The sequence below is a fragment of the Hipposideros armiger genome, unplaced genomic scaffold, assembly GCF_001890085.2.
Source record: "Hipposideros armiger isolate ML-2016 unplaced genomic scaffold, ASM189008v1 scaffold_634, whole genome shotgun sequence".
In the NCBI taxonomy this organism is placed as follows: domain Eukaryota; kingdom Metazoa; phylum Chordata; class Mammalia; order Chiroptera; family Hipposideridae; genus Hipposideros; species Hipposideros armiger.
Window position 1 is genome coordinate 410358 of NW_017731984.1, and position 72089 is coordinate 482446.

Genomic DNA, 72089 nt, shown 5'->3' on the forward strand with positions numbered 1-72089 from the left:
AAGGAAGTAATCAAGGTGTCCACAAATAGGTTGGGTTAATATGGTAGTCTATACATTACAATATTATGCAACTTCTAAAAAATGACAGATCTTTTTGAACTAATAGGCAGTGACATCCAGTTGGTTTTAGGGCCTAAGGATGACTCATAACCAACAGAAAGTAAGAAGCTGAGGGCTTCTAAGTAAATTAGTTCTTCCAACAACTGGAATGAATTTGGAAGTAGATTCTTCTGCAGTCAAGCCTGCAGATGAGAATGTTGCCTGGACAATGCCTTGATTGCAGCCTTGTGAAAACCTGAGTAGAGGAGCCAGCTAAGTGGTGATAGTTCTGATCTCCTGAAATTATGAAATAATAATGTGACTTGTTTAAACCAATAAATTTGAGGTCATTTATTTCACAGCAATATAAAACCAATTCAGTGACATAAGATGGTAAGTTAAGTAAGCAAAGTAAGTTAAGGTGAATGAATGAATGAATGAATGAATGAATGAATAAGGGAGAGGAGACAGCTCTTCCTTGTAGTGGAATTCTAGAAAAATAGATGTAGAAGAAATGATGAAAATAGAAAATAACAGGCAAATACCACAGTAATAATTATTTCAGACAAAATTCATAAATGGATGCTAAAATTAGTGGGTAAAATATGATGTGAAACAGGATATTTACATAGTCTCAAAGACTCGCCACAAGACACCTATTAACCAATAAGGAAAAAAAATTGTAACTTCAGAGATCACCACCTTAGCCAAGTGATCAAAGTTTACACCAACAATAATGGCATGTGGATATCATGTACACTGTGGTATGTTACACTGAGGAGGGAAAACCATTTGTTCAGTTATAATATTGACAAAAATGAATAGCTGTAATGTAATAACAAGAAAACTTTAGTCAAGTTGAAAAACAGTCTACAAAATAACTTTAAAATTTTTAAGGCGGTTAAGAGACTGAAGGAAATTAAGGAGATCTCACAAAAAATGCAATGCGCTATTCTAGATTGGATCAGAGAATTAGCAAAGTTTGAATAAGGTCTGTGATTAATAACATTGTATCAATAGTGTATAATTTCCTAGTATTGGTAATGGTACTGTAACTACTTCACACATTAACAGTATCAGATGAAAGAAAGATAATGGGAATTCTTTAGAATGTTTTTGCATCTTCTGTAAATGTAAATTTGTTTGAAAATGAAAAGTAAAAAGAAAAGATAGACTACGTCATGATCTTACTAATATCAAGAAACTAGAATTAGTAGAAACACAAAGAGGGATTTAAAACAGGAATGACTCATATATTCATAGAAAAATAAAGAAAATCATAAGCATAAAAGAAGAGCATGTTGATATGAAACAAAATAAGAAAATATTTATTCCCTTATAAATTAAAATATGGTTGTTATATATTTTAAAGCCATCATATTTAATAAACAGACAGTTGAAGAGAAAGTTTTAGAGCTGAAAGTGTTCAGTATTGAAGAGTCCCACTGATTCCTGAACCAAATGAATGAAAATTATTTAATGCCAGGAAAAGGATGATGATGTTTTAGAATTCCAATGGTAAAAAAAAAATCTAAAATTTCTACTACAGAAAAAATTGCACTTCATAAAGAAATGAAGTCACATTGGCATTAGAATTCTTAGCAGCAATATTTTTAAGAACTAGAAAGAATTCTAGAAGATATTGGAGGAAACAAAGTTCTAGAGTAAAAATTTTTAGTAAATTCTAAAGAAAAATCATTTTAGACCTAGCATTTTATGCAATTAAGTTAACTTTCAAATTAGAGATCAAAGTAAAGATGTTTTTTGGACACTTAAATGCTATTTTTACATATAGAAAACTTCTTTGTCATGGTTATTTAAAAAAAAACTACTGGCAAAATGTTAAAAAGTGTTCAGAAATAAAACTATTTGGGACACAAAATCAATAGTGAGAAAAAATCAACAGCATTGATTTTAGTTGGCTACATAATTTTTGACAAAGTGTCTAGAAAGAAAATGTAATTATTTCATCATGAAATAGTGGGACAAACACAAAGCAAAATTACAATGTTAGAAATAAGTTAAAATGCATCATTAATCATAATAAGATCTAAAGAAACAGATTTATTGGAACACAGAAGATTTATAAAAGCAATGATTAATATCCTTTGAGCATAAGAAAATATATTAATTTCTTGACGAGTAATGTGCAGAAAGAGGGAAATTAAAATATGGCAAAGCTTTATGTTTGTTTTCTGTGTGGGCAGATGACATAGATCCTGACCGCTTCTGTATATTCAGAAAGTATAAACACAAATTCATATATCCTAGAATTAAAGTGAATGTTACCAGAATACTAAAAATGGTTATGTGATTCTGAAATAATATTGTAAATATTTATTTTTTCCATATATATAATTTTTGTGCATGTTCGTGTGTATGTGTAAAAAGTAATCTAGAGAAAAATTTTACAATGAAAAGCTGATTGACCCCCCCCAAAAGCAGGGTACTATTATAATGCCTAATATTCATTCAAGGCAGCAAGCTATCATGATTTCCAGGAACTCAAACTAGCTCAGAGCTATAAGAATCTTCACTTTTGTCCAGACTTGGAACCTTCTTCCAAGCATCAATGTCTCAGGCAGAATATGTAAGACATGATGAATGCATGAACTATTTGACTTACTGACTTTTTGACTTATTTACATTTGCATTGACTAATCCTGTTACAGGAGATTGAACAATTCTGTACAATCTAATAGTTTCTTGAAAGTGCATTCTCTCTTTTTTTTTTTTTCTTTAAGATTTTTTTTTTAATTGGGGAATTGGGGGGATGGGAACAGTGCTGGGGAATTGGGGAAAGGGGAACAGACAAGTTGCTGTCGTTTTTTGTTCTTCAATCTAGTTGTGGAGGATGTTGCTTCACTGGCCCAAGTTGGCACCATCATTGCGCTCTTCTCTGGCGAGGCAGATCAGTCGCCGGCTTCTGGACGGCCGCTCACTGCGGCTGCTGGCCGCTCACGCTGGCTGCTGGCCGCTCACGCTGGCTGCTGGCTACACACGGTAGCCCATGGCAACCCACTGCCACAGGGGCTGCAGCCTACACCGTCACCGGTGACTCAGGCAGCCCAGCTCCAGGTTGAGCTGTTGTTCAGCATCTTAGCTGTGGAGGGCAGTGTCACTGGCCCTCATATGTGGGATCCGAACCGGGGCCCTCTGGCATCCCAAGCGAGTTTATAACCATCGCGCCACTCGGCCGGCCCATTCTCTTTTATTTATACACTCAAGACCACAATTATATGATCTCACTTGTGGTTTTTGTTAGTTTGCATATTTTGTATTTTACCCTAGAATATTTTTGAAATAGTCAAGACCTTACATAAAAGTTTCAATTCCAGTACAAAGAAATCTTTTTTCTGAACTACTTGAGCATGTGTTAATGACCTAATGTCCCATCATCTCCACATTATTGAGTATTTGTCACAAACAAGAACATCCTCCCACATAACCAAAACAATCCATTGATATGGAGAAATTAACATCAATACATATGTACCATCTAATCCTCATACCCCACTCAAGATTCCCTAATTGTCTAATTCATTTCTAGCAACAATTACTTTGTATTCAAAATAACCCATTTATTTAGTTGCTATGTGTCTTTAGTTCTCTTTAGTGTGAAACAATTCCCTGCTTCAAGTTTCCAGACCTTACCACTTTTGGAGATTATAAGCCAATTTTTCAGAATGTCCCTCAATTTTAGTTTCTAATTATGTGTTGTCTTATTACGAGACTCAGTTTATACATCTTTGTCAGAAATTCCACATGTGTGGTGTGGTGTTCTCATTATATTTTATCAGATAACAGAAGATTTAAATTTTTTCCATTACTGATGGTTTCTTTTTGGGTCAATTGGTGTCTAACAGAATTCTTCACTGTAAAAGTTATGTTTTTCTACTTTGTAATTAATAGTGCTATTATGGGGAGGTACTTTATGATAATATTCTGTTCTTCATCAGATGTTTAATGTATTTATTTATTTACTTATATATGTATGAATTCATGGATTTCTTTTATTCAGTAGGTTATAATCCATTACTATTATGATTTTAATATACATATTGCTTATGATTTGTCCAGTGATTACTTAAGCTGGCTTCTATGTTCTTTTGGAATGTCATAATTACCCATAGTACATTCTCACTTTCTGACGTGAAAGGTATTCTAAGCATACTGAAAGCTTTGCTTTCCCTGCCTTGTAATCAGACATTTCTCAAAGCTCTGGTTCCTTTTAAGGATAAATGGTATTTAGAAGCCAAGATATGGGTGTATGTGTGCTCACTGCCATTGTGGTGTCACTGATTTCAGGCCTCCATAGAGACATTTCATCTATATTTATTTCTCTAGACACATTGAAAACCATGAATTAAAATTGATAACTTCAATTCCAATCTGATTTCAACCTTACAATATAGTTTCAGTTTTTTTAAAATTTCTAAATGTCATTTTCTGTATTTGTAATTTGCTTTTCTGACAGTTGAAAAGTGAAGCCATTATCTTTATAACATATTTGTTAAATTCTCTAATATGTAACTATTCTCATATTCTTTTGTGGTCTCTGATTTTTCCCTCCTGGGCCACTCCCCAGCATGGACAGTCTCCTCACTGTTTATGCTCTGACACCCCATACCAGGCCAGCCCTTCATGTGAGCACACACCTTATTTCTTTGGGCTTTGACACATTGCTCCAGCTGCTACCATGTGCAGAAGCACTCCTTACCCTGGTCACTCTGATATCCCATCCTAGGCTGCCTGCTAAGGTCATACGTCTTACTTGGATCAAGCTCTGACGTCCTGCCCTGGGACATTGTAATCACCCAATCTCAACTATAGACACCTACCTTGATCTCTCCTACCTAATGGATTTAAGACTGAATTGTTGAGGAGGTAAAACCTGAAGAACTCTTATTTGATTATTTTAATTGAAAATTTTATTGAGAAAATTGTAGATTCACATGTATATATAAGAACACTACCCATAAATCCCAGTGTATCTTTTACCCAGTTATCCCAATGGCCACATTTTTAAAAAGTTTAGTGCAACATCACAAACAGCATACTGACATTGATATAATTAACCAATCTTATTCTGTTTTCTAGTTTTATATTATTTATTGTGTGTGTATGTCTATAAGTATATTTAGCTCTACACAATTTTATCACCTGTATAGGTTTATTCACCACCAGTCAAGATGCCATACAATTCCATCACCCCAAGGACCCCTGGTGTTACCCGTTTATAAGTCCCTCCAACTTTCTCTTGCCCCCTTTCTACTTAATTCCCAACTCAGAGCAACCACTATTTTTTTCTTCATTTCTAAAATTTTGTCACTTCAAATATGACTTAGTCTGATAACTGAGAGGGAAATGAGTTACTGCTGCACAAGGAGAATGGAAACTATATATCTGAAATAGAGAGAGTTCTCTGGTAAACCTCTTAGCATTTTCATGTTCAATAGAAAAAATTAATTAAAAGATATAGCACTTGTCAAAATCATAACTGTTGAGGATTCAGAACCTTTAGGAAATAAAACATTTGAATTCCTGAACATAAAAAGAACCTCCTGAGGGCAGAGGAAATGTCCACTTGTGTTAGAAGATGAAAGTTGTAAACATCAACTATGGCCTCAAGTTGATTCTAGTTTCCAGGTTTGTTTGTTTTCTTTTGTTTTGTTTTGTTTTCATAATTTCAGAACCAGCTTCATCATAACCCATTAGAAATATCAACACAAATACCAGTGCTCCCCTCCTTATAGGTCCTTCACTCAGTGAGTTGCCCTCCACAGCCTGAGACCCAGTCAGACAGTCTACCCTCGTTAGACATCTGTGTTTGAGTTCTGTAGGGACTCACCATGATCTCCTGAGGCACCTGTGTCACCTCAGCCACATCTCCGCTCAGACACAGAGGTCCCATCTTTTGGAGAGTCTCCTCCAAATGTCTAGGTTTTAATAACCCTAACCTTTTCCCAGCTCTAAGCATGTGAGCAACTTTCTGCAGTTCTACCTCTCTGTTACTTTAGAATTTTTATGAATTTGATGTTTTTTTCTTTAAAATCCTTCATACAAATATAAATAATACCTTATACTAAATGCTAAGTTAATATACTCATAAGTGGTTTGACTTCTATTTCCCTGCCTAAACTCTGACTGATACATGAAGCAAATATTCTGTAACTGCTTCTTCCTTGCCTTGCTGGCCATAGACATTTTAGCAATGAATTTAAAATATTTCTAACATGAATGCCTATAACATCAAATATTCTCCCTGTTCACATGGCTTCTTACAAAATGCAATTTGGACTTACATAAACCTATGTTCACCTCATAACAGATTACAACTATATTTTTTATATCAATACATAAAATTTCCTTGTTCTTTTTATTAAGTACCATTAAACTCATTTAACCTTCAAATATTCCACATAACTGTTTTAGACTAAATACCAACTCTATTGAAGCATTCAATCTATTTAAATATTGAAGTAAATTTAAATAGCTGTGAGTATCTTGGTGACTAGAAAGGACACCTGTGCTATATGCATCATAACAATATAAGACTCTTAAATATAATGCCATTCAAAATGGAGTTGTGAGACGGAAATGATAACCGATGATTCTAGCACCATTGTGACAATTGTGTCCTCCATCTTATTTGAAATATTACATATATATATATATATATATATATATATATATATATATATATACTGAAAACTTACTTGCATTACTATTTGATTCTCTTAACAAGAATTCTTCTTATCTATTTATAGTATAGATAATTTACTTATTTATATATTTTTAAATTCCATGTTTCAAAGTAACTGTATAATGCATCAAATAGAGTTTGAGGAGTTTTGCAGTGATACAGGGACAAAGATTTAAGTTCAGAAACGTAAAGATGAAGGGCCCCGGGGACCATATCAATTGGGAAACCTCAGGTCCACAGCCCAGAACAAAAGCAAACAGGTAACGAAGCCTAGACAAACTTTCCTGAAAACTAGCCTTATAGCAGCTTACTCTCTGATGAGATTAAAATGATTAACCTCTACCCTATCTGCCTATCAAAGGAGAGACAAACTCTCTGAGATCTATGAAAAATACAAAGTAAATCTTACTTATCATTGATGGACCATTTCTCAATTCCGAATGAATAGAGGAGACAGAATCATGAAAACCAGGAAAATCTAACTGAGTCCTCCAAACTTATAAGAATTCCTTTTTAAAACGGAGAGCAACGCGAATGGGGGGCAGTGTGTGTAGTGGAGGATGGCAGGAAGAGGTAAGATACTGCTTTAAATTAAGCTATCATCCAGAACAGCACAGATTCACTTCAGATGGTCTCAAATCTCTGCTACTAGCTGGTTCTGTGAGTGCGTCCACATTTTACCTCTCTCCTCTTCAATTTTTCTACCTGTCCCACTTTTTTGCAAGACTGTTGTGATAACTATGATTATGGCTGTAAACTTTCCTTTGCAACCATAAATTTATCTAATTAGATTATCTGTGATTATCTGAGAAATAAAATCGCCTGAGAAAATTCTATAGGGGAACACAGCTTGAAGGCAAAACTTGTCAGTTTGTTCAGTAGCAAATATAGAATGTTATATTAAGGTCTTGGACTTGGTTATTGATTCAGTATGCTTTTAGTCATATTACTAATATACATGCAAATCTTAATTAGTGATTTACCCCCACATTTTAACATAATTATATTGGACAATGAGGCAGGGTGGTATGTATGTGTTAGTATGTATTATTATATTTTTTGTCTGTAGTATATTTTTGTCTGTGATATAGAAATGGTCGCATAAGACTTTGCCTCATCTTCCATAACAGAAATCAATAGATATAATCTAAAATTACAATCAGTAAACATAAAAATTGTTTTTTAGGAATATGGTAATAAACACAGAACAATTAAAGGGCTTCAAATTTTACCTCTAACTGGAACTCACAGGTGATGGGATATAAAGTAGTGGACTAATTTTCAGTGTTATAAATATGCAGTAATATTTGCCTATTGTATTATACATATGCTATATTTACTTAAAAAATCACTAAGTATAACAGTAAAAGTTGAATAAACTTTTCCATGCAAATGTTACTTCCTACTTTATACACTTACTTATATACCACTAGCCACTTATGTCTTCACACTTTAACTTCAAAAAGCACCTCCTGTGCTGATCTCTCCACTCCACGATGATGTGTCTGTCCTGCGTTTGTGTGTCACATACTTCCCTCTCTAATACATCAATTACATTATCCTACTTAAAAAATAATAAAGCTTCTCGCATACTTGCCTCCATAATTTAATCACAAATTCTTTGTTAGTATGAACCAGTTAAGAAATGCTCTCTCTCTTTTGTGAAAGAATTGCAAAGATTTTTTTCTTACTGAATATTTCATTTAAATTATTTACTAAATTATATACTCAGTATTAATATCATTAATTTTATTTTTATGGTGTCAAAGTTAAATTCAAACTGGATATTTAGATCAGGGCTAGAGGCATCATTTTAAATTTTAGATAGTTTTAATTTTTAGATAGAGATAAACTGCCTGCCTATCATATTATGACCATTCAAACTCATCTCTGCATCTGATTATATCTACATCATAGGTCTTATGTAAGTGTAATTACAATACAAAGGATCAGGGACATTTCCATGACATGGGGATATAAATACACTCATTTGATTATTTCCACATGGTTCTGAAGATTTTAATATTTTCAGATTATATAAAAAGCAGCAAGTTATATTGAAGAGGAGGTAAACTCAGCAGTGAATCATTGCATAGTAGAATGGATATTAATGCTAGTCTATACACTCACAAATTTGATTTTAAAATTTATTTTATAGTGTAATTTAGTGAGATGAGTGATGAAGTGGATATTCATTTTAGGTCTTCTTCCTACAAGTCATAGACAACTCATTTAACCTAACTATGCCTTGATTTTTCTCATCTATCATAGGGATATGACACTAGATGATTTCCATTTTATTACTTATTTCTAATACTAATAGATACTAATGGCTCTAAATATGTTCTCCAGTTAACATTTGTGATAAAATGTCATTAGCTATGCAATTAAGATGTCGAAGTCTGTTTAAAGATATATATTTTGAAAAAGACCACCCAGGTTTTTACTTCTATTACAAACTTAGTCTCATTATTAATGAATTAATAATGAATTAGTTAATTCATTATTAATTTAATGTCTATACAGTTAAGAAGACACATCAGTTGAGCAGAAACTAATGAGAAATTCACAGTGAGCTAGTTAAATATTAGTAACCCATTCACATGTTGGCCATAAAATGATTCTGTTGACTTCCAGTTTTATTATGAGTCTGCAGGTTGGTTTTTCACTATATTTTTTCCTTTATGCTGGGCTCATCATAAAACATGATGGAATATTTCGGAGTGAGAAGATTTACAAATATGTAACATATCCAGGTTGCTTTATGAAAGGCAGTTACTTTGTATATAAGCCACATTTGATCAGAGGTAATGTACGAGTATATCAATTTTTTTGCATAAGTTACTGATAATTTAGACTTTATTATTACATCCACTTCGCTAGGTTGCAATAATTTTTAAAAGCCACATATATTTAAAAGAGGACTTTATGTAGGTTATTAATTGAGTTCCTACTATGTGCAAGGGCACTTGTGCATTTAGAGCTTATAAGAAACAATGTCATTCTTCAAATTCTCCAGGTCATGATAGGGTTCAAGATTAAAAAAAAAAACACGACACTTTTATTTAGGAGTAAACATATCAATTTTGATCACAGTGAAACATTTTTGTAGGAGGTCATTCAAGAGGATGTGACTGTTGGTTGACCCACAAGCTGGACCTGGGCAATCAGAGGCATCTCACCCTTCCCCTGTCCTTGGAATATATATTCTGCCCACCATTCCCACAGTGGGAGCTGTTTTCAAGGATGTAGCCTGGAGAGAGTAATGTGTGTTGAGACTATCTGGACAGTATACGTGACTGAATTCCATTAAGGCCTCTACATAAACTTTTAAGATTCTGGCTGGCAAGTGCAGAGATCTACTCATCTTGCAGTTATCCCAGACAAGCCTCATAAGTAAGTTTCTCTGCTTATTAAACCTACCATCTATCAAGGTGTAGGAGTCTGGCTCTACAAATATAACCCGGGGACCAGTTTCACATTTCACCTGGAGAAGCTTGTGAGGTTGCAAACCAATAAACATGTTTTATGTAATGGGTTTTCTCTTACTTGTTTGCCTGTTATAAAGTTCTTCTCTCTCTCTTTCTCCGAGTGTGTGTGTGTGTGTGTGTGTGTGTGTGTGTGTGTGTGTGTGTGTAGTACCTATAACACCCTATAGATACATATAGATAGATGATAGATGGATAGACAGATAGATAGATAGATAAATAGATATTGCATATAATATATAACATTTCAGTTATATATTATATAACTGAAACATATAATATTTCAGTGGCAATAATGTTAAAAAAGTTATGCCCAAATAATTTTTATTCATCATAATATCAAAGTGAAGAGGAAAAGCTAGATTTCAGATGTCATTTGCTTATAATATCCAATTATTGTATAAATTCATTTTAGAACATTAGTAGAGAAATAGTAAGTGTCATGTTTCCTGTCTTTACTTACTTTATTCAAGTACACATGATTTTAGTCAATATGGAAGAATTTTTTCCACAACTTCACTTTTGTCCTTATCCTTGCCTTAAGAGTGGAGTCAGCTTAAAGATGAGCTGAATCACCTAATACTAGTTAGACATTAAGACCAAAACAGTCTAGTTTTCACTGTCTTGTAAAAGAAATTCAGTTGAACTGATTTAAGCTAAGTTGTATTTCAATGCTCTTAAGCAGCCTCTTACTGTTGCTGCTGATTTGCTCTAATTTGCCATTGGTCCTTCTGCAAGTGAGTGTTTATGTTCTTCTCTATAGTTAAATGCCTGCAATTCAGAGGTGTTACTTGTATTATAATGCAAAGATGATGAAGAATGCACTGCCAGCCATAGATCAAAGTGGTTAATTGCAAACCAACATCAGTATTTTGCCCCTGTTTGTCAGGAGAGGAAAACAGGTGGCCTGTGGTTCTCTGCCAGAACTTTGCTATATAAATAATCATAACTCTTTGAAAAAAATACCTGTATGTAAGCCATTTCAAGATAATTTTAGTGTTTATACATGACTCTTCCGGAGGAACCTTGAAATAGCTTGCATTTGCCAGCTGATGTTTAAGCCTTTCTCATGTCAGTTTGATTTGATTATTTAAAATACTTTTAGAATCCATTTAGCCAGAACGGTACTGATAACTGAAAAAAAATGGGAATCAGAAAACGTGGATTTTAATAATGGTCACTGCATTGCATCTAACCAAATACTGTAAATACTGTGAATATTTGCAAACCACTGTCACTAGATATTTTGTCACTTTCAAATATATTTTATTTTCTCTTTTTTTCCCCACTCTTCATTTTTTCTTTTCCTTTCCTTCCATAGAAGTTACTAGATTTTCTTCTCCCGAAGGATTGCGATTGAGCAAAAACTATCCATCATTTTGGTAGAATGGAAAGTGGGGTCTACAAGAGTTCCTCATGCTCCTAGCTAGTCTGCTACTCAACCTCTCCCAACAGACCCTTTCTTCTCACTTCCAACTGCCTAAGTGTCCAGGACCAAGAAGAGGCTACAATAGAGCCGAACATCCATCCACCTCTCTCTAAGAAGCTCTCAGGAAAAATCTCACTATGTGTCACATCTCTGAAGCCATCAGACTCTGTGAGGAGGGAAGCCTCCCAGCTAAACCTTCATCACTGGAAATTTGGGGTTCATGTGGCTCTAACATGACTCACCTTTGTCCACTCTCAAGTGCTTGCTGGAAATGGGTCTGTTTTCCACCAAATTTCCACTGTGTCCCCAAACTGTTCTCTGAACATGCCTTTACTTTTTTATTCTCTCAGAAACCTGCATGCTCCCTGAAGATACCATTTTTCTTGCAATCCTCTTACTATGTGGCTGTTTTCTTTCCATGTCTTATTTCATACCTGGTTACTCACCAGCCACAACTACCTCTTGTCATTTTTTTGGTTATTCTAACATCACACATACAATTCAGCCACTCCCTGACATCTCTGTCTTAGACCTTCATACTTACAATGCCCTAGTCCTATACTCCAGCTTTAGCCATGGTTTTGAACCCTAGAACTTGCCATTATCAATTAATATAGACCTCCAGTTTAAAACATGTCAGTTTCCTACCACATTCTCTTCTTTTTACTCACTCTTCAGGGCCAATAACGCCTCCATCCACAGGACTTCCATTGACCCTACCAGGGTTTTACTATCTAATACCCTCCTAACATAGTTTAAGTAGATAATCCACTATTACAATCACTTTATTGTTTTCAGCCTTAATTCTTTTCTAGTCCCTTATCCCTATTTATTTTCTGGCAAAGATCAATCCTAGTTAAATCCATTTTTGCCTCTCCATTCCCAAATATAGCTAGAGAAAATCACAGAAAGTAGATAAACAATATTACCTAAAAATCTGAGACCTCAAACTGTAAATGAACCTATAGAGTCAGGTTCAACTTTCAAACAGTAGTAACTGTCTGTAGGATAAGAAATTGGAGCTGGAGATGGTAACAGCATGCAGATTTAAATCAGATAATTCTACAAAATTGCACTAAAAGGTAACAACTGAGGAAATCTTGAAGTAGATATGAGAGTGACTCATAAAAACACCTTGGAGGAAAGTAAAGAACAAGGGAAGAGTCTGTGCAAGGTCAGTGGAGGTTCCACAAAAGAAAGGAAGCTGGAGTTCAGTGAGTGAGAGGATAAATGATCATAAATGAGAGGAGAAATAATCTGCAATTGTGTAATCCAGAGCTAGACCCTGAAAAGACATGGAAGTAATTATAAGAGTTGGATTTAATCCAAGTGAGAAGATAAAGTATTGTGGAGTTTAAGAAAGAAAATTGATGATCTGAATCACATTTTACAGTGATCCCTCTGGCTGCTGTGTTGGATAAGACTGCAGTAAACAAGGGAAGAAGTAGGGTGACCCATTCTGAGATTATTGTAATGCTCCAACAGAGATTCTGATGACTTAGACTAGGGTGTAGGTATGGGCCAATACCTCCACCTCAGTGAATAGAATGCCATGTTGACTTGCCAATCCAACAATTTGCTCAAACAATTACCCTTCTTTTGCTTTTTTCAAGGTTATTCTCATCAGCATAGAGACAAGCTGTAATATTCCCTCCTCAATGAAATAATTTTAAAATTAAAAATAAAATAAAATACTCCCCACTAGAGGCTGTTTCTATTTCCCAACCCTTCTTTATATAAAAATTCCCAAAGGACTATCTATACTACCTCTACTTTCTTCTCCTGGCTCTTGCACCCAAATATATGTGACTTTTATTCATATCTTTCCACAGAAACTACGTTCATAGTCACCAACTTTGACATTTTCTTTTAAATTTTCATCAAAATGTTATGTATATAATATAATATCTTTAATATTATATTTTCTTTTTAATAACTTTTATCTTTCAGTTATAGCTGACATTAAATATTATTTTATATTAACTTTAGGTCTACAGCATGTGGTTAGACATTTATATAATTTAAGAAGTGATCTCACTACCTAGTCTAGTATCCACCTGGCACTATACAGTTATTACCATATCAATGACTATATTCCCTGTGCTTTACTTTATATTACATGACTGTTTTGTAACTACCAATTTGTACTTCTTAATTCCTTTCCCTTTTTCATCCACCCCTCCAACCTCCATCTCAGTTGGCAATCGTCAAAATGATCTCTATATCCATGAGTTTGTTTCTGTTTCATTTGTTTATTTTGTTCTTTAGATTCCACATATAAGTAAAATCATATGGTATTTGTCTCTCTCTGTCTGACTTTCTCCACTCAACACAATACTGTCTAAGTCCATTCATGTTGTTGCAGATGGCAAGATTTTATTGTTTTTTTTTTGTCCATTGTATGTGTGTGTGTGTGTGTGTGTGTGTGTGTGTGTGTGTGTGTGTGTGTGTATCTTCTTTATGCATTCATCCATTGATGGACACCCAGGTTGCTTCCATATCTTGACTATTGTAAATAATTTTCAGTGAACAAATGGATGGACATGACCCTTCAAAGTAGCATTTTGGGTTTCTTCAGATAATTACCCAGAAGTGGGGTTACTGTATCCTCCTTTGTCTCTTATTATAATCTTTGTTTTAAAGTCTATTTTTGTCTGGTATAAGTATGGCTACTCCAGCTTTTTTGTTTTGTTTTGTTTCTATTTCCATGAAATATCTTTTTCCATCCCTTTACTTTCAGTCTGTGTGTGTCTTTCAATGTGAAGTGAGTCTCTTGTAGGCAGCATAGTTAAGGGTCTTGTAATTTTATCCATTGATCCACCCTGTCTTTTGAGTGGAGCAATTTGATCCTTTTATATTTAAAGTAATTGTTGATAGATGTATAGTTATTGCCATTTTATTATTTATATTTTTTATCTTTCTTTTTCTTCTTCCTCTTCTTCTTCTTCTTCTTCTTCTTCTTCTTCTCCTTCTCCTTCTCCTTCTCCTTCTCCTTCTCCTTCTCCTTCTCCTTCTCCTTCTCCTTCTCCTTCTCCTTCTCCTTCTCCTTCTTCTTCTTCTNCCTTCTCCTTCTCCTTCTCCTTCTCCTTCTCCTTCTCCTTCTCCTTCTCCTTCTCCTTCTCCTTCTCCTTCTCCTTCTCCTTCTTCTTCTTCTTCTTCTTCTTCTTCTTCTTCTTCTTCTTCTTCTTCTTCTTCTTCTTCTTCTTCGAAGTCCCTTTAATATTTTTTGTAATACTGGTTTGGTGTTTATGAACTCCTTTAGCTTTTTCTTGCCTGGAAAGCTGTTTATCTGTCTTTTATGCTAAATTGACTCTCATCTCTCTATTTTCCATTTCCTAAAATTTTGTTGTTCTTGTTTCCTGTCATTATTTTGTCCTTGGAATTTTATTTCATTTCTGATGTCTTTATTCCCATTAAGGAAGAGTTTCTGAAAAATAATACGACAGCCTCTCTACTCTGTTTACGCCCAACCTGCACTGTTTTCCAGGAGCATTTTTAACATTATGCTCCTAGAGCACAACTTCCCAGCCAATTTCCTCTTATCACATTGGCCATTCGGTTTCCCTTGTTAAATTGTCCACTCCTTATGTTTCCTTTTCTCTCTAAACTCTTCTATAGTGACCGCATCCTGTCCTGTGAATTTAAATACCAGTTACACGACAATTATTATGCAATTGACATCTCAAGTCATGACCTGACCCCAGAGCCTCAGGCTCATGTATTCCAAATCTTTATGTGGATTTTTCAAAGGCTCCTCAATCATTATATATCCATGGCTGACCTTTTGTTTATTTCTTCACCCTAAACTGATCCTCTCAAATTGGCAAATTATCCATCCAGTTGTTCAGGACATCTCTCTGACTCATTCTCTGAGGTACCTCACATCCAAACCATAGCAAAGCCTACTTGATCTAGCTTTAAGGTATGTGTCAATAATACATGACTAACTTGAACACTTCCACTGCCACAATGGCTTCCCCATGAACTGTCAGTGGTCCTTGTCTGGGTCACTGTAACAGTGCTTTGACAGGTCTCGCTGCTCCATCATTACTCAGCTATAGTCTGTTCTCTACAAGGATGACAGGTTGATCTTTTATACCTAAGTTACATCCTGTCATTCCCTTTCTCAAATTTCTCCAACATTTTCCCACTGCATTTTGACAAAATTCAACTCTTACCATAAACTAAAATAATTTGTCATTCTTCAAATATACCAAGGTGTTTCCCACCTAAGGACCTTCGCATTTGCTAGAGTACATCCCCTCATATAGTTTCATATTTCAGTCACTCATATTTTTCAGGCCACTATTCAATTGTGGCCTCTTTAGAGAAGTCTTCCCTGGTCAAAGTTGCTAAAATAGCAGCCCTCAACTCTCTCTGTCTCATTTTATACACTGTATTTCTTTAGAGCACTTATCACTGCTTGATATGATATCATATATCTTGTTTATGTGTTATTGCCTGTCTCCCGCACTACAACATAACGTGTTTGAGGTCAGAGGTGTTACCTTGTCTATGCTAATATACTGAGTGCTGGAGCTGTGCCTGGTACATTGTAGAAATTCAATAAATATTTACTTTATAAATGAATATTGAATGACCAGAGTGCCAGGCACTGTTCCAAGTGGTGGACCAAAATCACTGAACAAAACAAATGAGGTCTCTTCTCTCAGTGGTCAGTCATTCTCAAAAACACATACCATATTTATGAATTTACTTTTTATGTGAGTCTAACTCTTTGGCTTGAAAATTATGCCCTTGAGATCATCTTGCTAACCTGCACCTAAACTAGTACCTGGAATATAAAATCTTATTAAAACATTTGGAGTTATCCTATATATTTCAATTAGCTTACATATATTTATAACAGAATATCTAACTTATTATAAACTTTATAATTGTATTTTTAAATTCTCAGTAAGCAACTACTGTCCCATAAGTCAGGCTTAGGAATTAAGTGGCAAATGGTTAATATCCCCATTTACAAGTAGGAAACCACAAAAGAGTGTTGAAGTAACTTTCCCAAGGTTATCCAATGAATCATTGCCAGAGCTGGAATTAAACCCCATAACTCATTCTTGTTTAGGAAGCGCTTTTATTCCTGGTTCTAAGATACACTGGGAGAACACTGTGTATCACCATCATTTTTCACTGGAGAGTTTAAAATAGACAAAGCCTAAATCAACTTCATAATAGAGGTCTTCATTTCATTTTAAAGTTTCAGTGAAATATGATTAAGAATCATTAAATGTTATAGATTGTTTTAAGCTGAGATTGGCTTATGATCATTATTCTAGTGAGTGCTTAAATAAATATTTAAGAAATAAACATATTGGAAAAAATGTTGCTAGTGGTCAAAGTTCATTGCACCACTATGGAAGATATTTTTATCTGTTGTGAAAATATTTTAAAAAGTCAACATCTGGGTAATGATATTACTTTGCATTGACCATGGCTTATACAGAGAGCAATAATAATAATTCATTTACACAAAGTCAGAACACACCTCTCTTAACAATCTATAATTAGGTTTCACTCTTAAAGTTGAGGGAGATTTGATGGGAAACAATAAACATAATTAGTATCATAATGATAATTAATATAAATATCACCTAAGTTGAATTTTGGTTAACTGAAATCAGTTAATACTACTTTACTATGAAAAACTTCTTATTTTTAAGCAATTTACATAGTTCTTTTTTCTACTATATTGTAACAATTACTCATATGCCTTATAAATTATAAAATCAACCTTTTAGATGGCTGCATGATTCTTCTTTTTTCCTTTCCACTAAATGAATTTTTAACAACTTAAATCTTAAAACTCTTAGGTTTCCATTTTATTTCTAATGAATCTAAACCCTTTTCATGACCTATGTGATTTGGCGCTTGTAATTCACCCCAATTCTATCTTGCACATTTTATATGTTGTTCACTGTGGTCCAGATTTTCTAGACATTGTTATGAGTACCAAAACCTCAAGCCTTAAGACAATTGCATTAGTTAGTTATTCTCTGTCTGGAATGATTTTCCTTCTCTTTGCATTGCTTTCTTCTGATGATTCGTGTCTTGTCAAAGACAACATCTCAAAAGCATTCTATTTGCCACTTTCTATCTTATTGCCCAATTTTAGTTATAGGCAGGCCTTATGATAGTCTCATTTTTATTTTCATACATATCTTTTCTCAACACCTTCACCAGCTTTCATTAAAACATAAATTCTATGAAGACAGAGCCTTGAAGTTTCTGCTGATTACTGAGAGCTTAGAAAAATGGTAGACTATACTAAGTGCTCATTATATATTTCATTTGGATGCATGAAAACAGATTGAGGTAAGAAAGTGGATACCAGGTTGACTTTCTCTCTGTATTATTATATGAATGCAAATCCAGACCTTAATATTAAACTAATTATTTTACTCTAATTTTAGAAAAGACTTGTTTACATAAACCACCCTAACTAGAGAGCTTTATAATTTCATAATTCAGTATGCACAACAAGGCACTGTGCAACCAATGACAGAATTTAATATTAGTACCTAAGTCCTCTTCTAATTTCATTTAAATTATAGCAAGCTAGTATGCTTATATGTAAATGCAGGCTTTTCCTAGTATCAGCATAGGTGTTTGTTATCTTTGATTTATTTTTATGGTAATGGAAGTTAGGATTAAGAGAAAATTAGAATATTTACTTATCTTCATCTTTCTTGAAAGCCTAACTATCCTTCAGAAAGCATTGTTCCAGAATTCAATGTAATGTACATGACAGGATGTCCTATGATGCTTCGAGCTTATGCAGGCCAGGCTCCTTTCTCTAATATACAACATCTTTAATTCCTTTCCAATTCTGCTCCTCCTAATATAAAGAACTCTTTCATAATAAAGAGTGAGAACCATGACTAAAAGAGGCAGAAATTATACATTTGCATTTAAGCATTACAGTTTTTTGCAAAAGAAATTTTAAAACATTTCTAAATTCGTCCAATAAGGTAAATCTTTCTCTGAAAATCTAGGATTTATTTATTTAAAAAAATGCTTAAGATTTTAAAAATCCTACATGCTATTTAAGGGAAATAATGTCATTAATCAATTTTACCCAAGTCCTAAAATAGACTGTATAAATTGTATCTTCCAAGTTCAAAAGAAACATCTCCAGAGGCCCTCAGAAAATTTTTTTAAAAATCAAGAGATTTTTCATTATGTGATTTAATAGGAAGTTTAATGCATCAAATATTGGGTTTTTGGAAAAGTCAGAATGTATTTTTTTCTATGTTTTTCGTTGCAAAAATGTGTCATGACTTTTCCAACAACCCAGTATATCCTTGAATTGGTATTCATAGAAGCAAGGCAAATGAGCTCCCTTCTAGGGCAATTGTTTACATTTTGTCCATTCTTATGTCTGGCTCATGATACAGTGGTGGTGCTGTCAAAGTTGTTCCTGGACCAGCATTCCAGTATCAGCTTCCCAGGGCCCACTCCAGACTCAATGAATTAGATATTCTGGATGTAGGCCATAGCAATTCAAATATTAACAAGCCCTTTGATGAGGAGATCCTGAAGCACACCACAGATTGATAACCACAGTCACACATAGACCAACTCAGGACAATTTGTCCAGTGGTTTTCTAGACCTATCAAATGCTGACCTATTCTAATTTGGGAAGTTTGTGATAATTGTTCATACTAGATTGTACTCATTAAAAAGTGATTGCACATCTTCCCTCCAATTTGTCTTTGATGAAACATTTTTTCATGACTTTAATTTAATTGGGTTTTATATTCTAAGTTACCTCTTATTTCCCTGTGCTATAAACTTTTTTCCTACACATTCTAAGTTTTCTTATGTTTGCAACCACACAAAATCCAAATACACTCAGTGGGTAGGTATTGTGGACCCTAGAAACATTAACAATATCTATTTTTTTCATCTTACCTCCTATAGCTTCAAAATTTTAAATGTTGGATGCCAGTTAAAATTATACTAGTTTAAATTTACACGTACAAATGCCACCACCACAACTCAAGGTAATGTATAATAAAGTACACCAGATTCCACATACCATAACTCATTGCTATCTCGATTTTTTTTTGACTTGAAGAACTAAATTGTGGGTTCCTATTCTTATCACTTCAAAAGTGGATTAAAAAACAAACAGACATGGAATCACAAGTGTAATTGTGAAGGTTCTGATGTAAATGAGCTCTATAATAGTGTCTCCACTTTGTGTACTTAAATCCTATTTATTTTAATGTGGCTGGCTTCAAAAAAGTCAGGCCATATTTTATAGCTGATACTGTGAAGAGACATACATGCACACACATGCATGCATACACATACACACATGCACACACACACACATACACACATGCACACACACACACAAACACACACACACACATTCAAAGAATTATTGTGTTTGCAATATATAAAGGACCAAAATGGGACCCTATTAGTTTATTTGTAAGTCAAATTTAATAAAAATTCTGTTGTAAGCAGGAGGTTTTATTTAAAATATTAATGATTTCACCAAACAAAACTGTCATATAGACTATGAGAAAGATGAACCTACATTTTAAAATAAGACATAACATTGTTTACAGATGATATCAGAAAAATGAAAAGATGTAAAAAATGACCATTGTCTTTGTTAGTGACCACAATGAGTGAAACTCCAAATGTGTCATAGAAGGATTAGGATGCATTGCATGTGTGTAGGTGGAAAAGGTTGGGGAACTTTCTTCTGAGCCTTCCATCTTGAAAGATACCATGCCTACTTGCTCATCTTCTTCCTAATCTCTGTTACAAACTCTTTTGCTTCCTTATTTTGTTGGATGACTGCATGGCCGCTGTACATTACTGTATTTTTATACAAAAATAAAACCCCTCCCATCCTACTCTTTAATTTAAGTTCAGCTCAGTTAGTAGTACCTCTCACTACAATCGGGCAAGATGGCACATTATAAACAAACTTATTAATTACTCATGCTCACATTTCACATTTAAGTTATCAAGTCTTGTTAAATGTTTCTTCAAAATAATCATCAAATGCACTGCCTCTTCTCTGCTTTCATTGGCATTTTTTTTTTTTTAGTTGAAACTCTACAACAGTGAATGCTTGTTATCATCCATGCTAGTAGACTCTTCAAAGTTAGCTAGGCTCATGGCCTTCAGAAGAAAATCTTCTAACTAAAAATCTATATAACTAAATCCTTTGTAGCTACTGGCAGCTATGTGATGAACTTCTGGCTCCTGGGAAAGACAATATAGGAAAGAATCTTTAAGGAGGTAGTGCTATTTTCTTTGTTTTTCTTCTACTTGATGGTTTAAATATGGCATAATAGTAATAGCTACAGCTGACCTCATGGCATGAGTGACCTTGGGCTTGGCAGTTGGGTAAGGTAGAACAATAAAAGGGACAAAGCCTGTGGCTCTGACAATATGAAGAGCCATTGTGACCCTCTACTTACAACCTCAGGACCTGTTGAACATGAGAGAAAAATATTTGTCTATCTGTATTAATACAGTTATTTTGTACATTTTTGTCATTGGAGCCACACTTAATTCTAAAAAAATATACCCTCAACTTTTGCTTGAAAAATTGCAATATTTTCTTACCTGATTTGATAGTACTCCACTCTAAAACAGGCTTCAGGTAACTGCCAACTGCAACTTCTAAAACACAAAACCAATCATGATTATTTATCTGGTTATTCCTGTCAATTGCCCATAACGTGAAGTTAAAAGTATATAGTCTAGCAAAAGGGGAATTAATAATCATGCCTATACCTTCTTTATTGATTCAATTCTTGCCACTCTTGCTCTCTCTCTGTATTTTCAGAATTTATTGCATAGATTTTTATTGAGCACCAACTAAAAGGTCCGCCATTTCAAGTACCTCATATCCCTTCCCAGGTCCATGAATCAGAACTTGCTGCTTCCTCTGCTTGAAAGCACTTCCTTTTCTGTTCAACAGGGGCTTCCATTTTACCTTATATGTGAAGTCATTCCTAACTCTTCTCTTAATCCATCATCTCTTCTTTCTATTTTACAGTGTGCATATTTTAATTGGTGATTTTCATGCCATATCGCTTTCTTTTACATGTTGGATTTACCATTAGACTATAAGTCTCTTTGTAGCAGAAATATTATAACTACCTCCAAATTCTTACTATCTGGCCAGTGCCAGAAGCTTAGTAATATTCAAAAATATTTATGAAAAGAATATTAATAAAGTAATTTATACCTAAATAAACATCTTGTATCATCATGCCCACCATTTTGTTTACTAGTAAACAAAAGTTTCAGAAAAGTTAAAAATATCAAAATCATGTGTCTTTATTATCAACACCATTAAAATTAAGTTTGGTGGTGTTTGGCTCACAGACTAGTGATGATTTTATATTAATAAAATTTTGTGTTATTTTTATTTTTATACCTGCATTATTTCAGTAATTAGTCTTATTTTTCTTTTCATTTTGCCCACCATATCTGTTCAACAATTGTTAAAATAATACTTATTTTTTCAGTCTCTTAATGATTTGACTGGCCTTCTAAAAATTAGAACACTGTTAGAAGACAAAGTCTAATAGAGGATAATGGGTAAAATTAACTATGCACAATCCTCATAAACCTTGTACCTGAAAAGAAAAGATAAACTGAAACAACCTGAATTTTCTTATGTATAAAATCTACAATATCTCATTATATTTCTTCCATAATAATTGAAACCCATTACTAACTGAGGTGTTAACTACCAGGCACAGTTGAAAGTCATATCTGATAGATTTCATTGATATTGGAAATGTTCATTTAGAGAAAAGGAAAGTGGAGTTTTTCGTATGTATGGTGTTTTTTTTAATGTTATCCTTGTAAAAATATTCAGCCATTGGCTTCTGTAAGATGGCATAGAACCACAAAGTTGTCGTCTTCATTGTAGAACAGTAAATATCAATCAATTTTTTTTGGATGACATGTATAGAAAGCAGGCCAGAAAACGTTAATGATCCTCAACTCTGTCCTAAGAATTATGAGAAAGATTTTACTGGAACTGTAATTTCTAAATTCCCCTAAACTAATTACATTGTTCTCCCCCAAGCACCTTCCTTATGTTTTGGCTGAGTTGAACATATTCCAGAAATAAGAGGGAGAAAAAGGAAGGAATTGAGCAATTGTCTTTAGGCAGTTCTGGATTGAAGAAAGATACTTATCATTTTTTTGGGGGGAAGGGACTTTCATGGAAGACAGAGGGGTAACATATTTATTTAATCTTGTTTTACAGATGAACCTTGAACTGTATGTCGAAGTTATTCAAACTTTACCAATACTTCTTTACTATCTCCACTGTACAAGTGAGAAAACTGTGAGATAAAGAGGTTATACATCAATAAAAATAATAATAACAACAACAATAATAACAACAACAACCAGTTCTTGGGAATTTACTGCACCAAGCAATCAACTAAGCTGTTTACTAGTATGATCTCACCTTCTCTTCACAGAAGCCATACAAAATAGATTTTACTATCACTGTTTAACAGACAATATAGAGATTAAACAATCTGCAAACTTTCACATGGACATTAAATGAAGGAACCAAAATTAAGGCCGATGTCTTTTCTTATAATGACAAAATTATAGCACAACTCTCCTTAGGGAAGAAAAAAAAACAAAAGCCTCCTTGTGGATTGTAGAGCCCTGTCAAACAAAGACTTGCAGGGGTATACCTGTCTATATCATGATGGTAAAACAGCTGAGCATGGCTCCCAGTTTGAGAAAATTGGCAAAAAGTGCAAATATTTCTATGCACTCGACAGAGGTTCTCAAGGTTTGGGTCCCTGACAAGAGAAACTTATTACAAATTCAAATGTCAGATCTCACCCCAGATGCACTGAATCAGAAAGACTGGGGTATCTTCCCCTAGTCTGTGCTCTGACAAGTACATGAAGTTAATGTTGGCTAACCCATGGGAAGCACACTGCCCTCTGACCCTTGTCACACACTATGCAAAGCCACTCAACCCAGGCCTTAAAACCCTGTAATACCCGTCCCTGATTTCCTCATCTGGGACTCTATGATTCTGTGAGTTGGCTTTTGCCCTTCCTGCAGTGAGTCTAATAATCTTAGTTTTGCCCTCAGAGGTGTTTTTTTGATACCCTCAGGGAAATCAAAAGTCAGTTGGATTGACAGATGAAACCAATCTGTGGCAAGCTCATAGGGATGAGGTCAGGGGTTAAATATCTCATCTCAATATTTTTCTTCTCTAACCCTCTTATCTATTGCCAGTGCCTCCCACTGGCCAATTCAGTCAGAAGATAAAGGGCGAGGAAAATGTAAATTTTCCACAAAAGTCAGTTACCCAGCCCCATAATGAGGTAGATATTGGTAGAAAATGAATATAGAGTAAAAAAAACTAAAGAAATCCAGCAATATTCCTTAATTTCCCCCTCAATATCCAATAACTTCTTTTGTTCAGAATAAAAACTTGCATCATCCAATTAGGGAACACATAAGGACCAATTAGTTGCTACTTATAAATGAGGCAATAGCCATTTTGTCATACTGCTACTTGGAACCTACAGTATTACAGTCACTTCTAATAGTCTTCGTATAAGATACTTGGGATAAAATGAGGCAAATAGAAATGCCACAGCACAGCTTCTGTTGTTTTCACTTTGGGAGCTACTCATGAGGGCTAGGCTGATCATTGTAGCTTCCTTTTTCAAAGGGATCCCACAATCCCCTTACTTTTTCCAGCATTCTGGCTGAATGGTATTTTTAACCAAAATTTTGTATCTGCAAGATGTGAGTATTTTCTGGATCTGTACTTATTATATTGTGGAAGTTTACTAGTGATCAAGATTATTGGGCAAGAGAATATTAGAGGTGTGCAGTAAATCCCCTGGGCTCCATGCTGAATTGTATTTGTAGCCATTGATTTCCTTGGGAAATTAGGACTAATCACCCTGCCCCCTGGAGTGATCTCCCTTTCATGCTTGTTGAATGAACAACACAAAGAACCCAAATGCCCAAGAAGCATTTTCAGCTCCAATTATAACCATAACTCTGTTTCCTAGTCAAAGCATTCTTCTCCTGGGCAGTTGAGGACTCCAAATCTATTGATTCCTGAGGTTGGTTGTACAAGAATTAAAAACTATTTCAATGGGTATTTAGTGTAATAATCACCTCCATTTGGTTAGTGAACCTCTTAATCCTGTCTATAAGGGAACAGACTCCAAATATTGGATGTTGATTAAGGTATATAATTCATTTGTCTGGAAAATGTTCCAACATTATAGGCTTTTATCTCCCAATTAGAGCTATAGCAGAGATGTACGAATCCAGCTGCTTCTTTATCATTTTGTGCATGGTAACACTAGTGAATTCCATGTGTGTGAGCCCATCCTTGCATTGTCACAGAGGCAATGCTGTGTAGATTACCTGGCCACAAATAAGGTGTTCTGGAAATCCATGATGGGGCACTGGCAGAAGCACTTCCGTCAGGGCAGGCGTATTCAGACCTGGAATTTATCTGTCTTGTGAGGTAACATCAATACAATACTCATGATAAAAAGGGCTTAATATCATCAGCCTACCAGCTGATTTCCCCAGGAAATGTTCTCGTTTGGGAGCTGGTGAGAGGATACTCAGTGTTGGCCTCTGTTTTCATAGGCTGGGCTGTAAGTGGGTTTCATAATCAAATCAGATAATGAGGGTAATATCTTCCCCTGGGGACAAAGATTGGGCAAGTTTGCTACAAATTCCCTCAAAAGATTAGGAATTCTCTGAGTTCATTGTACTGAAGCTGTGACATAGGCCCATGATGTGTGATATCCATCTGTGTCTGGTTCTGCATCACGCCAATGAGCATTGGGGTGTGTCAAGGGGAACCAATGCAAACATGACATTCATGCTATGCGTTGTGACGTGAGTAACAAACTGTTGAGTTCCATTGGAGTTTATTGTCTCCTGATTGGTCAGACCTGTGGATGTATGGCAAACCAAACTTGCAACTCCAGGAGTTGCATCTGCTTTCGGTCTGTTGATCAATTGGCCTTTTCCACCTGATTATTGACTATCTGACCCACAGGGATGCCTTTTGGCGGGATTTTATAAAATGTAATATTTTCATGCTGCCTGTGCTGCTTGTTCCCTTTAAGTTGAAGATAACTAAGGGGCATGTTGCAATAGAATCTTTTCCTGATGAGAAAACAGATTGATGAGAGTAACAAAGTCTCAAAGTGGAAGAGGTCAACGGTTGTGCTTAACCACAAGAAATATAAAATTGCAATTATCCCAACAAGCCACAGAGTAAGAGTGGCAATAAGTCTTTTGATCATAGATATTTTTGTTGCTTATGATTGTGTTAAATTTTGCTAAGCTTTATAAATTTGGCTAAGATTAATATTTTTTTCTCCAAGTTTTATAATATGCTAAAATTTAAGGGAGCACTTAACAAGTGCAGGGTTTGTGACTGAGAGTAAGTGCCTCCTTAAATTTTGTAGCCTAGGTTCCTGACTTACATCACTCAAATTCTAACCTTTACTCTATTTACAATGAAGGCTCAGCTTCATCCGTCAAGTCAAACATTCCGTCTCATATTTCAGAGTTTCTTTCTTTCCCCCACATTTTTCTTGCCTTCTAAGAAGAATCTTGGCAAATTTAAGCACTTAATACTGAAACTCTACAAACTTCATGATCAAGTTCAGGGCTGATGGATATATTTTCTAATGATTGCAGGAAATAAATAACTCCTTCAAAACTTCCAAAAATCAGTTTTCACTTTGATTCTAGGTGTAACAGTCACAGCCATCTACTTCTATAGAATTGCACATTTTTATAGAAAGACTATAGTTATTACTGTGCCTAAGTGCCACAGTTTCTTGATCGCCCAAAGACTTCCACATCATACTGTATTTACTTTCTCCTAAGCAAATATTATAATTTGTGTAATCATGATGCCACCACATGGCAAAAGTTACTACTGTGCCATCCCATAATCTCCTGGTCCTGTATTCGTTTCTTAAGGCTGTTGTAAAAATGTACCACAAACTGGGTAGCTTAAAACAGCAGAAATTTATTCTTGCACAGTTCTGGAGGCTATCAATCTGGAATCAAGATGTCAGCAGGGCCATGCTCCCTCTGAGATCCTAGGTAAGATCCTTCCTTGCCTTTTCCAGCTTCTGCTAATTGCTATTAATCTTTGGGTTTTTTGGCTTGGAGCTGCATCACTCCAGCCTCTGCTTGTCATTTCACATCATTTCCCTGTGTGTCTTTTTAGATGGCACATTCCTCTTTTTATAAGGACACAAGTCATATTAGTTTAAGAACCACTCTAATGACTTGATTACATCTGCAAAAACCTTATTTCCTAATAAGGTCACATTCACAGATACCAGGAATTAGGATTTCAACATATCTTTTTGGGTATACAATTTAATAAATAACACCTTCCAACAAAGAGGTTAACTGTGTATTCTTCAAATATGTGAGCAACTTGGTAGGACAAAAAAGAAATTCTTACACTCTATAATTGGTATAAAGGGGCTATTTACAAAGGTGTGACAGCATTATGGCAACCAAAACTACATCTAGCAACAGCTTGAGTTTGTTACCACCTCCAGAACTATGGGCAAGAGCAGGGTGCAGTAAAAAAACCCAGAAAGAGGGGCCATATAGACGTGGCACTCTGACAGTAGCTTTTTGACATGGAGAGTCAGCCAGCCCTGGTCGTCCATCTCCTCAGAGTAGCAGATGGGGAATGAATACCTGGTGCATTTATCTCCTCATCTCCTGTCATGGCCTCCTTTGGGTCAAAGCCAACTATCAGATACCCAGGACATGGCACATAAAGAAAAAGGATGGGGCCGGCCGAGCGGCTCAGCTGGTTAAGAGCTCATTCAAGAGTTTGAGCTCTGAGCAACAGCGGTTCGAGTCCTGGCCCGAGCTGAGCAGCCACTGAGCTGCCAACAGATGGCAGGATGGCTCAGCTAAAAAAAAAAAAAGGATGTAAGGTGAATTTTGAGGGACAGAGGGAAAATAACCAGCACAGCTCACAGTTCATATGATCACAGTTCACAAAATAAAGAAAATAAAAATAAGTTATAATTTTAAAATTAAAAAAATTAATTAAAATCTAATTATTGCCTCATAGATTGAAGAGCATCATAAATTTATAATACAAATTTTTAGAAACATTTTTGGAAAAGAGAGTGATTGGTAAGTCTGTCCAACATTTAAAGGCTAATCCATTTGATTTTGTTTGTGGGAATTTTTTTCTACCTAGCTATTGGACATAGTATAAATTTTATATAAGGATATTTATGGAAGCATTGCTTATAATAGAAAAAGCCTGACCACTACTTATATATTTATAAAAACAGTTTAGATGAAAATTTACATGTCAATTTAATAGAACAATTAATTCACAAAAATAATAAACTAATACATTTCATTTATATGATAATGTATATGCATTGACCTTCTCTCTAAACTGAAATAGTAATAATTCAACAACAATAAGAAAGAATGGGAAATAGGAGGAATAGAGGACCAAATGTTTAATTTCTTTTGTTCATGGATACAATTTATCTATAAATAATTTACTGAATGTTCCAAGCATTTTGACTGATGCATAAATCCAAATTATTATATACCTATTTTATAGTTTGGTATAGCCCATATTTTAGATCAATAATTTAGTCCATTGTCTTTCTTTTTTGCTTGCTTGTTTGTTTTGATTTTATCTATTCCTTTGCCTGTGAAAACATGTATTGCATATATTTTCTTTCCATCTGTTGGGTTGTTGGAAAAGTCATGACATATTTTGTCTATATTTTTCAAAGGTCGTTTATTTATATAAAAAACAAAGATCAATCAATGATATACTGCCTGTTTTGTTCGATAACTTTTTGCCATCTTTCAGGGAGTTTCATAATCCCTTGGTCATAGAAGGACCTGTCTTTATTTGTGAAAAAATGAACAAGGTGCTGATTTTCAGCCTCATCTGAAGTGAACCTGATACCACGCAAGGAGTTTTGAAGAAAGCTAAACAAGTGGAAGTCTGACGATGCAAGGTCAAGCGAATATGGTGGGTGTGGTAATGCATCCCATCCAAGCTCCAATAATTTTTTTTTTTAAGATTTTATTAGGGAATTGGGGTAGGGGAACAACACTGGGGAATCAGGGGAAGGGGAACAGAGAAGTTGCTGTTGTTTTTGTTCTTTAGTCTAGTTGTGGAGGACGTTGCTTTACTGGCCCAAGTTGGCACCATCATTGGGCTCTTCCCAGGCGAGGCAGATCAGTCGCCGGCCTATGGACAGCCGCTCACTGCGGCTGCTGGCTGCTCACACTGGCTGTTGGCTACACACAGTAGCCCATGGCAACCCACTGCAGCAGGGGACTGCAGCCTACGCAGTCGCCGGCGACCCATGGCAGCCCAGCCCCAAGTTGAGCTGCTGTTCACCATCTTCAAGCTCCAATAATTTTTGACGGGTGATCAAACTTGTGTGTGGTCTTGCGTTGTCACAATGGAGCACAACTCCTTTACAATTAACAAGCTCTGGGCCTTTCTGGATGATGGATTTGTTCAAACTGCCCAACTGCCAACAGTACACATTCGAATTGATTGTTTGGTTCTTTGGCAGGAGCTCAAAAAACATGACCCTTTAAAATCCCACCACACTGAAAGCATAACCTTCCTCTGATGAATGTCTGCTTTCAATGTCGTTTCATCGAAACGAATCATCACGTCAGGACCAAGACTGTTTGCATACCACCTAATTGTAAACAATCCACTTCTCATCACCAGTTATCAGTCGCTTCAAAAAAGGATAATTTTCCTCATGATTAATGAGCATATTGCAGATGTTTATACACGCCATCAAATGAACTTCTTTGAGTTCATGTGGAACCCAAATATTGAGCTTGCTTACGTATCCCAGCTTCTTCAGGTGGTCGTGAACACTTGAATGATGGATGTTCAATGTTTCTGCAATCTCTCGTGTCGTGTTACGTGGGTTTCACTTGATCAATGCCTTTATTTTGTTGTCATCAATCTCTGTGGGCCTCCGTGACCAAGGAGCATCGTTGAGATCAAAATCACCAGCATGGAATTTTGTGAACCATTATTGGCACTGACGTTCTTGTAAAACATTGTCACTGTAAACTTTATGCAACTTTTCACAAGCTCGACACGCGTTCTTCACTTTATGGAAGTAAACCAGTAAAATATGGCAAAAATGCAGTTTGGTCTTCCATCTTCAACTTGTAAAATCTCCAAAACTCAACCAAATCGCTCAATCTTTTTTTTTTTTTAGAATAAAGCTAGAACTGTCAGCTGTCAAATGACATAGCAATAACATAGATGCAAATGACTAGTACTTCCAAAAATGAACTATTTGTTCATTTGTTGCAAACATGCATCATGACTTTTCTGACAACCCAATACATTTTGCCTGTTTATTTTCCTTTTATTTTGTTATTTTTAGTTATAGTTGACATTCAATATTATTTTATATTAGTTTCAGGTGTACAGCATAGTGGTTAGATGTTTATATAATTTATGAAGCGATCCCCTTGATAAGTCTAGTACCCACCTGGCACTATACATAGTTATACAGTATTATTGACTGTATTCCACATACTGTATTTCACATTCCTGTGACTATTTTGTAGCTACCAATTTGTACTTCTTAATACTTGCACCTTTTTCACCCAGCTCCCCAAATCCCTCTCATCTGATAACCATCATTTTGTTCTCTGTATCTATAAGTCTGTTTTTGTTTTAGTTGTTGTTGTTGTTGTTGTTGATTTTGTTCTTTAGAGTCCACATATAAGTATTTGTGGTATTTGTCTTTCTCTGTCTGACTTATTTCACTTAGTATATCCTCTAGGTCTGTCCATGTTGTCACAAATGGTGAGATTTCATTTTTTAAGGCTGAGTAATATTCCATTGTATACATGTACCAATTCTTTTTATCCAATTGTCTGTTGATGGACACTTTGGCTGCTTCTATACCTTGGCTATTGTAAATAGTGCTGCAGTGAACATAGGAGTGCATATATATTTTTGAATTAGTGCTTTGGATTGCTTCAGATAAATATCCAGAAGTAGAATTTCTGAGTCATAAGTTAGCTCTATATTTAATTTTTTGAGGAACCTCCAAACTGTTTTCCATAGTGGCTGCACCAATTTGCAATCCCACCAACAGTGCATGAGGGCTCCCTTTTCTCTACGCCCTTACCAATACTTGTTTTTTGATTTATTGATGATAGTAATTCTAACACATGTGAGCTGATATCTCATTGTGATTTTAAATTTTATTTTTCTGGTAATTAGGGATGTTGACCACCTTTTCGTATATCTATGGCCATGTGTATGTCCTCTTTGGAGAAGCATCTATTCCCATTTTTTAATTGGACTTGTTTTTTTTTTATGTGTGTGATGAGTTGTATGAGTTCTTTATAAATTTTGGATATTAATCCCTTGTCAGAAGTATCATTAGTGAATATCATCTCTCATTCAGTAGGCTGTCTTTTCATTTTGTTGGTATTTCCTTTGCTGTGCAAAAACTTTTTAGTTTGATTTAGTCCCATTTGTTTATTTTTCTTTTTGTCTCCTTTACCTGAGGAGATGGATCAGACAAAAATATTACTAAAAACAATGTCAGAAAGTTTACAGCCTATGTTTTCTTCTAGGAGTTTTATGGTTTTCGATCTTACATTCAAGCTTTTAATCCATTTTGAGTTTATTCTTATATATGGTGTAAGAAAGTGGTCCATATTTCATTTTTTTACATGTATCAGTCTAGTTTTCCCAACACCAATTATTGAATAAACCATCTTTACCTTATTATATAGTCTTGCCCTCTTTGTCCTAGATTAATTGACCATATAGGTGTGGGTTTATTTCTGGGCTCTCTATTCTGTTCCATTGATCTATGTGTCTGTTTTTATGCTAATGCTCTGCTGTTTTGGTTACTATGGCCTTATATTATAACTTGATGTCAGGTATCAGGTTATCTCCATTTTGTTTCTCAAGATTGTCATGGCTATTTGGGTGTTTTTTTTTTGTGGTTCCCCTGTCTCAAGATTTCTGTGGCTATTTGGGGCCTTTTATGGTTCCATATAAATTTTAGGATTATTTGTTCTAGTTCTGTGAAAAATGCCTTTAGTATTTTGATAGGCATTGCATTGAATCTATAGATTGCTTTGGATAGTATGGACATTTTAACTATGCTATTGTAATTCTTTTTATGCATGAGCATAGTATACATTTCCATTTATTTGGCTCTTCTTCAGTTTTTTCCTTCATTGTCTTATAATTTCCTGAGTATCAGTCTCTTATCTCCTTGGTTAAGTTTATTCCTAGATATTTTATTTTTTTGATGCAATTGTAAATAGGATTGTATCTTAATTTATGTTTCTGATAATTCATTATTGGTGTATAAAAATGCAACTGATATCTGAATATTAATTTTGAATACTGCTAATTTACTGAAATCACTTATCAGTTCTAATAATTTTTGATGGAATCTTTTGGGTTCTCTATATACAATATCATGTCATCTGCAAATAATGACAGTTTACTTTTTTTTTTCCAATGGATGCATTTTGTTTCTTTTTCTTCCCTGATTGCTGTGGCTAGGACTTCGAGTACTATGTTAAATAAAAGTGTTAAAAGTGGACATCCTTGTCTTGTTCCTGATATGAAGGTAAACGCTTTTAGCTTTTCCCCATTAAATATGATGCTAGGTGTAGTTTTGTCACAAATGGCCTTTATTATTTTGAGGTATGTTCCCTCTTTGCTGAGAGTTTTAATCATAAATGGATGCTGGATTTTGTGAAATGCTTTTCCTGCATCGATTAATATGATTATGTGATTTTTATCTTTCATTTTTTTAAGTGGTGTATCATGTTAATTGATTTCTCGATATTGAACCAAACTTTCATCTCAAGAATAAATCCCACTTGATCATGGTGTATGATCTTTTTAATGTATTGCTGAATTTGGTTTGCTAATATTTTGTTGACAATTTTTACATCTATGTTTATCAGGGATATCAGGCTATAATTTTCTTTTTTTGTAATGTCTTTGGTTTTGGAATCAGGGTAATGGTGGTCTCATAAAATAAGCTTGGGAGACTTCCTTTCACTTGAATTTTAGGAATAGTTTGAAAAGAATAGGTATTCATTCTTCTTTAAATGTTTGGTAAAATTCACCTGTGAAACCGTGTGGTCCATTCTATTTGTTGGGAGTTTTTTGATTACTGATTCAATTTCATTAGCAGTAATTGGTGGGATTAGATTTTCTGTTTCAGCTTGATTCAGTCTTGGATGATTGTATGTTTCTAGGAATTTATCCATCTCTTCCAGATTGTTGGTATATAATTGCTTGTAATATTATCTTATAATTTTTTGTATTTCTGTGGTGTCCATTGTCACTTCTCCTCTTTAATTTCTGATTTTATTTATTTGGGTCCTCTTTCTTTTTTTCCTGATTAGTCTGGTTAAAGATTTATCAATTTTGTTTATCTTTTCAAAGAACCATCTCTTGGTTTCATTGATCTTTTTTTAGATTATTTTATATATTTTGCTCTGGTCTTTATTTTTGCCTTCCTTCTACTCATGTTGGGCTTTGTTTACTGTTCTTTTTCCAGTTCCTTTAGGTGTAAGGTTAGATTGTTTATTTGAGATTTATCTTGCTCCTTGAAGTAGGCCTGTGTTGCTATGAATTTCCCTCTTAGGGCTGCTTTTGCTGTGTCCCATAAATTTGGGTTCATTGTGTTTTCATTTTCAGTTGTTTCAAGATATCTTTTGATTTCTTCCTTGATCTCATTGTTAATTCATCCGTTGTTTAGTGGCATGTTATTTAGCTCCCATGTGTTTGTGTCTTTTTCAGGTTTTGTTTTTTTATTTTCATAGTTGATTTCTAATATTATACCACTGTGGTCAGAAAATATGCTTGATACGATTTCAATCTTCTTAAATTTATTGAGACTTGTTTTGTGGTCTATATTGCAAAATGTTATTGTCTAGTTATGTTCATGTGCACTTGAAATGAATGTCTATTCTGTTGCTTCGGGGCTCAGTGCTCTAACAATACTAATTAATTCTATCTGGTCTATTGTGTCATTTAAGGCTGCATATACTTGTTTTGTTTATTTTCTGTCGGGTAGATTAGTCCACTGTTGTCAGTGTAGTGCTAACTTCCTCTACTATGACTGTACTACTGTCAGTCTCTCCTTTTATGTTGGTCAATATTTGCTTTATATATTTATTTGCTTTTATTTTGGGTGCATAAATGTTTACAAGGGTTATATCTTCCATTGAATTGACCTCCTTATCATTAAGTAATGTCTTTCTTTGTCTCTTATTATAGTCTTTGTTTTAATGTCTATTTTATCTAAGTATTGTTACCCCAGCATTTTTTTCCTTTCAATTTGCTTGAGTTGGGCAGCTTAGATTCCATGGTGGGGTGAGCAGTGTTCACGAGGTTAATGCTGATTCAGTTATGGTGTCACTGCTGAGCCTGGGGCCAATCCAGAGAACACAGAGGCCAGCCACCATTCACCTGAGTACCACATAAACCTGAGAGTTATCTAAGAAAGGCTACAGCACAGGTTTGAGTTGGTAACTCACCACCAAAAATGCCTCCAGCTGTGCACAAGACATGGCCCATTGTTTGCTGAAAAAGAGCCTCCTTAAGTGGGTGAGTGGGGTGGGACTTTTTGCCTGAGCACTGAAAGTGTCTCAGACAGTGTTTTATTAGTTGGGCAGAGCAGTGCCCCACAGAATTGTTGGTGTGTGGTAAGCAGAGTTCACCAGGCCAGTGCAGTTTCAAATTTGGCCGTTTGGAGGAGAGCTCAACACAGGCAAGATGGCCCTTGCCTATAGGCTATACAGAAGGAGGGCTCAACACAGGGATAATGGAGGCTGTCCCTCTAGACCTCACCATGTAGCCACACCACTCAGTCTTTCCTTGTATGTCTCTGGTATATCTTGAGTTGCTGCCCCTTCACAGGAGCCGAAGGTGAGTGCCTGCAAGTGAGTGAGTCTGGCAGAGGCCCTTTAAAAGGACATCTGGGTTTCCAGTAGATTTCTGTCTCACCCAGATGGGTGGAATCCTCACTGATTTTCACAGCCAGGTGTTATGGTAACCCCTCTTTCTGGTACTGGAGCCCTGATTTCCACTGGTGAAATATCCCTCCCAACGCTCAAGCACTACAGGTGGGGGTGAGTTCAACCCATTTCACATCTCTGCCCCTCCAACCAGTCTCAATGTGGTGTCTTCTTTATACTTTTAATAGGACTTCTGTTGAGCTAGTCTTCGGGTGGGTCTCAAGGGTGGTTGTTTTATAATTTAGTTGTAATTTTAGGTGGTTATAGGAGGTGGCAAACACAGTGTTTACCTACATTACCATCTTGCCAATGCCTGTTCATTTTTTAACAGTATATTTTAATGAGCAGGACTTTTTAATTTGAATGCAGTCCAATTTATCTTTTTGTTTTATTTTATGCTTAGTGACTTTTTTTGTCTTATTTATGAATCCCTCAACAATCAAAGGTCTTGAAGAAATTCTATGTTGCCTTTCAGAAACTTTATAGTTTAGATCTTATATTTAAATCTATGGTTAATCATTAATTTTTGTCTATAGTACAAGGGAGGGATCAATTATTATTTATCCCATTGTTTGTCATTTGTGATAAAGGCTTTCTTTCTCTCATTGAAATCCCTCAATGACTTTATGGAATATACATTTCTCAGCATCCCTTGCCTTTAGTTATGGCTGATGGGATAGAAGAATCCAGGAAGAGTCCTCATTCTTTGCTACTAGAGTGTGGCCAATAGGGTGTTATCTTGGGACATGTGATAGTCACATGTTATTATTAGGTTTTCATGATAGGTAGACTTCCTCTCCTGATAAACATGGAGCCCTCCTCCAACAGGTTCTGGCTACTTCCCACAGGACTTTATTATATTGGAGAGAAGTACATTTATTTTTGTAAAAAAAAATCCATAAAAAGGCATTAAATGGAAAACAAAAATAAATAATATTTTATTTCCTCTAAATTTTCTGGTTGTTTTCATGTCAGTGAATATCCTTTTCATTTTTCTACAATCTGACTAGAGGCTGAAATCCTTTAGTTGATTTAAATTTTCATTTAAGTGTTTTTATTTCTAAAGTTATTATTCTTGGCTCCTTTGTCAAAAATTATCTGCCCATATATATGTGGGTTTATTTCTGGGTTTTCAAATCTATTCCATTGGTCTGTGTGTCTGTTTTTCTGCCAATATAATACTCTTTTGATTATTGTTGTTCTCTATTACCAGCTAAAGTCAGGGAGTGTGATACCTCCAGCATTGTACTTTTTCTTAGGATTGCTTTGGCTATTTGGGGTCTTTTGTGGTTTCATACAAATCTGATGATTTTTTGTTCTATTTCTTTAAAAAATGCCATTGGGATTTTGATGAGGGTTGCATTAAATTTGTATATTGCTTTGGGTAATATGGCCATTTTAACTATGTTGATTCTTCCAACCCATGAACATGGAATATCTTTCATTTCTTTGTGACTTCTTCAATTTCTTTTAACAATGTCTTATAGTTTTCACTGTATAGGTCCTTCAAATCCTTTGCTAAGTTTATTCCTAGGTATTTCATTCTTTCTGTTGTAATTGCAAAAAGATTTTTTAAAATTTCTTTCTCTGAAGATTTATTGTTAGTATATAGAAATTCAATGGATTTTCGTACATTGATTTTGTATCCTGCAACTTTACTCTATTTATTTATTGTTTCTAATAGTTTTTTGGTGGAGTCTTTAGGGTTTTCCATGTAAATAATCATGTCATCTGCAAAAAATGACAATTTAACTTCTTCACTCCCTATATGGATGCCTTTTATTTCTTTCTCTTGCCTGATTGCTCTGGCTAGGACTTCCAAGACAGGGGCCATTCCTGTCTTGTTCCTGATTTTAGAGAAAAAGCTTTTAGTTTTTCATTACTAAGAATGATATTAGCTGAGGGTTTGTCATATTTGGCCTTTATTGTGTTGAGATACTTTCTTTCTATACCCATTTTAGTAAGTGTTTTAACCATAAATAGATGTTGTATCTTGTTAAAAATGTACAATGGGGAAAAGAAAGCCTCTTCAATAAACGATGCTAGGAAAATTGCAAAGCCACATGCAAAAGAATGAAACTAGACTGCTATCTGTCACCATATATTAAAATTAACTCAAAATAGATCAAAGACCTAAGCATAAGATCTGAAACAAAAATTGCATAGAAAAATGCATAGGTACTAAACTCATGGACGTTGGGGTCAGACAGGATTTTATGAATGTGACCTCAAAGATAAGGGAAGTAAAAGCAAAAATAAATGAATGGGACTATATCAAGCTAAAATGCTTTTGCATAGCAAAAAAAAAAAAAACAAAAAAAACCCCAAAAAAACAAAACACCAAAAAAACATCAACAAAACAAAACAACCAACTAAATGGGAGGAGATATTTTCAAACAACACCTCTGATAAGGGGCTAATATCCAAAATATACAAAGAACTCATACAACTCAACAAAAACAGCAAAAAAACAGTCTAATTAAAATATGAGCAGAGGACCTGAATAGACAGTTCTCTCAAGAAGACATACAAATGGCCAACAGATTTATGAAAAACTAATCAATTTCCCTAGACAATAGGGAAATGCAAATAAAAACCACAATGAGATATCACCTCACACCTGTTAGAATAGCTATCATCAACAAGATAAATAATAATAAGTGTAAGAGGAGCTGTGGAGAAAAAGGAACCCTCATACACTGTTGGTAAGAATGTAAATTGGTACAGCTGCTATGGAAAATTAAGAATAGAATTACCATATGACCCAGCAATTCCTTTCTTGGTTATCTATCCAAAAACAATCTGAAAACATTTATCATAAATATATATGTATCCTGATGTTCATTGCAGCATTATTTAAAGTGGTCAAGACATGGAAACAACCATAGTGTCCTTCAATAGATGATTGGATAAAGAAGATGTGGTATATATAAACAATGGAATACTACTCGGCCATAACAAAAGATGAAATACTACCGTTTGTGAGAACATGGATGAATGTTGAGATTATTATGCTATGCAAAATAAGTCAGACAGAAAAAGTTGAGAACCATATGACCTTACTCATATGTGGGCTATAAAACTGAAAACAACAAAGAAACAAGGTAAACAGACAAACAAACAAAAATTCATAGACACAGATAATAGTTTAGTGGTTACCAGGGGTAAGTGGGGACTTGGGGGATGGTAGAAGAGGGAAAAATGGGTAAAATATATGGAAGGAGAACTGACCCTGGGAGGTGAACACACAATGTAATATATAGATGATGTTTTATATAAATGTATACTTGAAACCTATATAATTTTATTAACTAATTTCATTCCAATACACTCAATAAAATATAAAATAAAATTTAATAATTTTCTTTAAATTAGCTTGGTAATTTTTGATAGTCTATAGCTTTTAGTCTCTTTTGTGATTCAATCTTTTATATATTAAACACTTAATATATGTTTATATTATATGGGCCAAGTATATTCACAGACAATTTATAGTGGGAAATAGAAGTGACTTATAAATTTATGCAAGTATTTTAACCTTATTGTTAACCAAGAAAATGAGAATTTAAAATAAAATATTGTTTTGCTTATCTGAGTAGCAATTTAAAAATATACACAATATACTATTTCTGGGAAGCCTTAATTATTCTCCCTGACTGGGTCTATTTTTCCTAATTTGCACCTTAATGGAATCTTGAATACCCACATTGCTCTATTATTGAAAGAGCGATTTTATATTTATAAGGACTACCATAATTAATATGTCTCCCCATTAGTTAATTCACAAGTCTTAGCATAATGTCTGAACTAGAGAAATTACTCACTAAATATATGTTTGAATGGATTAAAAAAAACTGTTCATGAGAATATAGAATAATGCATATTATTAATGCATTATTCATATATTGATATGTATTCATATATTAGTGAATATATGAGAATATATACTTGCCAGGAGGAAAAACTGCTATAACCTTCTTTTGAAATAATTTGGAAATACTCGTTCAAATTATAATGAACAAACATTTTGCCAACCTACTTCATTTCTTCAATATGTATTCTTCAAAAATGCTACTGTATAGACAGTAAGATGTATAATTTCAAATGTAAATTCCAATTTTTTTGTAATATGCAATAAAAAATGAGAGATAAAAGTGTCCATTAATACAACGTTGGTTAAATAAATGGTAGTATTTTCACAAAATAATTACCTTTTAGCAGTTTAAATAATGTACTAAATGTAAATATATTGACATGGAAAGCTCTTCAAGACACACTGTTAACTGTTAAACATATAAATAAACAAAAACAAAAGCAGAAGAAAATTAATATAGTCACATTTACATACAAATCAATGCAAAGCAAAAAACAATCATTTCTCTATTTATATATTAATGAATGTGCCACAAAAGAAAAGTAATGTGCAGATGCATTAGTTCAAAATGGCAGAATGATCACGTGCTGTATTATCCTCTTTCTCCATTCTCAACTCTCCAGAAATAGAAGAAAAAATATTTAACAGTAAGTCCCAAATTATACTGAAATAGGAAGTAAGCATTTTAATTGGCTATAAAATTTTTAGTAGTTTCTGAAAGACAAGGAACATACACCAAAATACTGTAGAGGGGATTCACAGAAAAGCCTGCATGACAATTTAAAACAAAAATAAGGAGGTGGAATACTGACAACTGACAGAGTGTGTGGTGGAGTTTAGCTGAGCATGTCAAATTCCTTCTGATGACTCTCGCATTATGCAAATGAATTGCCAGACCCAACTCCACTCACAAAGCATGTTGGTAAGAAATGTCAGGATGTGCCCTGGAGTCAGAAAAGCAGAGCAGGTGGTCTAGGTTCTAAGTTCCCATGCCTGAAATAGTAGCACTGACCAGGCAGAATCTTGCATCTCCCCGACAGTGACTGGAGATGGTGTTAAGCAGCACTCATGGAGAGTTAGTCACAAATTAAAAGATGAATAGCTAACTTAAAAGGCTTATTTGGAGGAATTAACAAGCAGGTCCTAAAATGTATATGAAAATACGAAGAACTCGGAGTAGCCAAAATAATTTTGTAAAACAATAAGTTGGAAGACTTTGTTCCTAATTTCGAAGTTAACTATAATGATAGCGCAACCGGAAAGTGTGGTACTGGTATAAGCGTAGACATATAGACCAATGAAACGGAATACAGAATACAGTTTCGACTCACACAAGATTTATGAATGAATTTCTGACAAATGTGCCAAAGCAATTTAGTGGGAAAAGAGCAGTCTGTTCAGTAAATGGTGCTGGAGCAAGTGGATACTCCCCCAAAAAATTAATTCAAAATAGAGCATAGACCTAAATGAAAAGCCCCAAATTATAATACTTCTAGGAAAAACCTTTGTGATCTTCAGTTAGACAATGCAAATTCATGCATAGAAAAAATATAAATTTGACTTCATCAAAGTTAAGAATGTATATTTAAAAAATGTACTAAAGATAATTGGGAGAAAATATTTATAATAACATATCTGAAAAAAAGACTTGTGCCCAGAATGTGTTTTAAAAGACACTCAAAATTTAATACTAAGACATGAGCAATTCACTTTTAAAAATGATGCCTGAAACCACTGTTAGTACTGAAACCCTACATACACGTTTTTTTTCTCTGTACATACATACCTATGATAAAATTTAATTTATAAATTAGGTACTGTAAGAGATTAACAAAAACTAATAATAAAATAGAACAATTATAATAATATACTGTGATAAAAGTTATATGAATTTGGTCTCTGTCTCTCTCTTTCAAAGGTTAAAAAAAATTACTTATCAAAAGGAAAGGCCAAAGAAATTGTTCAATTATGTAATACATTTTATGTCCTAATTTTTTTTCGAATATTCAGCATTTCATGCAATGGCTTATCATTCAGTTGTTCTTTCTAACTTTACTATTTTCTTAATTTTATGTACCTTATGAACTGAACACTGAGAAATATTTCCCACCTTGAAAGAGGTCACTAATATCTCTTACAGAATTTTCACAAGTTATTTCATAAATAATTCATCAAAATTCAATTTTGTTCAATATCCTTCTAAAGTAATTCAGCCTGGAAATATTGTCAATGCAGTAGAGAATGACATTCAATAGCTACTTATAATCATCTTTACAGTAAGCTTTAAGAGCTTCTTAAAATGCATTGCATATTACCAGTGCCGAATAAACAATAGCAGCTGATGATAAGTATCAGGGCACTTAGTACTGGAGTCATATAACCAGATATTATTTTACTTCAGCTTTTTTACACATGTTGCAGTTGAGCTTTGTGCCACTGGCCAGTTCCCATTTGTCTACCGCATTACTTTAAAAATATAATATTTATGTTTTAAACATAGAAACAAATATACTGTCTAACAGAAAGTATGTTTAAAGATATTATATACTCATCAATAAGAGACAGAGTTCTTTGAACAGTAAATGAAAACAGCTGGTGATAATTAACCTTGGAATCTGTATACACTGTATTTTGATTCAGAATAGCTGTACTTACTAAAGATGGCAGCATTAAATACACTGTAGTCTTTATAAGCTATTATATCTAACTTTTGAATAATACTATTTTTAACTGAAAATAATCACTTAATATAATAAAGTAGGCAAAGTGAGAGACTGCCAAGATAGATATTTTATAAACATTGTTAAAAATATCAGTATTTAACCATAAAAACTCTCCTCCTTACCAACCAATATAATTTTAAATAACCAATATTTATAAAAAAGGAAAAACTGTATCAATATCAGAAACTAAAGAAGGCTGATTTCAAAATACAGAAAATAGTTCCTGCAGATGCTTAGAAGTTGGGACTAAAGAGAAAAACTACCAAACATAATGAAGTACTACAGCTAATTTCTAACTAGCCAAGAATTTTTTACTTTAAAAGTTTTTAAGTTTAATGTATGATTTTTGTTTTGTAGCATTTGGAGAATACAGAGGAGGGTATTATTCTATCCAGACCTACTGAATCAGACACTCTGGCAGTAGAATACAATAGTGTATGGTTTATCAATCCCTCCTGGGGATTTGGACACATGGTCAGGTTTGAAAAACACTGCTTTGGACAAATGTTTTTCACTAATATTGTAATAAATAATAAATACAACTCATCATCTTAACTGATGAGTTATACTCTTCATTGAATAGAATCAAATAGATTTTACTAAAATACATAGAAAGGGAATCTAGAGTGGTTCCATGTTATCTTTCAATTCTGAGGTAAACAAAAAGATGTAGGTCTGTGATGAGGTGAGTTTGTTCTGGATGCAGAAAGACTGGAAAACACAGGATGAGTTGCTGTTAGTCCTCACTGGACTAGTGATAAGAAAGATCTAAATTAGAGCAGTGGCAATGTCAATGGGTTAAAGACAAATTATTTTACAGTATGTATAGCACATATAATATTTCACAAGAATTCATAATTGACTGTCCAAGAAATGAACATATAGAGTGACTAAAAAATGATTATTCATTGTCTCTTTGTGTCATTGGGTATAGAGACAAAGTGCTGAGAACAGAGTGGGTGCTTAATAAATGTTTTGTTAAGTTGAAGCCAATTTGTTGGGATAAAAAATGGATAGTTGTTGTGTATGTATCTTTTCTGTGAAGGCATACCTGGCCAATGATTTTTGGACTCATGGTTTTGCCAAAGAAAAGCGTTTTTGGTGTCATCACAGGAAAGAATTCAAGGATGCACCAAATAAGTCAAGCAAGCAGTGGATTATTAAAAGAAATAGGGCACTCCCAAAATAGTGGGAGGAGGCAAGTCATGGGAAGAGAACTGGGCCCAAGAACAAAGAGGCTTAGGAATTTATTACTTCTAAAATGAAAGTGTGAAATATTCAAGTTTTAGGGGTGGCGTTGCTAGGTGGGTCCCCACTGACCACTCCTTCTTGTTGGGAGGTGGAATTCTCTTGTCCTTATTTGCTCTTATTGTTGGAACAGTCATAGTGACACAGGGGGTGGAGATTTTCTCTGACCACAATGCTAATAATATTAGAATCCATCATAATTAGCTGAAGTTCACTTTGAGGGGCAAGATGGAGTCCTGGATCTGTTCTCAGCCACTGAAATCTAGTTCTGACCAATCTGGTAGCTGCACCTTTTCTTAAGAATGATCTCATCTCCTCCCTCATTTTCCCACCCTCCTTCCCCTCCTTCCCCTCTCTCCCCACAGTCCTATTCTTTCTGCCTATGGTAACAATGACACGGCTGGCTCCAGCTTTTGCATTATGACAAAATTGCATTATTTTTATTTATTTATGCCTTTTCATCATTCTTCCTTTATGTTCTAATTGAAAAAAGCTAAGTGCCATTAGAACAGCATTTATTATAATTTTAGAGCCATATAGTATACTCTAAATCAATTTTCAAAAATATTTTTTTGACAGAATCTTGAAAAGTCACAAAGAATTGTCACCATATTATAGGATAATTAAGTCTGGTTGCAAAAGTTTTTGTTGTTTTCCCACCAACTTTATTTGTCTTTGTGGGAGCTAAAAAAATACTTTTCCTCCCACCTTTTAAATTCTACTAGCTGGACTGATAATCAAATTAACAGAGACAGACTAATAGGAGAAAATCAGCTTCAATACATGTGCAGGGCAATTCACGTAGGCATGAAAATTCCAAAAACACTGAGGCAACATTGGGTAATAAGACATTTTTGGACTTAGGAGAAAGGAGGGGAAGAGGTATTCGATTTCAGAAGTGAGAATGGGTGATTTACAGGTACTTGAGGAAGAGCAGAATATATATGGCAGGCAAATTCTTTTTTTTTTTTGTGGGTAAGTATAAAGACTAATGCTGCTTTTTAAATTTTTTTTTTTAAGATTTTATTGGGCAGTTGGGGGAGGGGAACAGCGTTGGGGAATTGGGGAAGGGGNGTCGCTTCACTGGCCCATGTTGGTATTATCATTGCGCTCTTCCCGGGTGAGGCAGATCGGTCGCCGGCCTGTGGACGGACGCTCACAGCAGCTCTTGGCAGCTTACACCGGCTATGGCAGGCAAATTCTTGCTGGGTATCTCAAACAATGGGACACAGGAGGTAGCTAGCTAATAAATGCTGCCTGATGCCCTCTTACTTACCATACTTAATTCAAATTAGGTAAGGCAGCATTCTAAGATTTCCTTCCTGTAGCAGATTTCTGCCTGAATCTCCTAGGCAGGAAAGGGGGGAAGGGGCCAAAGGCTCTTTTTGACGCTTTTTTCTTAATAAGCAGCTTAAAGTCAACATCCCAAAAGGCAGACTCAGGGTAGCAAAATTTTGGTCCCTTTGTCTTCATGTTATACTATATGTGTTTCTATTATTATGTCATCAATGCCAAAATCATGGAAATAAGTGATAGAACATAAATAATAAAAAATGATTATTTATTTCTTTTATTTTATTTTTTTAAATATTTATTTTTAAATATTTTTTAAAAACAGACAAGTTGCTGTCCTTCTGTTCTTCAGTCTAGTTGTGGAGGTCTCCACTTCACTGGCCCATGTTGGTATTATGATCATTGCACTCTTCCTGGCTGAGGCACTCAGTCGCCAGCCATTGGACGGCCACTCACAGTAGCTCACAGCAGCCCACTGCAGCCCCACTGCAGCCTACGCAGTCATCGTTGGCCACTCAAGGCAGCCCAGCTCCAAGTCGAGCTGTTGTTCACCATCTAAGCTGTAGAGGGTGCAGTGTCACTGGCCCTCATGTGGGAACCGAACCCATGGCCCTGCTGCTCAGAGCTCACGCTACCAAGCCAGCTCTTAAGCAACTGTGCCACTTGGGTGGCCCCAAAATGATTATTTCTTGCATAGTCTTATATAATTGCTGCAATATTGTGATTTATAAGAAATGTATATTTGGTTATTCAGATGACCAAAATGTATTTCTCATATATATTTGGTCTTCACCCACAATTCCTCGAAGCTTTCTGAACTCTGGAATTCCTTAAATATTGAGAGTGATAAGGGTTTCTTTTGTTATGCTAATGAGATGGCTTTTAGAAAGCCCCCAGGCAACCTAAGAAAGGGACTGATTGCCAGGAGACCCAACTGGGTGATTAGAGGTTTGGAACTTTCAATTCCACCTCTGACCACTTGGGAGGGGAGAGGGGTTAGAGATTGAATCATTTGGCCAATGATTTAATAAATCATTACTATACAACAAAGCCTCCATAAAATCCCAAAAGGACGGGTTTCAGAGAGCTTCTGTCTGAATAGATGTTAGTAAAAATACATAGAGAGGGAATCCAGAATGGCGCCAGGTCAATGAACGCGTGGAGATGCGAGGGGAAGACATGGAAGCTCCGTTCCCCTTCCTACATATCTTGCTGTATGCATCCCCTCCATCTGACTCTTCCTGGGTTATATCCTTTTCCAATAAACCAGTGATATAGTTAGTAATATGTTTCTCTGAGCTCTGAGAGCCATTGTAGCAAATTAATCAAACCCAAAGATGAGGTTGTGGAAACCTGTGATTTATAGCCAGTTGGTCAGATTTACAGGCAACAAACTGGACTGGCTATTGCATTCTGAGTTGGAGGGGATCATTGGAACCTCCAATCTGTAGCCAATCAGTCAGAAGCACAGATTGCCTGGGCTTTTGGCTGGCCTACAAGTGTGTGTGGAGGGAGGGTGGGTCAGTCTTGTAGGGCTGAACCATTAACCTATGGAATCTAATGCTGTCTCTGGGTAAATAGTGTCAGAATTGAGTTGAAATCTTGGACACACTGCTGGTGTCCTGAGAATTGTTTGTTGGTGTGGGGGACCCCCTTCACCCCAAGGTGAAATTAAGTCTGGAAACCTAGTTTAATTGCAAAACCCAATTTAAGTGTGATAGCAGCAGCACTGATATTAATAATAATAGCAAGATTGCAAATAGCAATGGGAGTGATAATTTTGGTAATAGTAACATAAGTTGTAGAGGTATACCCCAGAACTCAATAGGTATCATAAACTAGAATCCTGAAAGTCAAATCTACACCAAATATTACCCGAATCAGCAGAAAGTTTAACTATTTTAATTTAGTGAATGATTTTAATGCTTTTTGACAACATACATAGTCTCAATTTTCCTATTCTATGTATTTAAGATAACTATTGGACCTCTAGAGCCATTTGATATTAATGTATACTTTTACCTCCTGTGCCCACTAATTTTGAATTGTAACTTATTGTTTATTGATTTATTTCATTGTTAACTTTTACAACCTAAGATTTTTAACATTCTGTTGTAAAATGTATCCTAGGCATAAACTAAAGCTTTCCCTCCCTTTATTTATTGAGTAAAACTAGTTAATGCCAGCTATAGTATATATGCTATATACCATCTCATTGTATTTCCTTTATCACTTCTATCATTTTACCATATCTTTCCCAAATTCAAGTAGTCTGTTTTGAGCTCTGATAGCTTCATGATGTAGTTAAGTTCATGTATATGGACATAGTGAAGTGAATATAAAAAAACAAACAAACAAAACAGGGATTGAACAGAACAAACAACTCTGCTTTCATCTATACCTTTTAGTTAATAGACAGAAAATAAGAAAATTTCAGAATGTCAACAGATGATAAGTGTAATAAAGAAAGATAAACCATTAGGGAATTAGAGAGTAATAAAGGGTGTTATTTTAGATAACTATTTGGGGGTATTTCTCTCTGAGGAGGTTATCTTTAAATCAAAACCTAAAAAAAAAAAAAAGATTAGGTGAACAACATTCCAGGCAGGGGCATTCATGAATGCAAATGCTCTGAAATGGACCATATTTAACATGTTAACAAATAGGAAGATAGTGTATCTTTCACTGAATGAGTAACAAGAAAGATTTGGAGATGAAGTTGGAAATTCAGACAAAATCAGATTACATAGGGCCCTGAAGGCCACTCTAAGGATTCTGTTTTATGTTAAATGTGATGAGAATCCATTCAAGCATAACTTCCATAAATGATGGAAAACATATTCTTTAATGAATGAAACAGTAAAACTGTTCGAAAACAAAAGTGGAAAACAGGAAGTACCAGAAATTATGATGGTATCCTGAAAAACAAGGTGGTAGATGTATCAAATTGATGGAAGGAATCACCCCAAAATGCATGTGCAGTGGACTGTTGCAAAATATGGGAGAAAAACCAAAGTTGCTTCATACCAGGAAAGTGTAAATGTGAGGAAGAAGCTCAGGAACAGCCAACAGCCACTAATTGGGGTGTTGCAGCCCAAGGAGCCAAGTGAGAAGTCACCACAAATGTCTCCTTATCTTCTCTCCATCCATGGGATATAATTCAACTATTTTTTTATAGCTTGTATAACCATGGTACTCAAACTGAGCAAAGACACATGAGAATAAGCAATTATAGACCAATCTCACCTACGAGCAAAGATTCAAAAACAAAAAAATAATAAACTAATTTAGTGCAGAGATATAGTAAAATAATATAAATTTGGAACCAATTAAAGTTTATTTAAGAGAATAAGAATTATTCAACAATGGAATATCTATTAATATGTTTCAATAAATGTGAGGATTAAATGCAAAATGTATATTATTATCTAAGGCACTGGAAACCATTTCCAAAATGCAACACAAATTCATGTTTAAGATCATTTAAAACCCCACAACTAACAAACTAAGAGTGAAATTCTTTATCTTCATTAAAAAAATGTTTATATGAGAAATATATACATACATATGAAAGCTTCAGCAAACATGCTATATCTTGAAATGTAAATGCCTTCCCTATAAAGTCAAAAAAGAGACCAGAATGCCCCGCGTAATGTCACTATTTCATTCAATTATGTATTGACTGTTGCATACAAATAACACAGTGAAGAAGTGGTGAATATAGACATGAGAAAGACAGAAGCAAAGCTATTATTTATAGATGATATTATCATCTTTTTAGACAACATAGGTAAATAGCTTACAAACTATTAAAACTAAAATGAAAGATAAACAAGTTGCCAGATACAATTAAGCATAAAACAATCGATGTCTACCTATTTAGAAAATGGAAGAAAAAAAGAGATTCTATTAACAAAGGCAGAGAAAGGGAGAAAGAGAGAGAGGGAGAGAGGAAGAGAGGGAGAGAGAGAAGTAAAGAAGGGCAGGAATGGAGGAGATAGAAACACCTACAAAGTATCAAGCAAATATATGTAAGAAAGTGTTGGAAAATATTATAAAACTCTACTAAAGGACATAAAAGAAGATGAAATAAATGAAAAGACAAACTGGATGGGTGAATAGGATGACTTAATATCGTAAAGATATCAATTTTCCCTAAAAGTAGTCTATAAATTCAACAACAGTCAGTTCCCAAAAGGAATTTTGTTAGAAATTGACAATGTGATTCTGAAAGTTACCTGAAATAGAAATTGTGGAAAGTTGGAGATAATTTTTCAACAGTTGAAAAATAGGCCACTTGCAAGGCAGCTTGGAAAATATCATTCCCAATGATAGAGTGCCGGGATATATATTATATACAAAAGCAGATAGGCAAATGTCTGGCACAGTCTTTTATCCTCTTACTAAAATATCCCTTTGAATTTGCACTGAAATTGCTTCATTCACAAGAATATATGAAACAGGGAGAATAAAATTTGATTTCCAGCCAAACCCTCTAGTACAGTGATTCAGGATCTTCAATGTTGTAGTCTGGCTGGTGGTTAAAATAACCTTTCTTTTAGAGATGCTTTCCCAAGCCTAACCCTACCTCCTGAGGAATGGAAAAGCTAAATACAGGGATTAATTTTTTTTTCTACAAGCTGCTATTCTATATCTCCTTTGAAATATTGTCTTGAATTCCTAATTTTTAAGTGGACAGGTTACATTTCTGAATCAGTAACAATTTACTGTTAAGCCAAAGAGTTAATTAGCTAACATTCAAAAAAACGTGATACCCCAACATAAACCTCCTATGGAACTGTTCTGCAGTTTCCCTTACTGACATCCAAGTTATAAAGGCAAATATCTTTGATGAAAATCTGATGCAACACATTATCCATCATCCCCCTACAACATTGAAACACACTCTATTTGAAAAGCACTTTTTCTTTCTTTGTCCATTTAAAGTTTACTATCTAATTCTAAAAATCTGTTTTGTTTTAAAATGTGAAAAAGTTATGGTATTTTTTTTCAGAAAGTAATTCAGTATGCATTTTCTTATGGTCATTGTGTATCATGTTTACTGTAGGATCTATAATAAATAAACTTGTAAAATATAATCAGAATAATATCAGTGAAAATGGTGGCATAAGGAGCTCCAAAATATGCCCATTTATAGGAGAAATGAAAAAACTGACAAAAATTGTTAGAATCAACTTCATAGAACTCAAAACTAACAAAAATCTTGTAGCAATCAGGGGGGTCCTTATTGTAGAAAAGTAGCTGAATTTTACTAAGAACAGAAAATTTGCTGGTCTTTATAACTTACCCTGTTCCCAACCCTCTGTTTACCAGCTCAGTCCAACTCAACTGTGTAACCTTAAAGATAATAGCCCACATTCCTACTATCAGTACTGGAGGGAATAAAATGGGATTATTTGCTAAGAATTGTAATTACTTTTGTTGACCCATCTGGTTGGCTCCTTAGAAGGCTGGCTCAAAAAGCTTGTCTTTATTTCTACTAATTCAGAACTCACCTAGTGCTAAAGCTGCTCCATCAGGGGCATTTATCAAAAAGTGTTACAGTGCAGTGGTCCTCAAAATGTTTAGGTAGTCCCCTTCCTTCTATATATGGTTGCCCAAATAAAAGGCCATAAGTTCTGAGAGTCTATTGTCAATCATATATATATATATATATATATATATATATATATATATATATATATATATATATATATATATATATATATATATATAATAGATTAAGTAATACCCTTGTTGGCTGCCCATATATTTTACTTGTAGGAACCAACCCCATAGCTTTCTGTGAGTCAAACTTCTCTGGCTACTTGGTACTCATTTTCAATAATTATGATTACATTACTTCTGATAGTTAAGCATTATAACTATTATTTTGCGATCCTAGAATCCCCATTGCTACACGGGAGCTCTGTTCTTTCATGGCTTTACTTACCTTCAACCTTAGTGTATGGAGGACAGCTACCAGTGAGCTTCTCAGTAATGACAGGGCCACCTCATCAGTACACGTATTTCTTGGTAAATGAGGTACCATGGAGCCTGCCATGGAACACAGTCAGGTTGTGGGTTTTCAAGCCCTATGGTATATCCAGCCTAACACTGCCACTTTTATGAGCCTTCACCATCTACTATGGAGATTCTAACTTTTCTACAACATTTAGTATGGGTTATCACATTTCCAAACTATGAAGAGTCATTCTAGTAACATATTAATATAGTCTTCCTGGATGCTTGGCAGGTCATTTATTCCTAAGTCCTGGGATAGGGTTTTTGTACCAATAGACTCACCATTACCCAACTTGATGCCCTTCTCCTTGATACAGCACCCTCAGTCCATTCGTGCTAGTACATGTTGGCTTGGCTCCGCAGTTCCCTTGATGTGTAGGTCCTTTCTACCCTTAGCAGAACCACAACTTCCCCTCCAGGATTTCTGCTGATACTTAACTCTAAATATGTGTCTGGTAACCAGGCAGGGGGTTGTGACTAGATCCTCAGGCCAGATTTTGTTTTCTTTCAAGGCATAACCTTTGTAGAATCTTCAAGTCGCCCAGGAAGATAATTTATTAAAATGACACAGATTCTAATTGCTGCAGAGATCCAAAGGACTGGAGAAACACTTGGAAAAAGAGGTTTGACCACATTGTTCCAGGCACAGCCCTTTGATTCATTTCTGTCACTGCTTAGCCATGGCACTCTTGGTTTAAGCCTTTGGGCACAGAGCGTGGAACCTCTCGTTAGTGCCCAGAAGAACTGCCCATATCACTTGCAACCTTCTTCAGTGAGCGTGTTCTGGGGTCTGGCTTCCTTCAGCCTGGTTTATTTTTCAGTATTGTTCTCTCTCTCTCTTTTTTAGATAAGTGAAAAATAGCTTTTGTAATGATGAAAAATCACATTTCCTCCATTTCTTAAGTGGTATGTATGTATATATACATATGGGTACATTATCTATTTCATTTTGATAGATTTGAGGAGACAGTATAGCTAAACATTTTCTCCCTTTATTTCTTGAAATTCAAATTCATAAAATTATATTTCTGGATTTTATTTTCTGATATGAATAATTATTTTTGTGTTTACTATTTATATATTTAATACTTAATATTTTAATAATTAATTTTATTTCTACAATGTAGCAGAGATGAATGTATATTTCCATATAGCAGTCTAGGGGTATGCAACAAAAACATGAGTTAGAGAATTTTTCATTTCAGTTTTTCATGGAATTGCTATCTTTAGGTTTGTTGAATGTCAAATGGTTGACTGCATCCTGTTTTCACTATATATTTAGTCATTTATAGACAAATTCTTATGTGGACCAAAAACTATTAACTTCATAATTCCATTGGATTATTTGTATTGCTTAGTAACTAACAATAATTCCAGACATTTGAAAAATGTTTTACTAGCTGGCATGGTTTTAAAAAATTGATACACCCTCATACAATGAAATTATATGCAAGATTTGAAAAATGTTTTTAAGTATAAAACAGAATGATTTCTGTTATGTTGTAGAGTTAAAAAAATGGAAATAAGTATAATTACATATTTCTAAATCAAAATGTTGCCTTATATTTATTAATCAGGCCTCAAATACCTGTCTTGAAATTTTTCTTCCCTCAAATATATTTAGCAGATGCATGGTATATTATGTGATTGTCTCCAGGTAGTCTTAGTTCAAAACTCTTAATCTCTACTTTTCCATAAAAAAATTTATTTTCCTCTTTACCACTCTTTGAAGTAGAGTAACAGCAACCTCTCTTGAACAAATGCTACTGTTATCAACACATTTAGCCAAAAGAAGCTGGGATAATTTGGCTTATAACTCCACTTTTAAATTCTCTACAGCATTTAAAAGACAAATGCATAAAAATAATTATAAGTTTCTGTTAATGGGTACACAAAATATAAAGATGTAATTTGTGACATCAATAAAATAAAACGAGTGGGGCAGACCGTAAAAGAGTAGTTTTTGGAAGCAATTGAGTGAAGTTGGTGTCGGTTTTAAATAGGGTATTATGATTTTAGGATATTTTATGTAATTTCCATAATAACCACAAAGAAAATATATATAGAATCATAAAAGATATGACAAAAAAAGTCACTATAAAAATTTCAAAGGAAAGAAATAGGAGAGGAAATGTGTTGGGGACAATAGCTATAAGACATACAGAAAATAAGTAACAAAATGGCAATAGTAAGTCCTTTCCTATCAGTAATTATTTTAAATGTAAATGGACTATATTCCACAATCAAAAGATACAGATTTATAAAAAAAATAAACAGGATCCAACTATATGCTGTATTAAAGAGATTCTCTTTAGATCTAAGGCTACATATCTATTACCCTATTACATATTTCTTCTCAAAGCATTTAGTTCAGGCACGTTTTATTTTTGTTTTATTTTATCATGTCCCATAAATTAATGTTTCAAAATTATTAAATTCTCACATATTTTCAGTTTCATATTCTATAAATCAAAATCCCATATAGAAAGCATAAATCACAATCAATTAGGATTTGAGGATAGTACACAGAGATTCATTATAGAAGTTAGATGGATATAGGAGAACCTCAAGGGTTAATTCAGGAACTTGGAGAGTTCCACTCCACCACTGGGACAGTAAACCTGAAGGGACAGTAAAAAGTGAGGTTATTGGAATTGTATCCTAATATAAAATATTTTTATCCTTGAAAGCTTTTTATTGATTCTGCTATCATAATTCTTTCCAACATAACATTTTAAAGTGGAATTTTAAAAATAATTTTCTGTGACCACAAGCAATGGATGGTTTTTCTGTGTTAGTGTATGATGAAAACAATCAAGAAGTACTTATAGAATGGTACAGGTTAGTAACAATTCTGTTGCCATTTTTCCTCTTTTAGAGACTTTAAAAGTGAGAATATTTGCACACGTGATTAGATTTGGATTACATTTGACAAACAAATGTCACTCAATTCTCTAAAGTCCTTCTGCGTTATGTATCACACATTGCATGAGGATGTAACAAAAAAGATTTCGACAATCAGCTGAGAACGCAAGTGTTGTCCTGACTACTCAATTTGTTCAAAGTAAAGCATTACATATTACAAGTCTTGCACAAATATTTGTGATGTAGTCATTGTGGTTTTTTCTTGGTTTTTAGAAATTAACACAATATGGCTTATGCAAGACATTATCAAAGGAATATTTTTTTTTCACCTAGCAAAACCTTATAAATGGAGTTGAAATTAGGTAAAGCTGGGATCAAAATAAATGCATTAAATTGGAAATATCATAGTTTCCAAATTTAAGCAGATATAACAAGAAATGAATTTAACTTCTAATAATAATTACATATAAGTCGTTTTAACTCATGGTTGGAAATCATTAATAGTGTATATTTGACAAAATCAGAGTCCATATCCAAAACCAAGAGAAAAGACTTAATGCTAAATAAATGCAGCTGTTTTCTAAAGTTCTAGACAATACATTTTAGATGGAATGTTGGAAACGTTCTGGCATCATATATAAGAATATTTTCTACTTCTTCTGATGGAAACTTATTTTGTGTGATTAATAGCAAAAAGCAGATATGACAGACCACTAGTAAGTGTGGAGCTTACTAACGGTGTACTAATAGTTGTTTAGTGTGTTACTTATAGTAATATCATCCCATTAATCTAGAAAGTTTATTAGAGGAATAAATAAAGACATCATCAAAGGTTTAAAGGAAATAGGAGACTTATATCCAAATAATGCAAGAATATGAATATGCCTCTAGGACAACACCCCACAGTAAATATTAGGTAAATTTTGCCTTTGTTTTGTATACTGAGAAATACATGATGGTGAGAACAGAAAGAAGGGAGAACCACGCTAAGCCATCAACTAAGTGAACATTCTGGGATGGACCAGTTAAAAAAGATACATAGAGAAGTTGAATATTTGGAAGTAGATAGTATTAAAACAACACATACTTGCATGCTTCTCACACTGCCTTTATGTTTTCCTATGTTTGAAAACAACTGTTGAAAACACGCTTTTATTCAGCAGAGGAAGCATATGTAAGTTGCATTCAGGATCGTTAATACACATCTGAACTAATGCTAGACCACAGTAACATTAATTGTGTAAGAATTCATAAAGCCTAAAAGATGATATATTGTCTTTCTATTTTGTATAATTATATTTTGTGTAATATCTTCATTTTATATAGTCAAAGATTTCTATATTTTATCAATATTTATATATTAAAGTTATGTAATTTAATACATAAATAAATCTGAAAAGTGATCTTATCTATTTTTCACTTGTTCTTTCTTAGACTTACACACACCCATCTCTGCTATGTTCTATCCATACCACTAGGTCTGGTAGCCTATACTGTAGACTGCATTGCCCAGGCTTACATGACAGCTGTTAGACTGTGGATAGGAAGCAACCATGGTAGATCAGAAAGTAGGAAGAGAAGAAAACCTCCTTCTTCCTTGCTGTCTTTGCCTCTTGAGGCATATTTGAAAGTAGTCACCTCCCTTCTCTGTTCCCAAATTCAACCACTGCTTCCTTTTGGGGGGATTATGTAGGGAGTGCTGTTGTGATTCAAACATAGCAGATTGGGTTTTTCTTTCCCAGTTGTAGGACTGGCTAAACAGAAACCCCAGCAATGCAGAACCAAAATCCAGGATCCTGGTAGCACCATTTCCTTTCTTTACTCTTCTTACCCAGTTGGACGAATGGGAGTGGCTTCTGCAGTTATATGTCTTTTTCAATCAACTTTTAAAAATTTGTTTATTTTGTGTATTTATTCTCTTCCAACATCCTTCTCTTTTTCCTTCCTACATCTTTTAATATCTAGGTAATTGATTCCCTTTATTTAATTAGAGGGAATTAAAATTTTTATTAATTAAATTTTAAAAATTTGGGAGTTTTATTTTATTATTTTTCCTAATTGCATCCTGTCTGACAAAGTAATTAATATAAAACTGAATAGTAAATTGAAATCTACCTAAGCAAGGAAAGAGGTAAGCTGAATAGAGTCTTCAGGTCATAGTTTATGTTCAGCTACGCCGAGATTGTAACACTTCCCATTCTAGTCAAGATGGTGAACAAAGTCCTGAGTGAACCTGCAAAACACAGGCCCCCCCCCACCCCCCAAGACATCTGATAATTGCCGCACTACTTCTTTCAAAGGTACTTATGTTTGATTAAGTGGTACTCTTTTTAAAACTTTTTTTAAAGTTAAACTCTCTATTTTTAGATTATTGTACATTCCCATTCAGTTGTAACACATAATACAGCAATCTTATGTACACTTTATCCACTTTCCTCTAATGCTAACACTTGCAAAACTATAGCACCATATCGCAACCAGAATTCGACATTGATACAATCCACTTATCTTGTTCAGATTGTCCAAGTTTTACTCATTAGGTTTATTTGTGGTTGTTTAGTTCTAGAGAATTAATCACACATGTAGATTTATGTATATAAACACACACAGTTGCAACATAGAATATTTACATCCCACAAGGACTCTACAGCTTATCCTTTTGTAACCAGGATCTCTTCCCTTTTGTGCCCATCTCTCCCTTGAACACTGACAATCACTAACATGTTCTCCATTTGTATAATTTTGTCATTCCAAGAATGTTATATAAATGGAAGAATACAGTATATAAACTTTTGGGAATGTTTTTTTCTCATTCAGGCCATTTCTCTTGAGATTCATCCTAAATAGCTATGTGTATTGAGTTCATTCTCTTTATTGCTGAGTAGTATTCTGTAGATTGGATGTACCAGTTTGTTTAATCATTTACCTGCTGAAAGGCATCTGGGCTGTTTCGGATTCTGGGCTCTTACAAATAAAGCTACTATGCACATCTGTGCACAAGTTCTTATGTAAACATATATCTCTGTTTCTCTGGGATACATGCATCGAGTGCAAGTGCTGTGTAGGGTGATCATGTGTTTCATTTTATAAGAAACTGCCAAACTGTAACCTATCAGAATGGCTAAAATTAAAAATACCGAAAACACCAAAATGTTGGAGAGGAAGCAAAGAAACTGATCTGGTGGGAATGTAACACATAGCTGGTGGGAATGTAAAATGATACAGCCACTCTGGAAAACTGTTTGGCAGATTTTTAAAAAATACTTTTATAAACTACTTGAAGCTAACTTTCTATTGAGGCCTACTGCAGCCCCTCTTATATCATGGACCTCACAATCCTGCCATTCTTTCTTCTCTCCACAGTCCACTGAATGAGTGATGACCTGCTAGCCAACCTCTATCACATGTCTCCAACAATGCTGACATGATAGAGAGGAAATTGCTTGCAATGTGGATATACGTTAACAAAGCAGTTTTTCACAGATGTCTTTGAGGAATCTTTATAAATTATGGTGGCCATTGTAAATACACAACAGAAGAAAATGCTAAACCTCGTAAAACATGAGCTATTCATTATAAAATGCTTTTGTGGCATAATGTTAGCATGTATTTGAAAATGTTTTTAAGCCACAAAAGGAAAATGCTTTGCATCTGATGAAACAGAGAGGGTTATTAATGGAGACTAAAGAATACAGAAGACAGCTGCTCAAGGAAAAGCACTGCAAAATGCTTTAATTTTATCTGCATCCTTCAAGTTGAATCCTGTAGTAAAAATACATTTTGCTTAATGCAACCCCCCAATAAGTGTTTTGAAAAATAAAACCTATAAAAAATAAAAATAATCAGTTTTATATGCTATAAATATATTTATTAATTTATGTAAGGAGGTCCAGTACCATAACTATTATTGTTTTTTTTTGCATTTACATTTTAACAAATGATGACAAGGCATGTAAATGACTCATTTATCTTAATAACAGATGTGGAGATAAATGTCTTTAAAAAGGCAAAAATAAACACATAAGTAAAAGCATGTCATGGGAGGCAAAGATTAATCCAATCCAAGGTTAATACGAGAGTCATTTGAAAGAACATGATTTAAGCTGCGGGAAAAATTAAAGTATGTACACTTCTTTTCTTTTTTATTGCAAAGCAAATATTCTTCCTAGACAAATTTAAAAGCAAATATAAGCAAAAATCTAATAACAATTCAGATGGAAATATTAAGAATTTAGGAGTTTTGTCACATGCTTTTAACATCATAGCAAGGAGACCTTAACATTTCCCTAAATCAATACATGAAACAATATTTTGAATAGCTACATAGTATTACATTAATGGAATATATCTTAAATTAAATAAGCCCCCAGGGTTTATACTTTAGTTATCTAAAATATTTTAGTTATTAGGAAACATTGCAGTGGCCATGTTTCACACACACACACACACACACACACACACACAATCTTTGGGCACTTGCATAATTATTGGTTGGAAGAAACTCTTAGCATAAATAAAAGAGCAATACCATTTTTTCATGATTAAATTTTGAGACATATTGCCTAATTCATTTAAAGAAAAGTGTTTCAATTTGCATTCCAACTGGCATCGTATACACCTGTTAGCTGATTCACATATAAGTAATCAATGGATATTTGTTTATTAATGTAGTAGGAAAAACTGTTATATTAATTTTCATCTCTTTAATTAGTGTTAAAACTAAAATATTATTTTTATGGTAATTGGCCACTTTATTTCTCTTTTTATAAAATGTGTCTAAATATCATTTCTTCAAAATGTATCTATTGAAGTGTTCATTTAATTTATAAAGGTTTTCCCATATACTAGTTCACTTATTTTGTAAACATTTCCCCACTTTCTCATTGTACTCATACTTATTTCAGGCATAAAATTCTTTAATCTTCCCACAGCAAAAATATATTTTTTACTTTTTATGTTTTGCTCTAGGAGTTATACTTAGAAGGCTGTATCAGAAGTAACAGAAAAGAAATATCCACAGTTATTTTTCTTTTAACCCTTTTGATGTCATATATTATATTTCAAACATTTTGTTTTCAATTATTGGGAATGTAAAGATTCTTTTCAGGTTTTGTTAATTTAAACACAATTTATAATTAATAATGTGTTCTTACAAGTCATTTGATATTTGGAATGGATGTGTATTAAAAGTATAAAACTTTGTGGAGATATAATAGTTTCAGAATGTTCATTACTCACACTTAGGAGGAACATATTTTTTCTCTCTATGTTTCCATTCTTCAAATATATTTTGTAGTGGTTTTTAATATTGTTTAGCTACATATGTATTTATGTTATTCTAATTTGCTATTCTCCCATAATTAAAATTAATTTTTTTAACGCCAACTTTTATTTTAGCTTTTTTGCTTTATTATATTATTCAACTTTAAAAAGTAGAAAGGATATTATATTATTTTTTACCACTTTTGTGGAGATTCCAAACAAGATTGTTTTTATAGGACAAATATAACAAATCAATTTAATATATAAAATCAAAGAGTCATCCTAAAATTTTATTTCACTCATCTTCTTTCTTATATATAAATATTGGTAGTTTAGTGATGTGATGAGCAAAAATAAATTCTTTTCATACATACAGGTCTTATTTTGAATGACCAGCATGATACTTATTACTGTAATTGTGTGAAGTTAGACAAATAGCTTAATCTCTATGTATTAGGTTAAGAATGGTATTTAACACATATGATAAGTGTAAGGATTAGATAAAAAATTAATGTTTTGAATGTAATATTTGATTCCTAGAAGACAGTTACCAAATTCTACATTCTCTTTGACTTGTGAAGGGTTTCAATCAATATTTCATCAATACCAAAGTATTATTTTTTTAATCTATTAGCTTCAGGCCAAGGGCTACCCTTTTTTATTTTTTGACATACAAAAAAGTTGTACATAATTAATATATACAACTTAAGTTTGGATATTAATATACCCCATGGCGTCATCACCCTCATCGATGCTCTGAAAGTATCCATTACCTTCAAAAGTTTCTTCCCACTCTCTTATTTATTATTATTATTATTATTATTGTAAAAAGAATATTTAAGATGTATATTCTTACATTTTTAAGTATAGACTACAATATTGTTAACCTTAAGCACTATGCTTACAATAGATCTCTTGAACTTATTCAACGTATATAACTGAAACTTTGTACCCTTTGACTAGTATCTCCCAATTCACCCTTCCTAACAGCCTCTGACAACCATCATTCTACTCTCTCTTCTATAAGTTTAACTACCACCGGTGCCAAAAAATATATACAAGTGGACGCTTTGGTCAACGTTGCTCAAGCAGTAGTTCGCCGTAATCAGAAGTGTCTGGATGCTGATGGTAACCACTTTGAACACCTCTTGTAATTGCAGAAGTCAAACGTGACTTGTTATCGGTATATATTGAGTATTACAATTTTAATAGTTTTTCCTTTCTTAAAATATATATATATATATATATATTTGGCACCCTCTATATTTAGTTTCCTCATAAAAATGGTTTCAGTAGAATTTGCACGTATGTGATTGCCTTATTTCAACTGGTATAATTTCCTCCAGGTTCATCCCTGTTGGTTATAAATGGCAGGATTTCCCTCTTTTTTAAGGCTGAATTATATTCCGTGATATGTATATACCACATTTTCTTTATCCATCCATCCATTGAGGGACATCTAAGGTGCTTCTACATCTTGGCTGTTGTGAATAATGTTGGAATAAATATGGGAGTGCAGGTATCTCTTCAAGATCCTAGCTTCAATTCCTTTGGAAACATACTCAGAAGCGAAATTGCTGGATCATATGGTAGTTCAATTTTTAATTTTTTGAGGAATCTACATACTGTTTTCCATAGTGGCTAGACCAATTTGCATTCCCACCAACAGTGTACAAAAATAGTCCTTTCCCTACATTCTCACCAGCATTATCTTATTTTTTTTTATAAAAGCCACACTCACAGGTATGAAATGATTAAGGTTTTTATTTTCATTACTCTGATGATTAGTGGCATTGAACACCTTTTCATATATCTGTTGAACACTCTTATATCTTCTTTAGAGAAATATTCATTCAATGTCTTTGCCCATTTTTAATTGGGTTATTTGTTTTTTGTGGGGTTTTTTGCTATTGAGTTGTAGTTTTTTATACATTTTAGATATTAGCCCTTTATCAGAAATATGGTTTGCAAATATTTCCTCCCGTTCTGTAGGTTGACTTTTTATTTTGTTATTTCTTTTGCTCTGCACAAGCTTTTTAGTTGAATGTAATCCCACTTGTCTATTTTTGTTTCTGTTGCTTATGCTTTTGTTGTCATATCCAAGAAATCGTTGTCAAGACCAGTGTCAGGAAGATTTTTTCTGTTTTTCTTATAGGGCAGCAGTTCTCAACCTTCCTAATGCCGCAACTCCTTAATACAGTTCCTCATGTTGTGGTGGCTCCCAACCATAAAATTATTTTCATTGCTACTCTATAACTGTAATTTTGCTACTGTTATGAATCATAATGTAAATATCTTTTTGTTTTCCAATGGTCTTAGGCGACCCCTGTGAAAGGGTCATTTGACCCCCCAAAGGGGTTGTGACCCACAAGTTGAGAACCACTGTTATAGGGGCTTCACAGATTCAAGTGTTACTTCTAATTCTTTAATCCATTTGGAGTTGATTTTTGTGTATGGACTGAGATAAGGATCCATCTTCATTCTTTTGCATGTGGTTATCCAGTTGGTCCAACCCATTAATTGAAGAAAGCGTATTTCCTCCATTGTGTATTTTTTGGCATTCTTGTCAAAGGTCAATTGTCTATAAGCATGTGTTTATTTCTGACTTCTCTATTCTGTTCCAATGGTCTATATGTCTTTTTTTGTTTGTTTTTGTATCAATATCCTACTGTTTTGATTATGCAGCATTGCAATATATTTGAATCAAGAATTCTGATACCTTCCACTTTGTTATTCCAACTCAGAATTGTTTTAGGTATTTGGGTATTTTGTGGTTTAATATGAATTTTTGGCTGCTTTTATTTCTATAAAAATTTCCATTAAGATTTTGATAGGAATTGCATTGTATTTGTGGATTATTTTGTGTAATATGGACATTTGGACAATATGAAGTCTTCCAATCCAGGAACATGAGATGTCTTTCCATTCATTTGTGCCTGCTTTAATTTCTTTCATCATTATTTTATAGAGTGCAGTGCACAAGTCTTTTACCTCCTTGGTTAAGTTTATTCTTAAGTAGTTTATTATTTTAATGCTATTGTAAGTGGGATTGTTGTCTTAATTTTCTCTTCAGGTTATTTGTTGAAACACATAGAAACACAACTGATTTTTGCACATTGATTTTGTGTCCTGCCATTTTCCTGAATTCATTTATACATCTAAGAGCTGTGTGTGTGTGTTTGTGTGTGTGTGTGTGTGTGTGTGTGTGTGTGTGTGTATGGAGTCTTTAGGGTTTTCTAGATTTAAGATCATGTCCAACAGGTAATTTTACTTCTTCTTTCCAATTTATATGGCTTTTATTTCTTTTTCTTGCCTAATTACTCTGGATAGGAATTTCAGTATTGTATTAAATGAAAGAGGCAAGAATGGGCATCCTTACCTTATTCCACATCTTAGAGGAAAATTTTTAGTTTTTTACCACTGAGTAGGTTGTTAGCTGTGGGTTTTTAATATGTAGCTTTACTTATGTTGAGGTAAGTTACTTTTATACTGGATTTGTTGAGAGTTTTTATTATATAAAAAAGTGCTAAATTTTGTCAGAAGCTTTTTCTGTATTTATTTAGATGATGATGTGGTTTTTAACCTAACTTCTGTTAATTATTGAACCATTCTTGCATCTTAGGGATAAATCTCACTTGGTGTGAAAGGTAATGGTGTATGATCCTTTAAATGCACTACTGAATTTAGTTTGCTGATATTTTTTGAGGATTTTTCGCATCCATGATCATCAGGGATATTGGCTTACAGTTTCTTGTTATTTCTTTGTGTGGCTTTGGTATCAGAATGATGCTGGTTGCATAAAGAGTTTGGAAGTGCTCCCTTTTCTATTTTTTTTTTGGAAGAGTAAAAAGGATTGTTATTAATTCTTCCTGAAATGTTTGGTAAAATTCACCTTGAAGCCATCTGGTCCTCAGCTTTTCTGTGTTGAAAGGTTTTTGATTGTTGGAAGGATTTAATCTCATTGTCTGTTATTGATTTGTTTAGGCTTTGTGTTTTTTTCTTGATTCAGCCTTGGTAGACTGTTTCTCTCTTGGAATTCTTGTATTTCTTCTAGGTTTCCCAAAATGTTGGTATATAATTGTTTATAATAGTCCTTTTTTATTTCTATGGCATCAGTTATAATGGTTCCTCTTATATATATGGTTTTACTTATTTGAATTTTCACTCTTTTTTTCTTAGTCTAGCTAAGGGCTTTTTAATGTTGCTTATGTTTTCAAGAATATATGTTAAATTTATTGGTTTTTTGTTTTATTATTCTTTATTTTATTTATTACTTGCTCCAATTCTCATGATTGTCTTCCTTCTGCTAACTTTGGGCTTGGTTTGTTATTCTTTTTTCAGTTCCTTGAGGTGTAATGTTATTATTATTTTTTTATTTTAGAGCTTTTTGTTATCTTAGTTATCTTTTTTCACTATAAAATTCCCTTTTAGAACTGCTTTTTCTACATCACATAAGTTTTGGTATGGTGCGTTTTGTTCTTATTTGTCTCAAGGTGTTTTCTAATTTTCCTTCTGATTTTTCAATGGTTGTTGAAGTGTGTGTTTTAAAATTTCCATGTATTTTGGAATTTTTCTGTTTTCCTTCTGCTGTTCATTTCTAGTTCCATTTCATTATGGTCAGAAAAAGATACTTAGAATGATTTCAATCTTCTTAAATTTGTTCAGACTTTTTTTTTTCTTCATATGGCACGTGATCTGTCCTAGAGAATGTTCCATGTGAACTTGAGAAGAATGTGTATTCTGCTATTGGAAGGAATGCTCTGTATATATCTGTTAGGTTCCTTTGATCTACATTGCAGTTCAAGTATGCTATTATTGCCTTCTTTGTTTTCTGTCTGAATGATCTGTCTGTTATTGTAAGTGGGGTATTGATGTTTCCAACTATTATTCTATTGCTGTTTATTTCTTCCTTCATCTCTGCCAGTATTTGCTTTATATATTTAGGTGATCTGATGTTGGTTGCATAAATATTTCTAATTGTCATATCTTCTTGTTTAATTGACCCTTTTATCATTATGCAATGACCTTTGACTCTTGTGATAGTTTTTGGCTGATGTAAGTATAGCCACTCCTGGTTACTATTGATAAGTGTAGCCACTCCCTTTTCATTACTATTTGCATGAATTATCTTTTACCATCCTTTCAATTTCAGCCTATTTGTGTCCTTAAATCTAAAATCAACCTTCTGTAGACAGCGTGTAGTTGGATATTTTTTAAGTCCATTCCAACATTCTATGTCTTTTGATTAGAGAGTTTAATCTGTTTACATGTATAGTAATTATTTATAAATAATGGCTTACTATTGCCATTTAAAAAATTATTTTCTGTCTCTTTTGTAGTTCCTTTTTCCTTTATTCCTCTCTTGCTTTTTTCTTTTGTTATTTGATGATTATTGGTAGTCATGTGTGTTGATTCTTTATCTTTTTCATATCTTCTATATGTTTTTCTTTGTGGTTACCATGGGGCTTGCATATAACCTCTAATTCTTATAAGACTCTCTTTTGGGCTAATAATAACTTCAATCACATATAACACTTTATTCCCCCTCCCCATCACTATATTTTATTGATATAAAAATGTATTTCTTTTTATATTGCATATCTATTAGCCATCTTTTATGGTGATAGTTATTCTTAATACTTTTGCCTTTTAACTATTATAATAGGATTTAAAGCGATTCATGCACCACTCTTATGTATAACATTATTTTGTATTTGTTTATATATTTTCTTTTACCTGTGAGATTTATACTCTTATATGCCTTTGTAATGTTTTCTAGTGTCCTAACATTTCAACTTGAATAAGTCCCTTTACCACTGTTTGTAAGTTAGTTTTAGTGGCCATGAATTTCTTCAGTTTTTGTTTGCATGGGAAATTCTGTATCTCTCCTTTATTTTTCAAGGACAATTTTACAGGGTATACTGATCTTAGTTGGCAGGGTTTTGTTTTGTTTTCTTTTCTTTTCTTTCAGTATTTTGAATATATCATCTCACTCTTTCCTGACCTGCAACGTTTTAGTTGAGAAATCCACTAGTAGTCTTATGAGGGTTCTTTTATATATAAAAAGACACTTTTCTCTTGCTGCTTTCAAATTTTTCTCCTTGTTATTGACATTTGGAAATTTGATTATAATGCATCTTTATGTAGACTGCTTCAAGTTCCATACATTTGTGGTCTTTCAAACTTTGTGAATTTGAATGTCCATTTCCCTCCTCAAATTTGGGGATTTATCAGCCATCATATTTTCAAATAAGCTTTCTGCCCCTTTGTTTTTCTCTTCTTCTTCTAGGACTTCCATTTGAATATTTGATGGTGTCCCATAAATCACATAGACTTCCTTCACACTTTTTTCCTTCTTTATTCTTTTTGTTCCTCTGGCTGGGTAATTTCAAATGACCTTCTTTGAGCTCACTGATTATTTCTTCTGCTTGATCAAGTCTTCTGTAGAAGCTATCTTGAATTTTTTATTTCAGTAATTGTGTTCTTTGTCTCCAGAATTTCGTTTGGTAATGGATAATGGTTTCTTTCTCTTTGTTGAATTTCTTGCTTTGTTCATGCATTGTTTCCTGATTTTGTTTAGCAACCTATCTGTGTTCTCTTGTAGCTCATTGAGATTAAGGTAACTATTTTGTTTTCTTTGTCAAATGGTTCATAGATCTCCATTTTTATGGGGTCAATTATTAGAATATATACATTTTCCAGAGTCATGTTTCCTTATTTCTTTGTGGTTTTTTTGTAGTCTTGCATTGGTATTCACGCATTTGAAAAAGTACACTTTACAAACTGACTTTGGCAGGGAAAGCCCTTCAACAGTCAGCCCAACCAGAGATTCTGTGTGGACACCTTGTGGGGTCCATGCACAGGCCTGCCTGGTACCTGGGTCTTCTGGATGGACCTAGAGCCTGGGTGTGCTGGGAGGCCTGGAGTCTTTGTATGCAGGAGCCAGCCTGATGGTAGGGTGCAGTAGAGTAGTCCCAGAGGCTGGGTCCATGGAAGTATGCCTATAGCTGAGGGCCACTTTAGCAAGCTGAAATTCATTGACATGGGTCTGATACTGGGGTGAAGTCAGACACTCATTTCATTCTTTTTCCCCGACAGGAGAGCTCCTTGACAGAAGGAATCTCTCAGTAATGCACTGCATGGACTTGTGAAAAAGGTAATGTGAGTAAAGTAAAACTGTCTTTCCTGCCCAATTCAATGCATCTTTTCTTATTTCTGTGCTCCACCTGGGTTTTATGTCTTACCTGGATTCCTGAGGTCTCATGAAGGTATTTTGGTCTGTGAATTGATGTCAAATTGGTATTTCTGTATGGGAATAAATGTTGGATCCTCCTATGTTGCCATCTTGCTGGTGTTGCTCCCACCAAATTATTAAACACCTATTTAATGTCAATCATTGGTAAAGCAAGTTACTCCATTAATGGATTTAAGGTTAAATACTAAAGGTGGCATGGGTGGAGAGAAAGACCAAAAAGTCATAAGTATGCTAATTAATTCATTAATCAGTATGGTAACTTATGAACTCAAAAGTACTGAGAAGCATTACAAAAATAAATGCACAATATGTTAAGATGGCCAGGGATAGAGGTGGCTTTAGCTAGAGTATGGAAAAACTCCTTCAGTGTGGCTTAGCTTTCTAAAGAACTTTCTTCAAGTTCTAAAAGAGAAATAGAATGAAAAGACTGAACAAGAGCAGCCCAAGTTAAAATATGATCTGCTGAAAAGATAATCAGGGCTTTTTAAATGATAGAACTAAGAAAAATTTGACTGGAACAAAGTGAGCAAATATAAAATTTAGAAAGGATCCTATTGAAAATCTAATTACAACAATAATAAATGACTTGAGATACTTATACAGAGGAGCATAAACTATAAAAGGAAAAGGGAAGATATAATTGAGAATATCTTTGAAAAAAGGAAGAGTTCATTCTTTAATTCAAGAATATTGTTTTATGGAAAAGAAAAACATAATTTTTACTTATGGACAAGAAAAATATATTTTAGTTAAGTTATCGAATTTTAAATATTGAAGTAATAAGCAAATAATATGGGGGGAATAGTCATTTATTTACCAAAAGAAAAAGTCAAGTTGGCATTAGAGTTCTCCACAAACATTCAATGCCAGGGACAATCGTACAATATCCACAAAATCTGGAAACGAAGAAGGGTGACCCAAAATAATAATTTCCAGCAAAGTTGCCTTTCGCATACACACTGGCAATGACCCATGTTTTCAAGAACCGAAAAGATTAGAGATAATCTATACATGACTTTTTCAGGAGTAAAAAGTACTCAAGAAAATTAGGATTGAAGAAGTTATGTGTGTTTCTTTCAATTGGAGTAAAGCTAAATGTAATACACCTTTTCAAAGTTATCTTTGTCTTTATAAAAAATCTATTCATCTGTATAGAGACAAGCCAGAAATAATATTCTCCTAATAATATTGATGGCTATTTCTGGTCATATAATTTGGGTTAATAAGATGATTTTATTTTAAAATAATTTCAAATGATACTAAATTTCTATTATTTTAAAATTCTTAGACCCAGTTTCATTTCCTGATTATAAATCAAACTATCAATTTATTTTTGTTTTGCTTCTGACTGTATTGAACTGATTAGGACTGTCAGAAAGGTCAGCAGCCAATCTCCTCAGGTTCATTCCTCCTAGAGTCAGAATGCCAGCAATCATTTAAAGTCTAGCTAGGAGTAACAAGAAGCCTTTTTAGTAATATCTCCACACATCCATCAGAATTATTGATTTGCTGATGTGTCCCAGGGAATCTGATTGCTCTCCAGTGATAACAAGGACTCTGGATGTGTCAATCAGATCCTGTTATCGTAACGACCACCCATACTGTCATAGCTGTGTAGTGGTTGCAGCTTTACCACAATAAACATGTTATAATTAATCCTACCAACAGCATTCTGTGAAGAAGAGTATGTTGTTAACTGGAATTAGTTTTTCCATGGGTACCAAGGCATGTCTTCTCTACCTGCCTGGCATTTCTTTGAGTATAATTTATAGTTGAACATTTACTAGTTTCCTTTGGAGTCAAGGAATCAATAATGTAAGTTTTGGCAGTGTGGATGAGTGATGTAATTCACAACTTGGACTTGTACAGTGTCCCTTGGCAAAGAATAAGGATTATTTGTCATGTGTTTTGCAAACCCCCAATTCCATGGTTTAGAGACATGGTAGGGTAAGGAAGCATGTTGGACATCTTAGATTTACGAATTGTTCATTTTAAAACCTAGGTCTTTCACTTACTTGGTAATCTGGAACAATTTATTCAATGTTTCTGAAACTCAATTCTAACATTTTGAAAAATGTCAATAAAATAAATAAAAACGCAGAGCTGTGATAAGTTCTTTCATGCCCCAAACAATTTTGTTTAAATTGTGCTTTTAAAAGATTGCATTCCAGTTTCATTAAAAACATTATGACTGTAACTCTAATTAAAGGTTGGAGTATGTGATAATGCTTCTTTATGTTGAATTTTTATGTGTATTTGAAAACTGTCATTTTTGTTATTAGAAAATGAAAAAGAAGTTGAGATCGAACAGCTTTAAGGCATGCTCATAATGCTGCTACAATCTATTTTTTAAATAAAACACAATAATGTATTATTAAAATAGATCTTTTCTGATGATCAATACATAAAGATATATTATCAGCATAGTGTATTATTTATAAGTCACTAAATATACCCTAACATTTTAATAAAATAAATATTCCCTGTCTACCTACAAATAAAAGTGCTCGGATTACTGATTGCAAAATGCCAAAATAGCCACAATACTTACTAAAATATTTGGAGATACAAGGATGAGTATGGGAAACCATATTGTGAACAAGGAAAACAGGTAAAAAAATGGGAAAGCCTATGTATAGACTCTTTTGTCTGGATTAAACATAGCAGCTGTGGCAGAGGCTCGAAGACCACACCACAACCAGGAATTCTGACCTTCCCCTTTTTGTCACCTTTCCCCATGAGCTCCAAGTTGGTGGTTGGGAAAGGGCAGCAATACAGACTCTGTAATCCCTAATGTCACAGGATGCAGAACAGCTGACCCAGAGGGTGATTTTTGCCCAGCCTAGACATTCAGGTTCCAAGAGAGAGGCAAACTGCTCCTCAATGGGGATTGCCTGTTAGTCAGGGAGCATCCCTTGACGAAACAGTTTGCACAGCACCTGAAAGCACCCAGAGTTTACTCTTGGCAATATGCACAGTCCCTTTAATCCTGGAACAGAACTTCACTGAAATACTTCACAGAGTATCTTTCCTTCCATACAGGTAACTGAATACCAGCAGTATTTTGGTGCTTTCATGATCTTAGAACACCTTTAAAAGGAATGCTATATGATCAACATTCTTAAATATAATAATCCATCAAATCATCTTTCAGCCTTTTGAAAAAATCCTCATGATATTGAGGAAAATTATGGACACTGAGTCAGAAGATGAGCAAAGCTGAGGTTCTGATTTTCATAAGCTTTAAGATCCTAAAATCCCTGCATAAGATTACAAACACCAAGCTCTCTAACAAGAATAACATAGGCAATGCAGGAAGCAAGTCAAACACAAGTGGATAAGTATATTAACCCCTTTGGGGATGACCTGTTGCTCAAGGGACAGAATATTCTATTATCACATCAACAAACATGGTAAAGTGGAACAATCACTGGGCTGAAAACACAAGATGTTCCAGTAATAGCAACTCCACTCATTACTGATAATACACATATATCTTTTGCTCTAATTTCATAGCTCTCAATTTTCCTATTGTTTAGAAGAGGGAATTGGATTAGATTTTTCAACTAGGCAAAGTTTTAATGTTTAGGCACTGGGGTCAAAAATAAATTTTGCTCAATTTGAGTTTCCTTTATAGCCAATTAAAATGTCTCTCACTTCTATTATTACTTTTTCATAATTAAAAATTTGACAATGTGTTAATGAACTTCTTATTAGAAATGAAGACATTTAGATCACATATGTGAAATGATGGTCATTCTAAAAGAATGTCAAGGCAACTAAATGAACTGTACAGAAAACTTTGCACAGCTAGCATAAAGTAAGACATTCTTGCAGTTGCTTAGGCTAAAAATTTGCTATCCTCCTTGATTCCTCTCTTGTCTCATGTTAAACATCAGAATATCTTGTTGGCTATACCTTCACAATATATGCAGGCTCCAACCACTTCTAGCCACTTCCTCCATTCTACCTCAGTCCATTCCCACATCATCTCTTGACTGGATTATTATTGTTGTTGGGCTTCCTATTTCTACTTTTTCTCCACAAGAGTCTGATATCAACACAGTAGCCAGAGCTTCCTTTGAAAACAAAAGGTGTTACTTCTCCGATCAAACCCTCCCCCCAGTAATTTCCAATCTTACACTGAGTAAAAGCTAAAGTCCTTATATTGACCCAATAGCCCCTTATTGGTAAACTCGATTGTTCTATTTCCTTGACCTTAACTCTTACCACTCCCTCTTCAGCCACACTGGACTCTGGTTCTTGAACACTCCACACATTCTTTAATTTCTAAAAATTTCCACTTGATGTTTTCCTTGCCTGGGCCATTCTTCTAGACATCATTGTGATCTGTCACTCACCTGCTTTAAGGTTCTCTGTGCTCAGGTGTCACTTTATGGACACATGGCCAAGAAGGAGTGAGGTGACTCCTATAACTACCTCATAAACACTATCAACTTTCAACCATTCCTGTCAATATGTGTCCTCATCACTTGTTTTATTTTTTTCCTTTATAGCACATATTGTCATCATATATTCTCTCTCTCTTTCTCTCTCTCTCCATATATATATTTTCTCTCTAGGATGAAAGGACAATGATTTTCTGTTGGTTTTATTGACAGGTGTGTTTCCATTGCTTACACAGTGCCCGCCCAGCAGGGGCCCAATAATGTCTACTGAATGAATGAACCCAGTCTACCTCTTCTACTCCTCTGCATCAGTCTATCAAAACAAGAGGCACTAGACGATGCATCCACTCCAGTCAGCTAGCCAGACTTCTCCCTTCATATGCCCCTTCTCACCCTAAGAGTCCTCTAGAAAAAGCCACTCTCACACCAACTTCACAGTCTCCAGGAGTTCTTTTCAGGATATAGCAGAATTCTTAGAGTTTATATTGATTACCCACTTATTGCTGTAAAGTATTCTGTCAACTAACTCTAATAAATTCTTTATTCCATCATGTACGTCCAGTGCAAACTTCCACATTCTTCACCCCAACCAAACCCTCCACAAATGTACGCCTTCCTGAACCCTTTCTGTTAGTGTTTCTCTTTATGCCTATTCACTGATTGGTCTCTTTATCACCTTGTTTGTTTCTCCTTAAGATACCATTTCTTTTCAGTCCCCTCAAATGTGTCTTGTGCATTTTCTCATACCTCATAAAATAAGATTGAGAAGTTTTATCTTTTCTCTTTTTGTCCACTTACCAGACATTACCACCAGGAAATCATATTTCTTATATCATTGTCCAATTTAACAAGTCACACCATTTTATTTATGTTGTATTAAATCAGTACTGTGTTTCTTTCCTTTCTGGTTCTATCAAAAAAAGTAATTATTTTATTCATAAAATTCATAAAATTTATTCAATTTTATTCAAAATTGAATAAAAAAAATTCAATTTTGTTTAATTGTGTTATTTTTCCTAGATGTACATGACATATTGTAAGAATTAATAATATGTGTTTAATAAAATAATGATCTTCCCTTTATAAAACCACCTTTTTAATAATCTGAGGTTAATACTGTGAAACTACACTATAATATTGTGATATTGTGATTTATCATTTGGTCATTCAGATGACCAAAATATATTTCTTATATATATTTGGTCTTCATTCATGTTTCCTAGCTCATGGCTCCCAAAACCCTTGTAATTTCTGGAGCTATAAGAGCAATGTGAGCATCTTTAATATTTGATTTTTTGGCCTCAGCTCCTAAAATCACATCAGAGCCATTAAGATGAAATGATGTGTTGTCATTTACAGCAAACCCCCTTCCACCATAACTGGGTTTATGTTAATGAGGTGACTTTTGGAAAGCGCTTAAGAATGGGGGGCTGGTTGCCAAGGAAACCAGCCATGAATATTGGGTTGGAACTTTCAGTTTGACCTCCTGATTTCCAGGGAGAGGAAAGGGACTAGAGAGTAAATCAATCCCTAAAGGCCAATGAGTTAATCAGTCATGCCTATGTAATGACACTTCATTAAAAATGCAAAAGGACAGGGTTGGAGAGCTCCCAGGTTGGAAATGTAGAAATTTGGGGAGAGTGGAGCACTCAGAGAGAACATGGAGACTCCGTGGCCTTTCCTCATACCTTGCCCGATGCATCTCTTTCATCTGGCTGTTCCTGAGTTATATCCTTTTACAGTAAACCAGTGATCTAGTAAGCAAAATATTTATGAGTTCTGTGAGTCATTCTAGCAAATTAATTGAGCCAAATGAGGGGGTCATTGGAAGCATAGGTAACAATTTGGCCTTGTGATTGGTTTCTGAAGTTAAGCAAGGAGATGGGGGAGTCTTATAAGACTGAACCCTTAATCTGTGGAATCTGATGCTATCTCCAGGTAGATAGTATCAGAATTGAGTTAAAATGTAGGACATCCAGCTGGTGTCTGAAAATTGCTTGGTGGAGTGGGAAGCCCCCACTCAATACACTGGAGTTAGTGACCAAAATCTTTAAACTTCAACCACCTTTCTACTGTTATATATCAACTCTGTATCTTGGCTCCCTGTAATATCACAGTAAAGTAAAAACCCAATTAAATTTTCAAAACTTTTAGTCTTCCTCATTCAGACTTCATTTTTTCATTTCACTCCTCATTTCAGACTTCTTCATTCCCACTAACTTTTAGCACTCCACTTCTACCACCCACACCTCTATCTACACTCTGGGTTTACATCCACTAAAACATTTTTGCCTTTAAAGTTCTAAATTTAAACAATACTCTTTAACTACAACTTTCTAAGTTTTCACATAGAAT